The following is a 72,089-nucleotide window of genomic DNA, read 5'->3' on the forward strand; positions in this document are numbered from 1 at the left end:
TGCACTCCAATGGCCTAGAGGGAAAACTCAGTGGACTTACCTCTCGTTAAGTGTTTTGTAAATCACACATACCCAAAGGTCAGACCTAGAGGACAAAATCCTTCACAACTGGCCTGCAAACTTGTCAAGAACAAAGCTATCCATATTTGAAGCCCTTTCTTTCTTTTGTATGTTACTGAGCTCTCGAGTGAAGTCATTTGTTTTATTGACAACCTAACCTTGTTTTAGTATTCTGCTTAAACCTTCATAACCACTTAAGGCACAGAGATGTGAGCAGGCTAATTTTATAGATGCAGAAACTGAATTCATGGTTTTTATAGAAAGTAGCGATGAAATGAGAATGTAAGAGCAGTTCTTCCCTCTAAACAAGAAATTTACATTTTTTTTGCGTTCCTTGAGGACAACAGGAGAGCTTGCAAAAATGCAGATGTCCTGCCTATATTCTAGGTCTTCAGAATTGAAACCTTTGTGGGCATCTTAATCATGTATGTAGGGAGCTCTCAAGTAAAGATTATGTGCATATTCAGAAACTGTATTTTCAAAAACAAACTGATGAGAGAAATAAATTTGGAATTTTTAACATAAACAAGGTGTGTGTGTGTGTGTGTGTGTGTGTAAGATTTAATACTTACTCCCTCACAATATTTTTTCTTTCTCTTCCTCATGCTCAATTACAATTTGTATCAGTTGCAAACTATAGTTAAGGAGAGATAGCTCAATGGATAAAAACCCTTTCCAACAAATCCCACAATCTGAGTTTGATCCCTGGAGCCAACCTGATAAAAGGAGAAAACTGATACTCACAACTTTTTTTCCCTCAATTACAAATACATGTGACAAATTTGTGCATGCACCCCTTCCCCAACATATAAATAAAATGTAATAAAAAATAAAATGCCAAACTTCAGTCAGTATTTTATTTTCCATTACTTTGGTTCCTAATGTTAAAGCTGTATAAAGTAGTAAGGAGATTTTGAAGAAAAACAAAACACTGCGAGTCCCATAGTCTTTGAGAAAGTTGTTTTTTTTTTACACTTAAAATTTGCATTTTAATCTTTCCAAAGAGGATGAAAAAGGAGTTAAAAAAAAAATAAGAGAGAGACTTTCTGTGTTAGTAAGGGCAGAGGGGAAGAGCAGAATGAGTAGAGCTGTGTGGGCAGCGGCCGGTAAGCTGAGAGCCAACACATCCTAAATTCAGCCTCACCCTCCTGTAACACAAAGACGGAGGCTGGAGCAGCACCATAGTGTAGCCAGTCCTGCTGTCGCCATGTAAATGACCTTTGTACTGGAGACTTCGCGACGCTTTCAGTTTAAATTGAGGCCCTTTTGGTACTCCCTAAGACCTGGCCTAGTTATGCAGAGTTCTTTTTCACACAGTCCATAAATGAAATGTTACTAAAAATTCAGAGCATGGGTTATAGCTTACCTGCTCGTGAACTAGAAAAAACCCTAGTATCAGACATAGCCAAAAGAAGGAAAGTCTCACTCCTGATAGAGGGATAGCAAATGGCCTATGTCAAAAGATATCTCTTGAGCTGGGACTTCTTTCAGTGAATGCTGATCTGGTAATAATTTCTCTCAGGGTCTTACCTTTATATGTAAATATCCAGTATAAGTACAGAAACCAAAAGTTTTGTATTATTATACATTTGCTAAAATAATACTTTGGGATAATAAAATTATCAAGATTTTAGTGATTCAGATGTTATAAAATATTTTCATTTTCTTATTGCAGAAATGCCAATTCATCTCAAATATGATTTTTAAGATATGTTTTAAAAATTTAAAAACCTAAAATAAAAGAGCAAAATGTTTGCTGAGACATAGGCATCCTCATAATGACAAGACTCATGTGTATCTTTACTAAATCACCAAGACAGTGTTTAAGCTATTACAGCATCTTCACTATTCTGAAAGGGAAAAATTCTAATGTACAGTCAGTTCTCAGTGGATTGCAGTGTGAATTTTAAAAATGAATTGATGATCTCTGTCAGGAAAATAAAGTCTGCAGCTAACTTCTTTATTAGCAATAAACTCCACCTGTATATTTAAACCTGGTTTGAATCTGATTAACATGTAGAAATATGTTTAGGAATTACCTTTCATATACGTGTGGCTGCTAGAGATTACAATATGCCTAGTGCAGAATAAAATAAAATGGGATTAGTTGACTTTTAGGTTTTTATGATTCATATGTCATAGATGCAAGTCAATCAGAAAATTGCTTCCACTAAAAATTTTGTTACCAGATAATAAAAGGAAGTCATTAGGAATCTACAAGAGAGATAGCAAAGAACAATTAAGAATGCAATTTTCTTTGCTGAGTTGGACTTAAATAAAGTCTTCACTTAGTCTTTGGAAGAGTAGCTTTTTGCAATTAATTAAATCTAGCATTTTTGTTGTTGGAATCACCACACTAGCATAGGTTTTATTTTTGCAAGGCTATGAGAAGTGTTATTGCTGCTTCAACACATACAGTACACAGCACATAAAAACGGATCTCATGCTTTGTGAACAGAAACAAAAATCTCAAGCATTAACAATTACATTGGTGGGAGTTTTTGCATTAAATTAAGCCAGAAATAAGGAAGAAAAGTAGGCTGTAAACAAGAAAAATATTTCTCTTAAGACAGTTAAATGTTAACGAGGCACATTAATCAAATTGTGATGTAATGCCCTGCAAAGTCAGCTATAAAAAGTGTTTTCCGTGACTTTTCTACTTTCACATTAATTTTTTTGCAGTAAAACCTAACTGCCTTATATAGTGAAAGGGAAGCACCTAACGCAATGTGTAATTTTTTTTTGAACTGAAGAACCTGTAAAATTCATATGGGAGAGAAATTAAATGCTATTTTATCTTTTATGGCTGAATACTTCAGCATTTTGGGGTATCTACTTGTTCTTTCTAAGGGCAAATCTTCAATTCTCTTTCTGTCTCTCTCCTTGTATCCCTCCTTCTTCTCTTCCTCCTCTCTTCTCTTTCTTAGTCTTTCAGTTAGATTTTAGTGAAAATGTAGGGAATGGGATATTTTTATCGTTCATTTGTGAAAGGAAGGAAGAGAGAGAGCAAAGAAGTAGGAGTAAAAATGGAGAGAGAGAGAGAGAAAAAAGATATTTTAGTTAAGAAAATCAACTCAATAAACTTTAGAAAGACTACATATACATATATGATTGCATTGTATGTCTGCCTATCTGTCTGTATGAATGAATGTACGTATAATTTTGGAATGCCTTACAAAAAGGAAAAACAGAAAAAAATTGGATTATCTTAAGGAAGTATACTTTGCAGCTTATAACATTTAAAATACAGTTAAAAAACCACATGATTTTAATCACAGATATCACTTCATGTTTTAGTCTTGGGGAAGTTACAACTTTTGCTAATTTGAATTTCTGATATGAAAAATGATGAAACATGTGTCCTTTAAGGTTTAATCTCATTCAAAATTATAATATATTGTAAAAAATGAAGAATAAATTTAAGATTAAAATGCTGATTATCTTCATGTTATTGTTGTTCAGTGTGTGTGTGGGTATGTGTGTGTGTATGGCCCACTGTGAATGTTTGAGGATGATCCTAGGTGTTTTCCTCAGGAGTCTTCCCCCTTTTCTCATTGGGTTTGCCATGTAGGTCACACTACCTACTTTGAAATCTTCCAGGGAAAGGCCTGTCTCCGTCTCTTACCACACCTTTGTTGGGATAACATATCTGCATAACTTTTGCCCACTCTCTAGTTTATTTTTATTATTTTATTTTACATAATTATGTAATTTCTCTTCTTTCCTGTCCTCCCTTCAACCCTTCCTTTACCCTCTCCCTTTAATTCCTCCTATGTCAGTCCATGCTCCAACCTCCCTTAAGCTGGTTACCACCTCCCCCTTTTAAAATGGGTTCTGAGGAGCTGAAGTCAGGTCTTCACACTTGTGGAACAAGAGCTGTCCCAGCTGAGCCATCTCCCTGGCCCTTGTTTCTGTTTTCACATTCAGTTGTCTTGTGCACATAAATATGCTTCCTGAAACTCGCAGTAATTAACGTGCAGTGATGTGGTCCTCCTGTTCCCTCTGCAACCAGTAACTCCTCCTGGTGTCAGGAGGAAAGAATTCAGCCACAGCAGAAACCAACTCAGTTGCCAAATCTACAAAGAGCTTTGTGGGGGCTTCCACCCGTGGCCTTTAAAGGCTTCTCTTCTGCTATTCTGTCTGTGTATTATGTGAAAGATAATTGGTCTTGATTTTGTTCCCCTTTAATGCAAGCACAGGAGCACTTTGGAGAAACTTTTAATTCTTTGGCTCATGAATTCTTTAAAATGTATTTGATGAACTTATTATTTTTTCTTTCTGTAAAGGAAGTATTTACAGGTAGGAGAAAGTGTGATTCAGTTTTAAGACAATTAAATTTTACAGTGCAGTATAAATATAATATAAAATTTTAAGTAATTGCAAAAGTCTAAACTATTCTTGACATCACAGGGAGCTCAACATTTCTGTATTTTCTTTTGCTTTTGGAGTATTGGGGGTTCAACTCCTTGGATATGTTGAACTTGTACTCTACCAATGACCAGTCACTTCAACCTCACCTCAGAGACTTAGAACATTAATGCCAACCTCAAGATGAAGTGCTTGTGTGAATGCATGCTTGCGATTTCAAAGCTTAGAAGGCAAAGACATTAGGCTCAGAAGTTCAAGGTCATCTTCAGCTCCATGAGTTTGAGCTCAGCCTTGAATACATGTGAGCTTGTCTCAAACAAACAAACAAATAATAAAATACATTTAGCATGCAGAAAATAATAAAATTATTATATCTAGTTTAAAAATGGAATAGTTTTGGTTTGCAACTAAATTAGGTAATAATCAAATTTCAGAAATAATTTATAACTAATAATACATATCACTAATGTGGATCATCAGATAATGGCTTCTTTTAAAGAACCAGATCTTCAATCAAAGTAAACCTGCAAGGGCTAGAAATTTCAGTTTAATGATTATTTGGGGCAGAAGTAGCTATCTACAGAAAGAAAGGTTTATGAATGTGGTGATTTGAGGGAAAATGGCCTCCACAGGCTCATATGTTTGAATGTTTAGTCATTAGGGAGTGGCACTACTGGGGAGGGATTAGAAGGTAGTGTCTTGCTTGTTGGAGTAGGTGTGGCCTTGTTGGAGAAAGTGTATCACTGGGGGTGGGCTTTGAGGTTTCAAAAGTCTAAGCCAGGACCCGGGTCTCTCTCTTTCTTCAGCCTGCAGATCTTATGTAGAACTGTCAGCTACTTCTTCAACATGTTATCTTTCTGCATGCCTCCATACTTCCTACCAAGATGGTAATGGACTAAAACAATGAAACTTAGCCCCAACTAAATGCTTTCTTTGATCAGAGTTGTCTTGGTGTCTCTTCTCTATGGAAGACAGAAGTTGGTACCAGGGAGCAGTGTATTGCTGTGACATGCTTGATCATGTTGGTTATGAGCAGAATGTAGGCTTTGAGATGTTAAGAAAGCAGTTGAACATTTTTAGTGAGGCTTAATAGGTCATACTAGTATAAGCATGGATGAAACTGGTGCTGAGAGCAATGTAGATTATTATAGCCTGGCTCAAGAGGTTTTAGAGGAAAACAATATAAGTAGGTGACCTAGAGACTGCTCTCATGTTATTTTGGCAAAGAACATGGCTACTTTTTGCCCTTGTCCTAAAAATCTGCCTGAGGCTAAATTGAAGATTAAAGACACCACAGAAAAGATTTCAACCAAGGACTATGCATGGAGATAACCTAAGACCTCTGCACAGATGTAGCCCATGGCAGTTCAGTATCCATGTGTTTTCCATTGTAATAGAAACAGGGACTGCCTCTGACATGAACGGATTGGCCTGCTCTTTAATTACCTCCCCCTGAGGGGGCAGCAGCATTACCAAGCCACAGAAGAAGACAATGCAGCCACTCCTGATGAGACCTAATTCACTAGGATCAGGAGGAAGGAAAAGAAGAGATCCCCTATCAGTGGACTTGGGGAGAGGCAGGCATGCAGAGGGTGGAAGAAGAGAAGGATTGGGACGGGAAGAGGGAGGGAACCACAGGGCAGATACAAAGTGAATAAAGTGTAATTAATAAAGAAACAAAAAAAAGATACCCTAGTAATGACTCTGTCTTATGGTTATTAGTGCTTATTCTTTTGCAGATTTGTAATGAAAAGAAGCAAGTTGAGCAATGAAATATACAAAATGTACAGTCTGAAAAGAAAAAGAGCACCAGGAGGTATAATGGCAGGAGGTATAATGGAGCTAAATTCAGTGCTCAAGGAGATAAAAAGTTTAATGGAAAGCCTGATGTTAAATGGAATAAAGTGAGTGGTGTCCTTAGGGCAAGACCTCACCCAAGGTAAGCTTTCAACTTGTAGAAAGGAATTTTTAAAAACCTACTTAAGGAGTGAAGGAAACTATCAAAATCAGGAAGCTAGTGAAAATGTTTATGTAGAAGGAGGCCACATTCCAGCCCCAGCAAGCAGCAGAACCTGGCAGGTTCAGCCATGTGATTCTTGCTTTAGAGTCAGGATACAGGAAAGGGTTTGTAGTATCTCCTTCCATGGCTTAGGAAAGCTAATGAGACCAGGTATGTGTCAGGTGTGTCCCTGCATAGATGCCCAGAGAGGCCAATGCATGAAGTAAAGGTGAAGCCTGGATTTTGTTGGGAACCTAAGATTCAAGATTTATGAGATACGTAATGAGGGGAGCTGCACACTGGGTGTGGAACCAGCCCAAGAGAGAGAAGTATGTTGTAATCAACAAAGCTGAAAGGAGTTGGAGATCTGAGGAAAATCAGACATGAGATGCTGAATTTGGAGCTTGCCCTGGTGATTTTTATTATTTTTTTGGTCCAGTATTTCCTGGCTATGCTCCCTTTCCTCCATTTTGGCAAAAAAAAAAAATATGTATATTTGGTGCCTTTGTATGTTGGTAGTTCGTGATATAGTTAAGAGATTGCCATGAGTCTCAGATGAGAGTTTGAACTTTGGAATTTTAAACAATGTTAAGACTGTTATAAACTATGGGGACTTTTGAAGCTGGACTGAATCTATTTATTTATTTATTTATTTACAAATGAATGGCTATAAGCCTATGGGGTCCAGACAGTGGAATCCCATAATTTTTAATGAGAATGGACCCAAGGCGCATATGTTTGAATGCTTAGTATTTAGGGAATGACACTACTTGGGAGGTATTAGGTGTGGCCTTTTTGGAGGAAGTGTGTCACTGAGGGTAGGCTTTAATGTATCAAAAGTCTAAGCCAGGCCCACTGTCTCTCTCTTCCTTCTGCCTGCAGATTTGGATGCAGAACTCTCAACTACTTTTCCAACATCTCTTATCTTCCTGTATGCCAGAATACTTCCCATCAAAGTGGTAATAGTCTAAACCTTTGAAACTGGACACAATCCCCAATTAAATGCTTTCTTTTATAATTGTTACCTTGGTCATGGGGTCTCTTCACAACAATAAAACACTATCTAAGACAATTAGTTTAGTCCCTTGAAAAAAGACAGCTCACAGACATTGAGATTTCTCCCATGCCTACTGCTAGATATGGAAAGAAAGGACTGTGAGTACCCTGTATTAATGCGGCCATGCACAGCAAAAGAAACTGGAACAGGATTTAGTTATTTAGTATCCAACAGCAATACCCAGAACATAGGATATTCCTCAAATTTGTACATCTCAAAGGAGATGGGTCTTTATGCTTAGTGGGAATTGGTGTTTAAGGTTAGCAGATTAATTAAGGTATTAAGTAAGATATAAGGCCCAATTTAGAAGATACCATTGTCTTATACCACCTTGGGGCTGCTGTATAGTAGGAGTTTAGCAGCTTAGGGAAGGTACTAGAAAAGATACAAGGCATGAATGATCACTTTTGCAAGGGCAGCACCTGTAATCTAGCACATGCTAGTTCAATGCTGTGCTTAGAAATGCTAATATTTTTTACTGTTATTATTCTCATTTCCTTAGGAATTTTGATGTGTTATCTGTAATTATCATTCTTCATACAAAATGTCTTAAAGGTTTTTCAAACCCAAATTAATTCTTCACCTGGAATTTATCAGCTTCAAATATCTTTTAAAAAGATCTTTTTTTGTAGCAAATATTTTAAATTATTTTCAGACAGTCTGTGGGCAACCTCACATGGAAATAGGATAACTCCAGGGACCAATAATTTGTCAAGTGTCAAAACTTGTACAATGAATGTAATTCTGTCTCCTGACAGTCTGATATTTAAAGCATATGGGTTTCATGTCAGAATATTCAATCCTCAGTTAAATATGAACTGAAACTTCCTGAAATTCTATTTGAAGCTCCCAGCATTGAAAGGGCATCATCTAAGATCTGTCATTCAGTGCTCTAGGTTTTCAAATCTTTATCATCAGAAAACAATGTACCTGGACTGCTTCCCATAACTCTCTAAACCTCTCTCAGCTAAGCCAATCAGGCTGAAAAAAATTAGTCAAGGGTATTATGAAAAGTTTATCTTAGAAAACACTAATTTGTTCCTAATTTCTCAATGTCTCTATTTTAGATTTCATAACAGTAAGTTAAAGAAGCAAATGAGCTGCCATTCAAATCAGTCATAATCAGTGAGGTCCAAGTAAAAGACAAGATTGTAAAGAGATAATCTGTCACTGAAAGTCTTTGTTATGCCCTTCCATGATTGGTTGAATTCCATTTTGGTGTATCTGTTGTTGCTCAGCCTGGGGCTATGGTCTGTATAGTGCAGACAGGGCAGAGTGTTTGGCCAACAGTGCTAGTCTGTCTTGTTCTCAGGACTGAGGGAGGTTAGAAAGACAGGAAAAGGTGTGGAAGACGTGGAGCAAGATTGAAGTCACTCACCCAGAGAACAAACAAGAAGTGTGACACCTCATTTTTAAAACTGGATTACTTGGTTTGTTGCTGTTTAACTTCTTCAGTTAGTTCTTTTTATATTCTGGATTTTAGTCCTCTGTCAGGTATAGGGTTGGTGAAGAACCTTTCCCAATCTGTAGGCTGTCGTTTTGTTTTGACGACAGTTTCCTTGGCTTTGCAAAAGTTTTTTTATTTCATGAGGTCCCATTTACTCGTTGTTGATCTGTGCTGTTGGTGTTCTGTTCAGGAAGTTGTCTCCTGTGCCAGTGAGGTCACAGCTCTTCTCCATTTTTATATTTTTTAATAAATCTATAGTTTTATTAATATAAAAACTGACAATACGATATGAAGTTTACACTTAAACAATGTTTTTCACATACATTGAACACATGCTTAAAAAGATTTTACAATGTAGATCTAGATGCAGGTTTAGACAATACTAAAAATTGATGGATCTCATGATTCAAGACAGTATGTTGGACATCAGTTAATCTGAATATTTTGTATTCTCAAGTGTACGCTACCCCAATATGAAAGTTAATCTCCTGAGTCCAGGGCTTGTGAAGTCATTCAACCCTTGAATTGACTCAGTGAAATTCGTGTTGTCAGTAACTGAACCTGCCACAAGCAGTTTCAGGTTTCAAAGCCTGGAAAACAAAACAAAACTAACAAAGAAAAAAACCAAACCAAAACCAAAAACCAAAACAAAAAAGCCCCCAAAACAAACAAACAAAGTAGCCCAGAGGCCCCAAGAATTTCTACTCCAGGAGCACAGGCTCTGCTCTCCCATTTCTCATAGGCCCTCCTACAATACTTGAGCCAATGGCTTGGATGGACAAACTGATATTTTTAACTTTGTAATTGGAAAAAAAAAGTTGTTTGTTTTTCCCCATCCAGTTTCAGGAATTAGCACTTCTAAGGCAGAATGGTCTGCCTGTATATACCTCCCAACAAAACTTTCTCTCTTCAGTCAGTTTCCGTCATCCAATGGCAGCTTTGGTAATTCAGGGAACTGGCTTTGTCCTCTGTGGGCCACAATGAGCTCAGGTAGGGAGCACCTTGGCTGCAAGTTTCAGTATTCACAGATTTTTTTTTTAACAGTCTCCTGCAGTCCTCATTTATGTTGTCAATGACATTTTTTGAGTCCCAATTTATTTCTAATATCAGAGATCAGACCTCTACTCTTGCCTGATGCGTCTAAAACAAAAAGGGGGAACTGTAGAGAGCTGCGGAATGCTATGCCTTAAAGATGGAGCTGGTTTCCGCCTTCCACCTTCCCGATGGTGGATGGTGAGTGCTCTCTGTCACGAACAATTCCACATTTGGCTAAGGCTGAGGATCTGGCTTGCTTCCATGTATGTGGACCTATCTGCATTGCCCACGTGGCACGCCTGGGTTGGCTACCCAGAGGCTATTTAAGCTGTGGGCTGGCTTTCCCCAGGGTCCGAGGATTGTTCAAGGTTCCTGAATAAAGTGCATTGAAAAAAAAAAAAAAAAAGAAAGAAAAGACAAAATATTCTCAACATAGAACCAATATATTACTTATATGTTCTTTCTGCTCTTTCACCATTTCCTCAATCAGGCCCTAGATTTTAACCAAAATGATGCTATCCACCTCCCTTTCCTGCCCCAATCCTCCTACCGCTAATTATTATACCAGTAACAGCCCAAAACTACACACATGCTAGACTGTAAAAATGCAGTTAACACTATTGGGAAGAAGGCTGTGGGTTGTGGAGATGCTCTTTGAAGGTCGACAGTATCTTGCTTTCCCACACCCCAGTTCTGCAGTTTTTGTCCTTCACGGAAGCCCTCCTCTTTCTTAAGAAAGCGCAGAACAAGTTGCCTTGAAACACTTACCTTTCCCCTCCACTGGGATAGGTGTTCTGACTCTACAGCTTGAACTATGTAAAGCACTTGTGCTGCCGCAGGGCACAGTAACTATGCTGGCTCTTCAAAGGACATCTTCTCAAGCCACCCCTATGGGGTCAAGACAGGTACAACTCTTCACCTCCCCACGTGAAACCCACAGTCAAAGGTTACAGGGGTGGGCACTCAAGAGGGTAAATCCTTGTCATTATTTTTGTCATCATCCTCTGAGGGGTAGGAATGCCACCTTAGCCTCTTCTCATAGAAGGATATGACAACCTGTGGGCACTTGACATTGGCTTCCTGGGCAGGAACCAGATCAGCCTCATCAGAGATTTTCCATTTCACGGGTAAAATGAGCTCTCCACTGGAGTCTGTAACTCCAGTAATCTGTTCTGGCTCCAAACTCCGGGCAAAGCCTCGTGGCCTTTCTGGCTCTTCTTTCTTCTTCTTTGGTTTGCTTTCCTCTCCCTTATCTTCAGAATCAGAATCAGCTTTGCGTTTGCCCCCCTCTGATTTATCTATCTCACGAGCTGTTTTCTGTGACTGTAAAAACTCAGCAATGAGGTCAGGACAATCCAGGTTCTCTTTTGGCTCCCATGTGTTGTCATCCTCTGAGAGACCCTTCCATTTTAGAAGATATTCCTCTTTGCCCCTGACAACTCGCCGATCAAGAACTTTTTCCGCCACATAGTCTTCTTCCTCTTCTTCTAGGACCTCCTCCACTTTCTTCTTGTTTTGTTTTTTTCCACGTAGCACCCTCCAGCTTTCCTGTGTAAAGGGTGACTCTACTCGCAGCTCCGGGAAAGGGTCTGAGAGGAATCCCTGCTGTGCTACTGGTGGCTTAGGGCAGCCAGAAAGAATTGCCACCAGAGAAGCAAAAAGCCCTTTAGCTGAGTTGAACTCCCAGCTGAGGCAAACTGCAGGCCCCGTGTGTCTGGTTTATGTTGAGTTCTTTGATCCACTTAGACTTTAGTTTTGTGCAAGGTGATAAATATGGCTCAATTTGCATTTTCTACATGCAGACATCCAGTTAGACCAGCACCATTTGTTGAAGATGCTGTCTTTTTTTCCATTGTATTGTTTTGGCTTCTTTGTCAAAAATCAAGTATCCATAGGTGTGTGGGTTTATTTCTGGGCCTTCTATTCGGTTCCATTGATCCACCAATCTTTTTCTATGCCAGTACCATGCAGTTTTTTATTACGGTTGCTCTTGAGATCAAGGATGGAGATACCTCCAGAAGCTCTTTTATTATATAGGATTGTTTCAGCAATTCTAGGTTTTGTTTGTTTGTTTGTTTTTCCATATGAAATTGAGAATTGTTCTTCCAGTTCTGTAAGGAATTGTGTTGGTATTTGATGGGAATTACACCGAATTTATAGATTGCTTTTGGTAGGATGGCTATTTTCACTATGTTAATCCTACTGATCCATGACCATGGAAGATCTTTCCATCTTCTGATATCTTCTTCAATTTTTTTCTTCAGAGACTTGAAGTTTTCTTTTCTTTTCTTTTCGTTTTCATACAGGTCTTTCATTTGCTTGGTTAGATTCACACCAAGGTACTTTATGTTATTGGTGGCTATTGTGAAGAGCATTGTTTCCCTAGTTTCTTCCTCAGCCCTTTTGTGTTTTGTATACAGGAGGGCTACTAATTTTGAGTTAATTTTGTATCCAGCACTTTACTAAAGGTGTTTATCAGCTGAAGGAGTTCATTGGTAGAATTTTTGAGGTCACTCATGTATACTATTATATCATCTGTGAATAGTGATACTTTCCTTCTTCCTTTCCAATGTGTATTCTGTTGATCTCCTTTAGTTGTCTTATTTCTCTAGCTAGAATTCAAGTACTATGTTGAAGAGATACAGAGAGAGTGGGAAGCCTTGCCTTTTCCCTGATTTCACTGAGTTTAATTTAAGTTTCTCTTCTTTAAGTTTGATGTTTGCTATAGTTTTGCTGTATGTTGCCTTTACTATGTTAGGTATGTGCCTTGTATCCCTGATCTCTACAAGATTTTATACCTGAATTAGTATTGGATTTTGTCAAATGCTTTTATGGAATCCAAGGAGATGATCCTGTGATGTTTTTTCCAAGTAATCCAATTAAAAAATGGGGTACAGAGCTAAACAGAGAATTCTCAATAGAAAAATATTGAATGGCAGAGAAACGCTTAAAGAAATATGCAAAGTCCTTAGTCATCAGGGAAATGCAAATCAAAACAACCCTGAGATTCCACCTTATAGCCATCAGAATTACTAACATCAAAAAATCAAGTGACAACACATGCTGGAGAGGATGTGGAGAAAGGGGAACCCTTCTCCATTGCTAGTGGGAATGTAAATTTGTCCAACCACTTTGGAAATCAATCCAGTGCTTTCTCAGAAAATTAGGAATAGTGCTACCTCAAGATCCAGCTATACAGGGTTCTGAGACTGATACTCCAAACAAGGACCATGCAGGGAGATAATCTAGGTTCCCCACACAGATGTAGCCCATGGCAGCACTGTCTTCAAGTGGCTTTCCTAGTAATGGGAATAGAGACTGTCTCTGACATGAAGTCAGTGGCTGACTCTTGATCATCTTCTGCTGAAGGGGGAGCAGCTTTACTAGGCCGCAGAGGAAGACAATGCAGCTAGTCCTGATGAGAGCTGAAAGACTAAGGTCAGAGGGAAGGGACGGAGGACCTCCTCTATCAGTGGATTTGGGGAGGCGCATGGGAGGAGATGAGAGAGGGAGAGTAGGATTGGGAAGGGATGAAGGAGGGGGCTATAGCTGGGATATAAAGTGAATAAACTGTTATTAATTAAAAATAAATTAATTTAGTCTATCAGGAATAGCTGCATTGTCATCTTCTGTGGCCTGGTAAGGTTGCTCTCCCCTCAGGGGGAGGTGATCAAAGAACAGGACTATCAGATTATGTCAGAGGCAGTCCCTCTTCCCATTAGGCAGGCGCGAAGAAGGAAAAGGGAGGGTGGGACCGGGAGGGGTGGAGGGAGGGGCTTATGGGGGGGATACAAAGTGAATAAACTGTAATTAATAAAATAAAAAATAAATTAATTTAAAAATAATAATAATAATAAAGAAAAAAGATGCAGCTATATCACTCCTAGGCATATATCCAAAATATGCTCAACTATACAGTAAAGACATTTACTCAACAATGTTCATAGCAGCTTTATTCATAATAGACAGACACTGGAAACAGTCTAGATGTCCCTCAACCAAAGAATAGATACAGAAATTGTGGTATATTTGCACAATGGAATACTACTCTACCATTAAAAACAAGGAAATAATGAAATTTTCAGGCAAATGGTGAGAACTAGAAAAGATAATCTTGTGTGAGGTAACCCAGAAGCAGAAAGCTACACATACTATATACTCATTTATAAGTGGATATTAACCATATAATATATGATTAACATACTAAAATCTATACCCAAAACAACAAGGAAGACCCTGTGAAGATGCTCAATTCTCAATCAAAAGGACAAATGTGATAGACATTGGAAGCAGAAGACAGGGAACAGGACAGGAGCCTACCATAGAAGGCCTCTGAAAGGCTCTACTGATCGAGGTATAGAAGTAGAGGTTGAGACTCAGCCCAATTTGGGCAGAGTGCATGGAACCTTATGAAAGAAGGCAGAGATAGAAAGACCTGGAGTGGACAGGAGCTCCAAAAGGAGACCAACAGAGACATAAATACTGATCCCTGGGGGTCCTAAAGATACCCCAATGAAGGACTTGCATGGAGATGGCCTAACATCCCAGCTCAGATGTAACACATAGACTCAGTCTCCAAGTGGAGTCTCTACTAAGAGGAGCAGGAACTTTTTCTGTCGTGAACTTAGTGGCAGGCTTTCTGATTACCTTCCCCTGGTGTGGGGTGCAGACTTGCCAAGCTACTGAGGAAGACAATACAAATAGGCCTGATGAGACCTGATAAGCTTGGGTCAAAGAGAAGGGGAGGAGGACTTCCTCTTCTAGTGGACTAGGGGAGAGGAATAGGGGGATAAGAGGGAGGGAGAGTGGGATTGGAAGGATATGAAGGAGAGGGCTATAGCCAGGATAGATATTAAATAAATTGTAATAAATGATAATAATTAAAACATTTTTAAATGAAAAAGTAATTGTGGCACAAATTAACAACTCTCTTAAATGTTTTTCCTTTCCCAGCTATAAACCTATACTTTAAAAAATCTAACCAAAATACTACTTACAGGGAAAAAACATATACTAAACTACTTATCTAACCTTAATGCTCCTGATTTTATTTTATTTTATTTTATCTTATTTTATTTTATTATTATTATTTTTTTATCAGTTACATTTTATTAACTCTGTATCCCAGCCGTGTCTCCTGATTTTAATTTATTGGATTGTATGTCCAAACAAGGCATATCCAGAACTACCCTATAATCTCATTTTTTAAAAAAAAGAGAGAACAGGGGAGAAGTGAGGATTCTTATAACCTTTTCAGAAATAACTTGAGTTATTTAATATTAATATATATGTCTATTGTTAAGACAATTGCAACTTTCTTGTAGTGAAAGACATGCCAAAGCCCTCATAGGCGCTTTCATTTCCTTCTTGAATAGCTTTCTATTCTTAAGAAAATCTCAACTCTATTTCACACTGACTAGTTTTGAAATTCTCTTCTGCACTGGTGCTCCAAGTCACTGGTTAGCTCATGTAGAAGTCCCCAGAAGATTAAATGAACTCCTGAGGCAGCTGAGAGAGCAGAGAACTGAGACTCTGCTCCCTCCCTGCACTCCCCACAGGCATTGCTATTGGTCAGCTAAGGTATGTGACTTCCAGGTTGGCCAGTAGCATGTGATGCCATTGTAGTGAAATATCTTGCTTATTAGTGACTTTCATTAGTCAGGATGCCTAATTAGTAAGCAGTTAAACCATTGCTTACTTACAATATCGGTTTTGGACCATTAGGGTTGAGCTTTCTTCAGAAAAGTCCACTGAGAAACTTGAATGTGAAAACATGAAACTAACCCAAAGGTAACTGGAAAGTAAACATCAAAACAAGAACTGAAATAGAAGTATTGCCTATTTATGTGTCCAGCACTCTTCTAAAGGCAATATTTACACCGTCTCATTTATATCTACAGACAGTTTTATTATTGTCCCTGATTATGGATAGAGAAACTGAAGCTATTAGGTATTTTGCTTAATATCACACAGTTAATACTTGGTAAAGCTGAGTTTCCCACTCAGCTGGAGTGGACTCTGTATTGCCAGTAGTACCGTGAGAATAACTGAGCCATACAAGCCACAGGACTTGAGCTTCTCAAGTGTGGTTGAAAGAGGCAGCCTGAGTGGAATTCAAGTATAGAATACCTCTAGGTAGGCATCTTAAGGCTTATATTTGTAGTGAGAAACTTTAAGGAAGGATGAAGGAGCATCTCTCCTTAAAAAATAGAGCATGCTAGCTTCTTTTTATAAAAGACCAAGATCTTGAGCATGAAGCTCCTGTCTTGGATTTAAGTTCACAAACCACATTCTGAAACATGATCCACGATGATTCCTTATGCACTGTCCTCCTGAATATTGGGATGTGTATGTGAGGAGCAGCAGAAGGTGAAATGTACCATTGACTACAATATAATTGTTTATTACCGTTCCAGGATAACTGTGTCTTGTACTAGAGTATGTAAAACACTTAAAACATTTATTGCTAGCTTTCAGAAAAGGTAAAATCTGTAACGATGCTTGGATTTTTATACACAGACAACAGAGCTGCAAAGCAGTTGGCAGGAAGGGGCTTCATGCACTCCTCTTTTTTACACACTCTCCAGAAGAAGCATAATCACAGTCTGTAAGACCATTGTCAAGCACAGATACAGAAAGCACTGTCATAGTCACTGTTCTATTGCTGTGAAGAGTCACCATGATCAAGGCAACTCTTCTAATAGAAATCAGTTAATAGAGGGTTTGTTTATACTTTCAGAGTCCATTATTTTCATGACATGGAACATGGCAAGAAGATGTATGGAGGCAGGCATGGTACTGGAGAAGAAGCTGAGAGTTGCATCCTGATCTGCAACTAGAGATGGAAAGAGAGAGGGAGTGAAAGGGAGGGAGAGAGAAAGGGATAGAATTGGGACTGTCATGAGCTTTATAAAACCTCATCGCTCACCCCCAGTGGCAGACTGCCTCCAACAAGGCCACATCTACTCCAGAAATACTATTTGAAGTATACACAAGCAGCTCACAATTCAAATAACTTCAGAATTACTTTAATGGGATCACTATTGTGTGGAAAACAAGCAGAATATCTTTGCTCCCCCTTCTGTTCTTAACTTTTGACTGGAAATGATTGATACGTTTTTGGATTTTATTCATGCCACCAAGACTGGCAAATGTTACACATGTCCACCTTTCTTTCTTCTTCTACTAATTCATAAACAATTCAGTAATGTCAATCAGCTTTCCAGAAAAAGGCACTTTGAGATTGAAAGCAAGCATAGGACTACAAGGTTTCCTGTCTTTAAAAATTTCTATTTAAGATAATTTTGTCCATATACCATTGTAATATAATTTGCTGTAATACAAGCTAAGATTACTCAGTGAATACATTTCATTTTCAGAGAAGTTGTATCAATGTTGCTATTGTCTTTTGCCTCAAAGTGGCTTGCTATGCTCTTGACCTTTTATCTTCTTGAGTACCTCAGAACTTAACCTAAAGCAAACTTAACTTTACCACAACCCTCATACCTCCACTCTACAGAAGGGACATTTCAATAGAATGACTTTTTATAGAGATATTTTCTCTCAATGATTTGATGTAGAGTCTTGAATATTGTTCAAGTTGAGTGAATGCCAGAACTTAATATCCTATCATTAATACATCCATGCTAAAACTATTAAAAATTTGGCTGAAATAAAAATAGTTACAGAAGATTTACACACACACACACACACACACACACACACACACACACACACACACAGAAACTAGAATAGAGTTTCAGCTGTGATTCAGCAATTAGGTGAGTCTCTTCATCCCAGATTGCACTCCAGTTTGATGCTTTGCTTTGGTTTTGAAAAGTTAAAATATTACTTCTTGCATTTCTTCCATTTGATTTTATCCATTCACCCATCCACCCACCAGCCCATCTATCTGTCAATTCACTGAAGTTTTTATTAAGTCATAGATAATCTTTCCAATAGCAAAAATAGCCATGAACAAAACCAAACAAGGAATTCGTTGGAGATTACACTGGAGAGACAAACATTACTCCTGTGATCACATCAGTGAATGTACAGTCATGAACTGGTTAGTGTTCTGGGAGGTGCTAGGTTCTCTCATGGATAACAGAAAAGAAATAAGACTTCAATTCAGGAGTCAGTACAGATTCAGTTAGCACAAGTACTCTTGGCCAGAACACATATGGTCTTTCTTTGTAACTTTAAGGATTTTGGTTTTTATTTCAAAATCAGTCAAAAACAATTTAAAGAGTTTAAACATCAGATTGTACTTTAAAAAGGTGGTATTGCATACAGAATGGAAAAGGCACTGGAACTAGACCGAATGGAGGGGAGCTGTTTTTAGACTTCTGAATTCAATGCCCATGGATATTGCTAAGAGAAATGTTTATTACATTTTGTAGTAGCCTGTGTTTGAGGACTCAGGGGAACAAGGAGGCCCTTCTGACTTGGTGCTGGGAATATATTGCTTAAGCCACATTATTCTTTCTTTCTCTCTCTCTCCTTTCTTTCTTCTTTATTTTTTTTTATAAAAATAATAGAAATAATGATAATGACTATACTCTCAAGACAAGTATATAGTCTTCTTCATAACTTTTAGAGGATTTGAACTTTAGGGCATTGCATTTTGTGTTCCCAACCTTCCTGCTCTTAATTTAATCATCTAATTAAATTCTTTTTTGTCATTAGCATAATATTATCTTATCTGTTTAGAAGAAAATTATATGAAATTATTTATTGGAAAATTATTAATCATGAAAACTATTTTATTAAAATATTTATATTAATAAATCATAAATTATGTTCTACCTTTATGAATATATAACATATAAGTTTGTTGATAACATACTAAGCATGTACAAAGGCAAGACTCTAGAGATTGAATGGTGGCACGTGTGAAAAGAATATTCTTTTGCACACTGGATTGCCACTCGGAGAATGTGATGGCTAATCTCTATGCTGTTATGAACCATATTGCTTCAAGATGTGTAATACTGGAAAGGCCTCAAATTCCAGATACCGTTACCACTTGGCTTTGGAACATGCTTGTGATATTTGGTATTGTGCAATGTTCTTTGGAATTCATGAAAGAATTTAACTACTCTTGAGATATGAAAGGGGAAAAAAAAGGATTGTACCTTATTTAGCACAGTGATAAAGCAGTGTTTTAAACATGCTCCACTTATTTGGGACAAATACTTTCTTTAGTTACACGGTTGTGTTTTAGACATTTAGTAGTTTGCCACTGTATTTTAATGTGATATTTGCTTTTCATTATCTTTACAATATACTAGATTTATACCAATGACTTTTTATTTTTATTTATTTATTTTTATAGATTTTTTTTATTACATATACAGTGTCCTGCCTGCATGTACACCTACCTGCCAGAAGAGAGAACTAATGGTTATGAGCCACTATGTGGTTGCTGGGAATTAAACTCAGGACCTTTAGAAGAGGAGCCAGTGCTCTTAACCTTTGCCCCATCTCAAAGCTCCCAATGACTTTTTTAAAGCCTAGCATGCAGTGATCATTCTTTGGGTTTTCAAGCTTGATATTGAAAACACATATCAGAAAGTCATTCAGCCTGTGTAGACACATGTGAGGCTCACACAGAGTATTCTCTGCTGCAACTTACAGTTCCTGTGTTTCCCAGACTCTAGCCTTAATTGGCTTAATTTGGCCTCATTTGTTACTTCTCAACCAGTATAATCCATAAAGGGTACTGAAAACCAGGCAGATGGAACAGTTTGCAATACTAGTTTCCTGAACTGAACATCCTCTTCTGGTTTCTCAACAGTTGGCTTAACCTCTGAAACAGAACTCTACAGTTCTGTCCCTGAACTCATCACTCGTGCCTGTGGCTTTTCTGTTGTGGGTGAAATGTTCATGGCTGAGTTCCTTCTCCATATTTCTGGATGTGTCCATTGATAAATTTGGGCAACTTGACTCTTGTGAAATATCTGATCTAGACATGTTGGAGTTTCACTTACCATGTAATTTCTACTTTTGCTTTTACTTCTCAAAATTCAGGACAAGCCTTGCTATAGTCCAAATATTGTTTCTTCACCTAGTCATGATTTGCCCAGACCCAAAGAAAATCACTAGCCACTGCTTTAGAAAAATGAAAGTTAAACGCATTGAGAATCTTACAATTAGACATATTCTCATAGGACTAAATTCACTGGACTAAGAACAATGTCAGTGCAGTGTTAATGAGTATTCACGTTATATCTCTGTTAATGAATATTCATATCATATTTCATATGATGCTTTTTCTCCACATAAATATATACATCCCATTCTTAATTTGTGAAAATTTTGGGGCTCAAACATTCATACAAGCCTTCTTGGCCAATTTGGGACAAAGTATGTAAAATATAAAATGATAACATAAATCAACCTAAATATATTTTAAAAGTAGCTCTATTTCCCATTATTTCTTGCTTACTAATATATCCACAAGGCTATCTTGTTTTATTCTATTATTCTGTTTATTTTCCTAAAATTAGTATCTATTTGCCATCTATTTGCTTATAGTAGAAACTGGGAAGCCATATCAGTCTTTGCGTTGAATTCATCACCAGCCTGGCCTACACAAGTAAAACAACACTCTGTATCCATTTTATTTATTTATAGCAGTACAGCTACCACCCAGGCCATACATACTGCACTCATATCACTACCGTAGGCTCTGACTGGCATTCTATTTTTAATTCTATTTTCTTTGAAGTATGCAAAAGGCAGAAGGACTTTGTGGATTGTGTACACCATATATTTTTACTCCACGTTATTATTTTTAAAGTCCTTTCTATACAACCAGGGTTGTACATAGAATGCATAGGCCTTAAAAACCACTGCTGTTACTTTGGCATTTAATTTGATTAGACAGATTGAGCTATTGCATTCTTTCAGTTACCCGATCAAATAGGAAAACAATCTTTTGCTTTATATGGATTCAGACAGCTGCTCTAGATAGAGGAGGTTGCTGTAGTAGGACATGGGCATAAATAGAGAGACTGCATAGAAGGCTGCTGATGTTTTTGAAGAAAGAGATGATGGTTTGGGTCTAAATAGCTCCAGGGGGACAGTAGGAAAACATTTAATTTCTGGGCTTATTTTGAAGATAGAAACAAAAATATTTGCAGACAAACTGGAAAAGTTTGCAAGAAGGAACTTAAGATGAGTCAGATTAATGAGAATAGAGTTGCAATCAAGATATATAGGAAATAGTTTGGATCATTTAAGTTCGGGAGGAGTTAGTGAAATTACATTTTATTGGAGATTCTAGTGGAAAGATCAAATAAATAGTTGCAGATAGCCAGGAGGGCTACATGATGAGATTGAAGACTGTGGGAGATCTCAGCCCATAATGACCTAAAGCTATTCAAACTGAGAAATGATCACAGAGAGAACAGAAACAGACTAAGGTCTAAGCCACAGGATACTTCATTGTCAAAAGTGTATGAAAATTTTTAGAACCAAAGGTTCTAAATGAGCTAAACCTACTTAAAAGGTGGTGGCTTTTTACTTGTGTCAAAGGTAGAATGACTCTAAAAGGAAAACTGGAGTTTTCTTAGAAAGCATTACAGACACCTAAAGCTCCAAAACCATGCTTTACCATGTTTATATGTATTTGTTACAGAGGTCTAAATTCTTTTTCCCAGAAATACTTGCATTTGTGACAATAAATATTTTTATGGACTATATCTTTATTCTTAGACATATTCTGACATTATTTCCTCCTTAAGAAAAATCCAATTCAGGATTATGAACACTTTGTACTTAAAATATAATGATGGAGTTGGGGGAAACAAAGATAACACGCTCTGTCTTCTGAGTGGGTAACAGACTCAGAAGTCAGAAAATAAAATAACAGGGTTGTGTTCAATTTTAGATTCTGGATTGTTCCAAATAACTTTGAGGTCAAACTTTGTTCTTCAAAATTCTCTGATCTGGAAGAATTTAAGGACGTTAGGGTGGTTTCTGGGTTAACAAAGGAATTCTGTCCTTTGAGTCTTGCTCAGCTCATGACCCCATGGAGCTACCACTGAATAGCTCTGATTCTATCAGAGTTGAGCTGGCAAGGTGATAGAGCTTGTACTGAATGCTCCTTGGGGATCAGATCAATGCCTTGAAAGCAAGCAAGCATCTGTGGCATGGAAGCCATTTGGTTACAGGCACGTTGCTCTTCTGTGGGCAGGGGAACAATGTCAATGGGTTATCTGATAAATCACTTCCCTTTGGAACTGTGGAATCTGGAATTTGTAGGACAACACTCCTTTGTACTGTGTATTTCTCACTTGTTTTTGTCAGCTGAGACACAGAGCAAATGTTTAGCAAAGGATTCCAAACTTGTAGCAATCCTTAAGCAATACCAAAACTATGTGGAATTTATTCTCCATTTCTCAATTGCACAGTTATTTCTAAATATAACATCCTTCTATATTTTTTCCTGAATTGTCCTAGTATTGTTTATTAAATATAATGGCAATTGAAGTGAAATATAATAGTCATTCAGAGACTCACATATCTGTTACCTAGTTGAGTGTAAGACAATGTTTATCTTCTATGTGTATAAACTCCAGATAGATGCTCAGATATGAAGTAGGGTTCATAAAAGACCTCCTGGGTTAAATTAAAAAACTCCTCTATTGCATTTCAAGTATTCTGCCCTATTAAAATTGCCTACACTATTGCCTAGATTTCTGCAGCCTCACCCAGGCACTGTAGACTACCCATTGATTGGAAGGTAAAAATATTATCATGAATCACAGTGGTCTCTCCATGTTCCAATCAAACTCTATTTTTGTTAGTTTGACTGTCCCATTACACGCTTCACTTAGTCCATTCTGAGGAAAATTTTCATTTCTTCCCTACGGTCCCTGTGATTTTCTGTACAGTGATCTCTTTGCTTATAACACTCTCCTCCCCTCCTCTATTAAACTACTGTTATCATTTGTGCCTCCTCAGAACATGTGCATTGAAGCTCTAGTCCCAAATGGGATGGAATTTTCAGGTGGGACCTTGGGGAGGTAATTAGGTTTAAATGAAGTTATAAGCTGGGGGCATCGCTGTGGGGTTAGTGTCCTCATAAGAGGAGAGAGCCCTTTTCCTTCTGTGACGCTACCCTCACCCTGCACGAAGGCAGCCATCTGTAAGCCACAGAAAGAATTATTTCTGGGAACAAACTGGCTGTACACACATAACTTCTACAATTGTGAGAAATGATTTTATTCCGTTTAAGCCACTTAGTCCGTGATTTCGTTTTTGCTACCTCATCCTGAAAAAACCATTACACACCCTCTTTCCTTTGCTAATTTTCATATCAACTCACTTTGTTTATGTCAAATTGTACTTAAAAACAATCCACTTCTTAAAAAAGATTTTAGAGAATTATTAAAATAATTTAAAATATAAATCAGGTAGATTTATATTTTTCACTGGTACTTTTATTTTGTGTTCTTAGTAAAATACAGTTAGAACACCAATCATGTCACGTTTTAGCACTGAGTTGACACTTTCATATAAATGTAAGAGGCATTGCTAGACCTAATTAACTGTCTTCTATTTACAACTGTTCTTTGTAAATTGCTGTCTCCTTAGGCAGAAAACACATATCATGTGATTAATATATCTAGGAAAACTTAATGGTGCTTTATTAATTGTGGCTCAGATGATACCAAGTAAAACTTACTCAAGAAAAGTCAATATATTTGATATTAGACAAGGAAGAAAGGGTCATCTATTATCAATGAATTTGTAACTTTGTTAATAGACCAAAAGATGGCAAAGAAGATTTATATATATATATATATATGACACTTATATAAGACAATTATAAAATAGGAGTTTTCAGTAATGTCACCAGTGAATAATTTTAAAAAATATTAAACTTCTCAGGACTCCATTAGGTGTTAGTTAACTGCAATAAATATTTATGAATGTAAGGCATACATATGACTATGTTTGTGTTATGGGCATGGGAGACAAACATTGCTTAACACAGGTTAACTGTGAAAATTCCACCTTTTTGTGTGAGAATAAGAATCTTTTTAGATGTCATCCACCCAAAGAGCATCAGACCCGTCTGATACCTTTTTCTCAGAGGCGGGACCTGGGGCATCAACCCGCATGCAATCAGACATGCTCTTCTCTGGGTCCAAAGCGGCTGACCCTGAGTGCAGTGCTTAGCTTCGCATCCTGAGTGTAACATTTTAGCTTTTTATGATAGCCAACCATGCTTGGGGAGACTGTCCTGCTTCAATGGCTGTAAAGGCCTGAATGGTCATGGCTGCATTACGCTGTTGTGAGACTCTAATCTTGTATATATACCACAGGCAAACCAAGGAGACCAACACCAGAAGGCCTGCTAACGCTCCCATGCCCTCCCATTCCTTCAGATGATTCATGGCTGCAGCAATCCATGATGATAATCCTGTGGCTAGTCCTGCGTCCACTCTGGTAGAATTTACTGTGACAATGGCCACTCTCAGCTGCTCCATCATAGTATCAAATTCTCCAGTCCAATTACCTACAATATAGCTAGACAATTGTTTAGACAGATTTGTAGCACAGGGAAAATTCTCATGTTGTATGCTAGTGACTCAAAGTCCAGCATACTTTCATTGACAGCCAAGTTGAGCGATTTGTCATAGGGTATCAATTTGCTCCTGCACGAGGTCAATCCTCTGATTGAACACCATCAAGCCTCCTTTTAGTTGAGCATTAATTCCTTTTTGTACATCTAAGGCATGAGCATCAGTACAAAGTCCCAATTTATTTCTAATATCAGAGATCAGACCTCTACTCTTGCCTGATGCCTCTAAAACAAAAAGGGGGAACTGTAGAGAGCTGCGTAATGCCGTGCCTTAAAGATGGAGCTGGTTTCCGCCTTCCACCTTCCCGATGGTGAGTGCTCTCTGTGACAAACAACTCCACATTTGGCTAAGGCTGAGGATCTGGCTTGCTTCCATGTATGTGGACCTATCTGCATTGCCCACGTGGCATGCTGGGGCTGGCTACCCAGAGGCTATTTAAGCTGTGGGCTGGCTTTCCCCAGGGTCAGATGATTGTTCAAAGTTCCTGAATAAACTGCATTGAAAAAAAAAGAATCTTTTTAGAAAATATTAATTAGAATGTTCTATAATTTATCAGTTCATAAACAACATTCTCTTCCTTCTTCTTAGACACATTTTTATTACATGATCCAGTTTGGCCTATCACTCACTATGTAGCCCAGGCTTGCCTGAGACTCTGTAAGCACACACAGTAACTCTGAGCATGTCATTAGAAGGGAAAGTGCTGTATTATACTGGAGAAGTGCATGGAAAGATCACTTTACTCAGATCTTTCTTCTTTCACTTCTCAGCTGTAATGCATCCATGTTGACTCCTCCAAATTCATGTGTCTGCTGTTGCTACTTGTGTCTCAGTTTAGTATTCTCATAAATATATGGTAGTATTCCATCATAGTTTTATTTTATTTTAATTTTGGATATAGGATCTCTCTATGTACTCTTGGTCATATGTGAATTTACTCTGTAGAACTCACAGATTTCCTCCTACTTCTGCCTCCAGAGTTGTAGGATTTGAACTGGATGCCACCAAGACTGGTATCATTGTGATTTTAGTTTGGATTTCTTCTATGATTAATGGTATTGAGTCAGTTTGGTCTTTTGAGTATACATGGTAAAGTGCCTCTTTACCATGAAGTCCAATAGGACATTTTTATCTGTTATAATTAGAAGATGACCAATGATTTTAAAATATCATTATATGCCCCCAAGTTATACTCTATTGTTTATTTCATCATAAAACTTCAGTGTTAAATGTATAGATATTAAAAATTAAGACTCACTTGGAATTGTGTTGTGAGAATACAACTCAAAATAGAGACCTTACTCTTCCTTTGAATGAATATCCAACTTATCACACAACATGAGCTGAAGAAGATGATATCTAAAAATATCCTTTCCTAAAAAGAATACCCAACAAGATAGACAAATACTTATCCAAATAAATAAAAGACACAGAGAAAAAGTCTTAATTAACATATTAGAAATGAAAAGGGGGCCACAATAACAGATACTGAGGAAATCCAAAGAATCTTTAGGTCATACTTTGAAAACCTGACTCTTTCAAAATGGAAAAATCTAAAGGAAATGTGTAATTTCTCAATAGATAATATTTATCAAAGTTAAATTAATATCAGATAAACAATTAAAATATACTATAACTCCTAGTGAAATAGAAGTCACTAAAATTCTCCCAACCAAAACCCAAACCAACCCCCCCCTCCAAAAATGGGCAAGGAAAGACAGTTTTTTTTTTGAGTTTTTTTTTTTTATTAATTACACTTTATTCATTTTGTATCCTCCCATAAGCCTCTCCCTCCTCCCCTCCCGATCCCACCCTCCCTCCCCTTTCTGCATGCATGCCACTCCCCAAGTCCACTGATAGGGGAGGTTCTGCTCTCCTTTCTGATCTTAGTCTATCAGTTCTCATCAAAAGTGGCTGCATTGTCCTCTACTGTGGCCTGGTAAGGCTGCTCCCCCCCAGGGGGAGGTGATCAGAGAGCAGGCCAATCAGATTATGTCAGAGGCAGTCAGTCCCTCTTCTCATTACTATGTAACCCACTTGGACACTGAACTGCCATGGGTTACATCTGTGCAGGGGTTCTAGGTTATCTCCATGAATAGTCCTTGGTTGGAGTATGAGTCTCTGGGAAGTTCCCTGTGTTCAAATTTTCTTGTTCTGTTGCTCTCCTTGTGGAGACCCTGTCCTCTCCAGCTCTTACTATTTCCCACTTCTTACATAAAATTCTATTCACTCTGCCCAACAGTTGCCCATCAGGCTCAGCATCTGCTTTGAAAGTCTGCAGGGCAGAGGCTTTCAGAGACTCTCTGTGGTAAGTTCCTAGTTTGTTTCCTGTTTTCTTCTTCTGGCTTTCAGAGGCTCTCTGTAGCAGGTTCCTAGATTGTTTCCTGTTTTCTTCTTCTTCTGATGTCTATCCTCTTAAGGCAAGACAGTTTTAGCATAGATTTCTACTAGATTTTCAAAGAAGGGCTGACTCCATACTCCTCAAATCATTTCACAAAATAGAAACAGAAGGAACATTGCCCAGTTCACTTTATGAAGCCAGTTTCCCTGATACCCAAACCACATAAAGACTCAACAAATGAAGAGAATTATAGACCAATTTCCCTTATGAACAGCTACACAAAGTCACTCAATAAAATACTTACAAACCCATGCAAGCACACATGAAAAAGATCATCTACCATGATCAAGTAGGCTTCATCCCAGAGATGCAGGAATGGTTCAACATACAAAAATCTGTAAATGTAATCTGCCATATAAACAAACTGAGTAAACATATGATCCAAAACATTGGATGCCAAAAAAAAAAAAAGCTTTTTACAAAAATCCAATGCCCCCTCATAATTAAAGTTTTGGAGAGATTGACTACTGGGGACATATCTAAATGTAATAAAGATGATTTATAGCAAGTCTGTAGCCAACATCAACTTCAATGGAGAGAAACTCAAAGAAATTCCACTAAAATCTGGGACAAGCCAAGGCTGTCTATTCTCTCTATGTGTTTTCAATACAGTACTTGAAATTTTAACTAGAAAAAGAAAAACTGAAAAAGATCAAAAGGATACAATTGAAAAGGAAGAAGTCAAAGTATCACTAATTGCAGGTGATATGATTGCATAAAAAGATAACGCTAAAAATTTGACTAGGAAACTCTTGCAACTGATAAACTCTTTCAGCAAAGTGGCTGGCTATAAGATTAACTTAAAAAAAAAACCTGTAGCTATCCTATAGACAAATGGACTGAGGAAGAAAATCAGGGAAACAACATCCTTCCAAATAGCTTCAAATAATATAAAATATCTTGGTATAACTCTAACCAAGCAAATGAAATACTTCTATGATAAAAACTTCAAGTCTTTGAACAGAGAAATTGAAGAAGATATCAGAAGATGGAGAGATCTCCCATGCTCATGGATTAGTCGGATTAACAGTAAAAATAATTATCCTTCCAAACCAATGTACAGATTCAGTGCAATCCCCATCAAAATTCAAACACAATTATTTACAAATGTTTAAAGGTCAGTGCTCAACTTCATATAGAAAAACACAAAACCAGGAGAGATAAAATAATCTTGAGTACTAAAAGAACTGCTGGAGTTATCACCACTCTTGATTTCAACCTGTACTACAGAGCTATAATAATAAAAATGGAATTGTTGTCTAAACAGACACATTGATCAGTGGAATCAAGTTGATGGTCCAGACATAAATTCACACATCTTTGGACACCTGAATTTTGATAGAGAAGCCAGAAATACACAGTGGAAAAAGAAAAGCTTCTTCAGCAGCCAGTCTAACTGGATTCTGCATATAGATCCATATTTATTATCCTGCACAAAACTCAAGTCCAAGTAGATCAAAGACTTCAACATGAAACCAGATATACTATCTAGTAGAAAGAAAAAGTGGGGAAGAGCCTTGAATGCATTGGTACTGGAGACAACTTTTGAACAGAAACACTAACAGCTCAGGCAATAACATGAAATAACAATAAAAGGGACCTCACAAAACTGAAAGGCTGAAAGCAGAGAACACCATAAAAAATGGCAGCCTACAGAATGGGAATAAGATAGAAAAGATATTCACCAGCTCTACATTCAACTGAGGGCTAATATAATATATATATATATATTAAATATAGATAGATAGCTAGCTATAGATATATATTAGATACAAAAAACAAATAATCCAATTAAAATGGGGGTACAGATCTAAATAGAAAATTCTTAACTGATGAATCACCAATGGATGAGAAACATTTAAAGAAATGTTTAGCCATCAGGGAAATGCAAATCAAAATTACTTTGAGATTTCATTTTACACCTGTCAGAAGATCAATAACAGAAGTGACAGCTCAGGGTGGCCAAGATGTGGAGCAAGGGGCACACTCTTCCATTGCTGGTGGGAGTGTAAACTTCTCCAGACACTATGAAAATCAATATGACTGTTCCTCAGAAAGTTGGGAATCAATCACCTCAAAACCCAACTATACTCTCTTGGGCATATGTCCAAAGGACACTTCATTCTATCACAGGGATACTAGCTCAAGTATGTTCATTGTGACTTTATTTACAATAGCCAGAAACTGGAAACAACTTAGATGTCCTCCAAAGTTGAATGAATTTATTAAAATGTAGTACCTTTATGCAATGGAGTATTTCTCAGCACTGGATGCCTACATGTAGAAAAATGCAACTAGATCCATAGCTATCAACCTTCACAAAACTCAAATCCAAGTGAACCTCAACATAAAATCAGAAACACTAAATCTATTAGAAGAGAAATTGAGGAAGAGCCTTGAACTCATTGACACAGCAGACAATTTCCTGAATATAACAGCAACAGTTTAGGCTTTAAGATCAACAATTAATAAATCGAACCTCATCAAATTGAAAAGCTTCTGTAAGGCAAAGGACACTGTCAACAGAACAAAATGGTAGTCTACAGATTAGGAAAAAATTTTCACCAAACATACATCTGACGAAGGCCTAATATCTAAAATACATGATAAACTCAAGAAATTAAACACTAACAAATCAAGTAATCCAATTAAAATGGGGTACAGAGCTAAACAGAAAATTCTTGACAGAGGACTATTAAATGGCCAAGAAGCACTTAAAGAAATGCTCAACATCCTTGCAATCAGGCAAATGTAAATCAAAATGATTTTTGACATTCCATCCAGCAGAATAGCCTAGATCAAAAACATAAGTGATAATACATGATGGTGAGGATGTGAAAAAAGGGGAACACTCTTCCATTGTTGATAGGAGTGCAAACTTGTACAACCACTTTGGAAATCAATCTGGCGCTTTTTCAGAAAATTAAGAATAGTGTTACCTCAAGATTCAGCTATACCTCTCCTGGTTATATACCTAATGGAATATTCAGCTATTAAAAATAAGGAAAAATCTAGTTGTAGGTAAATTTCATGATTTTCTTATTTTTAATAGGTAGGTAAAGAGGAGGACTCTGGACCTCCCTGGGAAGAGGAATAAAATAATTTTGTAGGTAGAATGGAGGCAGGCATAGGAGTGGAAGGGATTATGTAGAGGGTCAGAGTGTGGAGAGACAGCTGGAAGTAAGGAGCACAAATGTTATCAAACCTTTTGTCTGTACCCATTTAAATAGTCTGTTTTATTTCATTCATTCTGCTAATATGGTAAATTGTATTGTTTAAGTTTTAGGTGCTAAAACCAATTTCAGGTGACCACATATTTGTACAGCAAGCTATTCTTTGCATAAATTATTATTAACTTTTAATAATAATATGTGTTCATAAGTGAGACTGACAAATTATATTCTTTATTGCAATTGTCAGATTAGTATAAAAGTTATATTGGTCCTAAAACTAGCTGGGAGAGTCAGCTGACTTCTATTTTACTGTTCTTCTAAAGAACAGTATTGTCCTATCTGTTTGTAAAGGCTGTGCTAGCTATTTCTGTTGTTGAAGGTGTTTAAGTCTAGCTTGAAATTTAATTATGGTTTGAATTACTTTAATAAATCTTGAACTCATATAATTTTATTGTCACTTTTTGTTTTCAAGAAGGTTGAGTATTTCAACTAAAATTTCTGTACTCCTTGTTTATATTTTCTAGACTGTTTTTCAGAAGAGTTTTAAGTTCACAGCAACACTCAGCAGAAAGCAAGTTCTCATAAGTCCCCTTCCCAAATAAAGCCACAATTTCTCTCTATCAACATTCTGTGACAGCAAACCATTATTGTCTAGAATCCAAGGTTTAAATTAAGTGCTTTTGGTGCCATCTATTTTTGGAGAATTGACAAACAAACCATGACCTGCATCATCCTGGAATATCATACAGAGCGGCTTCACTGCCATCAAATTATTGTGTGTTCTGTCTATTCAGAGATTTGTTCCCAGCCCAGAAGAAACCACTGTTCTCTTGTTGTCTGCTTGGTGTTGGCCTTCCCTGAATGTCACATAGTTGGAAGAATACACTGTGTAACCATTTAGATTTGGCTTCTTTGTCTTATTAACATGCATCCAAGATAGATGAATGGGGAGGAGGTCCCCCCCATCAGTGGACTTGGAAAGGGGCACGGTGGAGATGAGGGAGGGAGGGAGGGAGGGAGGGACTGGGAGGGAATGAGGGATCGGGACACGGCTGGGATACAGAGTTAATAAAATGTAACTGATAAAAAAAATAAAAAAAAAAAAAAAAAAAAAAAACATGCATCCAAGATAGTTGCAGGTCTTCCTCAGGACTGACAGGTTTTTTTTTTCACTAATTCCACTATCTAGATAGTTTATACATTCTTTTATTTGTTGAGGAGCAACTGTACTGTTTGCTTCCAGTAACTGACAACTATGAATAAAGCTGCTATGAAGATCTGTGTGTAGGTTTCTGTATGAACGTCCTTGTATTTTCTAATATTGTGGTCTATAGTGGTTTCCTTTCTTATCCTTAAAACCATTAGTTCCCAATTTATTTCTCTTATTTTACCACTATCATTTTACTGTGAATTGGCAAAATTAATCAGTTTTTATGAATGAACAACTTTGGAATCCTCTATGTTACATCTGCTTTCCATTTCATTCTTTTATTCTTAATATTTACTTTCTTGGATATCCTTTGAGGTAAATTTGTCATTTTTTTCTAGCTTCCTTAGGAAGGAATTTGGGTCATTCATTCTTATTCTTTCCCTTTTCATTGTGAACATGCACATAATATCAGGTTTATTATCTCAATAATTTCTGTCAGTAGTATTTCCATTCATAGAATTATGTTTCAGATACCAAACTAGAGTTTTTCATCTTGCAACGGAATCCCAAATCAGCTGTACACTGATTCTCTTTTCTTCTTCCCTTACACAGCCTTGTAAGCCACATTTCTGTATTCTTTTTGTGCAATTATGAATACTTCACTTCACATAAGGGCAGATACACTGCTTGTTTGCTTAAATATGATTTAGCACAAAGGTCATCCATTCTAAAACGTGTAAGATTTCTTCCTGATTCAATGTTGATATCTCATTAGATGTTTGAACCACGTTTTCTTTATTCATTTTACTGCAAATGGATGGTTGGGTTGCTTAAATTTCTAACCTATTGTAGATAATAATCCTCCTGTCATGAGAGGGCAAATAGGCTTTCAAGGTCCTGATTTGAAACCTTTAGCTTCTTTCCTCAGATTTGGGATCCCTGGATCACATGGTAAGTGTATTCCTAATGTGTTTTGAGAGACCCTTGAAATATTCAGAGCATGCTACTCTACTAACGTACTGCCTACGTCCTAGACCCCATAAATATTGCATATGTAATCCAATTTCTCTGATTGTTGTCAACAGTTTTTATTTTTTATGAGTCATTTAAATGGGTGTGAATTGATATTGAGGTTTTCACTGACATTCCTTTTCTGATTATTGGTGTCAAGTGTCTTTTAAAATGTCTATTGGATATTTTTTGTATGTCTTGTGAAAAGTCTCTAGTGAATATTCTACCCTCCCCCAACCCCACGCCAGCTCCGAGACAGGGTTTCTCTGTGTAGCCTTGGCTGTCCAGGACTCACTTTGTAGACCAGGGTGGCCTTGAACTTACAGTGATCTGCCTGCCTCTAACTCCCTGAGTGCTGCAATTAAAAGCATGTGCCACCATGCCTGGCTTCAAGGTTGTTTTGATTAGAAACCCTTGAGAGTCCATTCAGAGTTCTTTATAAAGACCTTTGGGCCTTTGTCAAAAATACTGTTGGGATTTTGATAAGGATTGTAAAAGTTTTCTAGTTACCTTTGGTAGACTGAGCATTCTGCCATATAAACTATCTTACCTTATGAGCATTAGAAATCAGTTTCCTCAGGTTGCATCTTCATTCTTTAGTTTTGATAAAACGGTGTAGTTTTAGTACACAAATGTTTCACTTTATTAAATAAACTTAGTCTTAAGTGTTTTTGTTGCAATGTTATGGAAATGGGTTTGTTGACTTTGCTTTTCTTAGATTTCTTGTTATTGGGTACAGAAACATAACTGGGTTTTGTGCGTTGACTTTTCATGTGAATCTTCACTGGATTTATTTGTAAATTCTATCACCCAGTATATATGTGTAGAAACATTGTAGTTTTGTACATATTAGGTTATCTTTTGTAAACAAAGTTAATTACACTTTTTTTTGTAGTTCATCTCTCTCTCTTCAACTTATTCAGTACTTTGTTGAATGATAGTAATAAAGAGTGATCACACCTGCCTTGTTCTGGGTCTTAGAGGAAAAGGTTTCTGTTTTGTGAGGTTGATTCTGGTCTTACGTGTGAGGTTTTCTCCACCTCCACTTTGAGAATGAGTCTCAAATAATTTAGGCTTTCTTTGAGATGAAGATGATCTTGAATTCAGGAGCCATCTGTCCCCAGGTCCAAAGTGTTAGAATTTCAAGTGTGCACAACACCCAATTTTAGAGTTTTATTAGTGGACTTCATTGGACCAAAATATCTTTCCTTTCTACCTACTATAATGAGTTCTTTGAAAGTATTTCAACCTGGGGTTGAATTTTATAAGATGTTTAAAATCTGTCAATCAATTGGAAGTCTTTGCAATTCATTTGGTTAATGTGTTATAAGACATTTTTCAAGGCAGTCATGGTGCACACCTGTAATCCCAGCACTCTGAGACAGAGGCAGGTGCATCTCTGTGAGTTTGAGGCCAGCCTAGTCTATAAATCAAGTCAGGACAGTCAAGGCTACACAGAGAAACTGGGTCTCAAAAAAAAAAATAAAGACTTCTTTCATTTCTCATTTAAATATCTTTGCATTCCAGGTAAAAATTTACTTCATAGTATACAATCATTTTTAAAAGTATACTCTTACTATTTTACATTTCTGACATGTGTATTTCCCATTATTCTACTTGTATTAATATTTTTCATGTATGTATCTGTGCCTCAACCTGTGTCTGTTGCATCCACAGAGGCTAGAAGGTATCAGATTAGCTTGATACTCTAATTATAGGTGTTTGTTAGCCTTCATATCCACATGAATTGACCCTTAGTCAGCTGGAAGACAAGCCAGTACTCTTAATCTTTGACATCTCTGCATCCACTTATTACTTTTAATTTATATTTTTTATTAACACTTGAGAATTTTATAAAATGTGTCTTGAAATATTCACTGCCCCCTCAACTCCACCCTCTTGTAACTGCGCTACAGTTCCATTTCTTATTTTTCTCCTCTTCCTTCTCATTTTCCTCTTCTTCCTCTTCTTCCCCCTCCTACTTCTCTTCCTTTTTCTTCCTCCTCCCCCTCCTTTTTACCTTCCTCCTCTTTGTCTTCCTCCTCCTCTATCTTCTTTATACAAAATAGAGTCCAGTTTGTATAGCTCAGATAATACTAGGATTGAGGCTTGCACTGGTGTATGATCAGGAGACCCTTTTAATGTTCTGTAAAAGTCACCATGCTAATGTTTTGCTTAGAGTTTTGTATACTTCGTTTTCTTTTTATATCCCTTTCTGCTGTTATTAGAATAATGCTAGCCTCAAAAGGTAAGGTTAGAAGTCTCCCTGTTTTTCAGTTTATTGGATGAATTAGTGTTCTTTTTCTAATTGTTGATAGAGTTTACCAGCAAAATCATCTACTCCTAGGAATTCTTTTTTTTTTTTTTTATTTTTTTTCAATGCAGTTTATTCAGGAACATTGAACAATCCTCGGACCCCGGGGAAAGCCAGCCCACAGCTTAAATAGCCTCTGGGTAGCCAACCCAGGCGTGCCACGGGGGCAATGCAGATAGGTCCACATACATGGAAGCAAGCCAGATCCTCGGCCTTAGCCAAATGTGGAGTTGTTCCTGACAGAGAGCACTCACCATCGGGAAGGTGGAAGGCGGAAACCAGCTCCATCTTTAAGGCATAGCATTCCGCAGCTCTCTACAGTTCCCCCTTTTTGTTTTAGACGCATCAGGCAAGAGTAGAGGTCTGATCTCTGATATTAGAAATAAATTGGGACTTTGTACTGATGTTCATTTAGGTGTCATCCACCCAAAGAGCATCAGACCCGTCCGATACCTTTTTCTCAGAGGCGGGACCTGGGGCATCAACCCGCATGCAATCAGACATGCTCTTCTCTGGGTCCAAAGCGGCTGACCCTGAGTGCAGTGCTTAGCCTCACATCCTGAGCGTATCATTTTAGCTTTTTATGGTATCCAACCATGCTTGGGGAGAATGTCCTGCTTCAATGGCTGTAAAGGCCTAAATGATCATGGCTGCATCACACTGTTGTGAGACTCTAATCTTGCATATATACCACAGGCAAACCAAGGAGACCAACACCAGAAGGCCTGCTAACTTTATTTAAATTTTCTTGTTGTTATTTTGATTATATATATATATATATATATATACTTTAAAATTACTTCATGACTCAATATTTTAGGTTACATGTAGGAATTTGTTCACTTTACAATGTCTTCTCAGTCTAGACAAGATTCCATCAATTTACCTGTTCTTAAAAAAAAAGAGAAACAAAAAACCTCTAATTACAGTGATCTTTTTCTATTGATTCTTCTGCTCTCCATTTTATCTTATTGCTCTAACCTTGATTATGACCTCTTTCCAGGAAATTTGGATTTAGCTTATTCTTCTTTTTATAGTCCCTATAAATTCTAAGGTTAGGTTGTGGGTATCAACGAGAACATGAATCAGGTCAAAGTGCCTGCTGCCAAATCTAGTAATCTGATTCCATGGCTAGGACACACATGGTAAAAGGGGAGAGCTGACTCCCTCAAGTTGTACTATGACTTCCACAACTCTCTGTCTCTTTTGTCTCACTCTGTCTCTGTCTCTGTCTCTGTCTCTCTTTCATGAGGGAGGGTTATGTTGCTCTTTAGAGATGTTTTAATTCTTTTGTCATGGTAAATTCTCCTGTTAGTAAAATTTTGATTAGTAATCATCTTGGTACATTTTTGTTTTCATTTCTAGGTAGTTTCTAAATTCTTTTGCAATTTCCTCTTTGACTAGTTATTTTTTTGATGGCTGTGTTGCTTAATTTGTATGTCGTTGTGGACTTTTGTGTTTCCTATCTACGGATTTTTAGTTTCATTTCATTATGCTCTGAGAAGACTCTCTCTTTGATTTTAAATTCTTTACATGTGTTGACACTTGTCCTGTGTCTAATATGTGTCATATTTGGAGTCCATTTCTGGTGTATATAAAAAAATTATATTCCATTGTTCTTGTATAGAACATTTTCTTCGTGTCAGCTAGGTCCAGTTTTCTTTATTGATTTTATGTTCTTTTCTGCTGGTTGATTGTAGCTCTTTATCAGTAACTAGAAGTGGCTAATAATATCTTCTATTAGGTAAAAAATGTAAATGTCGCTATTTCACGTTTTCTTGTTTTGAAAATCCTTATAAAAAGTAGTGGGTTTGTTATGATGTTTTAATAATACTTGGTTTTTAATGATTCACTCATTTGTTCAGTTTGTGCATTGGTGTTTTGCTTGTGTTGTGTTTGTGTGAGGGTGTTGGATCATCTGAAACTGAAGTTACAGACTGTTGTGAGCTGCTATGTGGGAACTAATCCTGGATACTCTGGAAGAGCAGACATTATTCTTTACTGCTGAGTCATCTCTACAGCCCCCAAACTTAGTTTTTTTTCCCTCCATCCTCCTGTCTTAGCTCCTGTCACCATGTCCGTACTGTCCTACTGACCATTTCTGTCTACCAGTTATGCTCATTCTATTTTGTGTGGGATATATTCAGTTATTCTTTTTCTTTAAGATCTCCTTTTTCCCTTCTCCAGGTCCTCATTCTTGTTTCAAGGACTACTGGTATGGGGAAAATTGAGGTCTCCTCCTTTTGTTCTTAGTTTCATTAATAAAAAAGTTTGAGAATGATCTCAAATAAAAAACACATACCAAGATTAACTGGAAATGAAATGAATAACAACATGATTTTCTTCTTAACAATGTTATTTATTTACTTATTTTTTAAATTTATTTTATTTTTTGAGATTTTAACGTAATTACATTATTTCCCCTTTCTTTTTCTTTTTCCAAACCCTTACATATAGTACTCTTTTATAAATTAATGGACTCATTTTAGATTAACTGTTTTTTATATATACCTACACATGTGTATTTATTATACAATATAATAATCTTTATTATACGTAAGGTAATTATTTATGTTGGAAATGATGTATTTGGTTGTGATCCTAGCTTTTAATGGCTGAGCCATCTCTCTAGCCCAAGATCCCTGTATTGAAAGAAAATCTGTGGTGTTTGTCATTATGAATCTTAGTGCTTTTAATTTATATGAAAAAATTTCAGTTCCATTAATTTCCCTGCAAATGTCATGATTTCAATTTTCTTTATGGCTGAATACAATTCCCTTTGTATACGCACTATATTTTCTTCTTCAGCCTAACAACGGACAACCTATTCTGGTTCCTGTTTCTTTCTTTACTATTATGAATAGCAATATGCAGGTATCTGTGAAATAGAGCTGACAGCCTGTTAGATGCATACCCAGGAGTGGTTTGCTTGGTTATATGGTAGATCTGGCTGCAGCTGCTTTGAGAATTTTCCATGCTGATTTCCAAGGTAGCTTACATCATCTCCCCATCACCAGTGAACATGGCTTCCTAATCACACACATTCTCACCCACAATGCATGTTTATCTTGCTGATGTGAACCATTCTTACTGGAATGACATGGACTCCAAAAACCATTTTACTTTGAATTTCCCTGATGTATAAGGAGTTTAAGCAATTTTTTTAAAAAATATTTATTGCCCATGTTTATTCATTAAAGAACTGCCTGTCAAGTTTATCAGCTCACTAATTAAATTAAAAATTATATGAAGCTTTTTGATGATTAGAAACTCATTGTAGACATTGTTCTCATACCTAAAATATAGACCGTAAAGACTTTTTTCTATTGTGTAGGTTGTCTCTTCAGACTTTTGGGAGTTTCTTTTGTTGGCCAACAGATTCTTATTTCAAGTAACTCCACTTGTCAGTTTCTTGGGTTACTTTTTATTATTGAAATCATTTTCAGAAAGCTTTTGCCTATTCCCATACCCTGAAGTGCTTTTCAGAGGCAGTGTCATGGTATAAGATCTTGTATTAAAGATTTTAATTCCTTTTGAAGTGACCCCTTGCACTCCTCAGGTGATAATATAAATCTAATTCCATTTTTCTGTGAGTAAATATCCAATTTTCTCATAATAATTTTTAAAGCAAACATCTGGCTGCCACTGTGTGTATTCTTTTCTGGGATCTCTGTTCTGTTTCATTGGTCTTTAGCTCTGTTTTGTTCCAGTCTTCATGCTGTCTTTATCTATATGACTTTGCAATATTACTTGAGGTCAGGTAATATTGACATCACCAGCACTGGAAGAAAATCAAATCGAGTAACTGCTTTAAGAATGGGCCAAACGCTTTGCCAGTTATACAATGGACAGAAGAATGATGTCTAAAATACATAAAGAATTCAAAAAACTAAAAAACACAAATGGGAAGATTTAATGGAAATATGACAATCAAAGACAAAAACACCTCAACCAATCAATAAATGGACTAAAGATATAAACAGACAGTTCTCAATGATAAAGTATAAGTAGCCTGCAAGTACAAGAGAGAACATTGAACATCATAAGCCATTAGGTATATACATTTAATATTAAAATTGCACTCTCTTTCACTGGCTATTACTGGCTTTAATTGAAAAGACAAATGACAACAAATGTTGGGCAGGATATGGAGAAAGGGGAGCCTTGTATACTGCTAATGGGAATGTAAATTAGTTCATCTATGGAAATCATGAAAGTCCCTCAATAAGCTAACAATAGGATCACATATGATCAAGTCATATCATGGATACATCTATGCCTAATGGACTTCAAGCAATGTAACACAGAGCTCCTGTGGTTTTTGCAGCACCTTTTATAGGAGTGTCTATCCACTGGGTGTCTATCCACAAATGAGCAGATAAAGAAAATGTGTGTGTGTGTGTGTGTGAGTGTGTGTGTGTGTGTGTGTGTTACTGCTGGCTAGTGGTATGTCAGCTTGATAGAAGCTAGTTATCTGAAAGGAGTGAACCTCAACTGGAAAAAATGTCTCCTTGTATCCATAAGATCTAATTGTAGGGCATTCTTTTTATTTAATAATTGATGGGTGAGGTCCAGCTTATTGTGGATGGTACCATCCCTGGCCTGGTGGTCCTGTGTTCTATAAGAAAGCAGGCTGAACAAGCCAGTAAGCAGCGCCCCTCCGTGGTTTCTGAATCAACCCCTATCACCAGGCTCTTTACTTGCTTGAGTTCCTGTCCTGACTTGATGATGAAGAGTATTGTGGAAGTGTAAGCCAAATTAAACCTTTCCTTGCCAAGTTGCTTTTTTCATAGTATTTTGTGGCAAAAATAGAAATTTTAACTAACAAGCACACAGATACCACACACACACACACACACACATGCGTGCACACACATACACACACGCACAGATACACACATCATTTTATTTAGCATAAAATGAAATTATTCCATTTGTAAGAAACTGTAGATCTACTATTAAACAAAATAAGCCAAATTCAGAAAGACAACACATTTTCTCTTGTTTGTGGCTCTTTTTATACATATGTGATATTACACATACACACATGCTGTCATGAAATAGAAGCAGGGCTGAGGAATGAAGAGGACTAGTGAAAAGGGGGCATAGGAGACAGAGAAGAGCATCTGGGGTTGATTATAGAAAATGCCTGCAATATAGTTATATGAAAATGCCTATGCTTCCTGTCACTAATTGAACTTTCTACCATAAAACTTCAAAAAAATAAACATTTTGTACTTGAATACTTTTAAGCTTTTAGCAATTTAAATCACATCACACTACACCTCACCCTAACATTATTTGATATAATTTTTGAACAATATTAATTTTACCTATGTCATATTTCCTGTGGTTGTGATCTTTCTATTCCTGTCGTTAAGCTTAGATTGTAATATCCAGTGTCTGTATGTGTGTTTGCTTTTACAACCGAGATTTGTGCTTTCATGTGCTGTCATGTTGTGATTTAGTATCTTTTCATTTCAATTTGATGAAATCCCTTCAGCACATCTTGTAAGGCAGGTCTAGTGATGAACTTGCTCAATTTTTGTTTGTCTAGGGAAGTCTTTTCCTTTTATTATTGAAAGATGATAAAGTATTCTTGGTTGACAGGATTTTGAATATATCATTCAATTCCCTCCTGACTTTTAAGGTTTCTGCTAAGAATTCCACTGAGTCTGATGATAGTTTTCTTGTAAGTGATGAATTTATTTTCTCTTGTGGCTTTCAAGATGCCTCTTGTCTTTGATAAATTCTCTGAACATTTTTCTTCTACTGAAAGATTTTGCTTTAGTATTTTTGGTAAAGCAGGCCTTCTGGCAGCATCTCTCTTAGTTGCTCTGAGAATGTGCTTATTTCGCCTTCATCCCTGGAGAGCATTTTTGGTGGGTATAAAGATTTTATTTGCCACTTCTTTACATTCATAATTTCAAAATATTCCACTGACGTTGGCCCTCAGGATGATTGATGGGTACTTTGTGATCTACATTAGCAAGTCATTGTTCTCTGTTTTCAAAACGATTTCCTGTATCTTTGTTTTTCTGTTTTGGTTACAGTTAAGTTTACACATGCTTTTCTCTATTTAATTTGTCAACATATGTTTGTTTAGTAACTTAGGTAATTATTATCAAAACTTTAAATGTCCAAGAAAAATATTAGGGCAGAAAAAAGTATTTGAAGAAATAATAGTCAAACCTTGAAAAATATGAAAAATTTCTTTGAGAGATTTGAAATATTGATAAATAGAAAAGATTTTCATATTTTTTGAAAAATTTGAAATTTTGAAAAATATGAAAGATTCCATATTTCTCAAGATTTGACTATTATTCTTCAAATAACTTTTTCTGCCCTGGTATTTTTCTTCGACATTTTGAGATTCCACTGACACACTCTCTAACACTTTAATGTTGTTCTACTCACATCTAAAGTTCTTGTTTTTTAACTTCATTTCTCTGAGTTTATTTCACTGTAAATTTTATGCTTATAATTAAGTTCACCAACTTTTTCTTGTGTTATCTTCTAAGTTGTTATTGATTCCATGTGGTCAATTTTTTTTTTGGCTCTAAACTTGTTGCCTCTTTCTGTTTTAAAATGTTCCAATTTTGAACATTTCTATGTGCCAGCCTCTTCAACTTGAATACGAGGGTGTCCCGCAGGTGTCATACAGAGAAGTGAGCTGCACAAAGAGATAAGAATGAAAACCTGGTGCAGATTGACTTCATCAGCCTGGATTAAACTTTGGAGAGTCTAATAATAGGTGCTTTACCCCCAATGTATTTAAGTCCAGTATAATTGGGAAGTTTCCTAGTGTAATCCAATCTCCAGTGTGCAAGGAGGTGTAATTATGTCATACTCAGTCAGGGTTATGTGTCATTTCTTCCAAGAAGTTGGGTTTTAGAGATATGCTGTCTCCACTAGCTTAAGGTTCTAAGGGTTTGGTCTGTCTCCATCATTCAAATAGCAGAGAAGTCATTTAGGCTTTTAGCCACCTCTGGTCCAGGCTGAAGGAGCTTGGGGAGCCTCTGGCTATAAGGGTCATTTAGGTTACTAGCCACCTGTAGTCTTGGCTGGAGGAGCTTGATATGACCTGGCCCAACAGAAAACACCAGGCTGTTAATGACTTCCAGTACTTGGCTTTCTGGATAGAAGAACAGAATTTTCATTTTTCGCCTTTGAAAGGCAATCTTGCGTGCTCAACACTCCTAGTTTCTCTGGAGATATTGTGGGTTTAAGGAGCATCCCGGCAAGGGGCAGAGCCCATTCTCTGGAGTGCAGCCTGAGAGAGCAGAACAATCTCACCTACTTTCACGACCCTGGGGCCAGGTCTCCCCACTTCTGCAGGTGGTTAGGGGAAAGAGGGTAAGGCACTCCTCCTACACTTAACCACTGCACCCACAGGATCTAAGGCAGATGGGTTTTGGGGCGAGCTCTCCCAAGCTCTGGCTCTCCAACTCCACAAGGGTCAGCTCTGCAATGCTCACCTGAGTGCTGTAGCTGATGAGGAGCAAGACTAGTTCTCCTGAGATCAGGGCTCTGTGGGCAGCTTTTCCTACTACCAGAGGTGTCAGGGGATGGGGCGGGGGAGGCAGGGGCATCACCTCTGTGTCTGAGCCACCCCATGGCAAACAAGTGGTTGGTTCAGCTCTGCCACACTCACACCCTCTGATCTGGCTCATCCACACCTTAGACAGGACCAGCTCCACTGTGCTGCCTGGGCAAGAGGCAGGTCCCACTGCCTGGAGTAGTGCCAATGGTGAGAGACGGGGTCACCTCTCGAGAACGTGCTAGTTATGCACAACCCCTGAACATCCTTGTCGTCCCTGGTGGCTGCCCTAACCAGAGACATTCCCACGTTCTCTAGTGGTCATATGAGCTAAGGACATCAACACCAAAGCCTGCTGCTGAATAGCCATGGTCTCAGACATGGCCCTCAGTAGCAGCTCAGGTTGTGACCTCACCAGGGCCCCAAGGGATGGGGCTGGCCACTCATAGCAGGCTGCTTCTCTCCATCCCCGAGTCTTTAGTACAATCTCTCTTCATAATTCTCAAGCTGCTCAACTTCCTTTTCCCTCCCATCTGACCATCACATGCTTGCACATTGTGGTAGCCCCAGTTTCAGGCTGGCTACGTGGCTGGTGGATCCATGGACGACATCCTATATCTGTGTTACGTGGTGTTGCAGCAAGTGGGTTTCTGTGGCTCATATTGCCATGTGCCGGAGAGCAGGTCGGTGGCGTGGCAATCCACAGGGCTCTATCTGTCTTCCTCCTCCTGTGCTCCACTGCCTGTATTTGATTTGATTTGACGAGTCCTAAGCATAAGACGGCAATGGCCATCAAGCTAGGATAAACAAAGGGCTGCCCCTGATGAATATAAGACCACCACCACCCACATGGTGTGTCTATGCCTTTTGGGAGGGTCAGGGGTGTGTGTTCATATTCTATATAAGGCTTTCTTTTTCTTATTTTAGGTAGGAGTTTGCTTTTAATCTACAGGACAGGTACAGTTCTAGTGATCCCAGTACTTTCTGCTTATTTTATTTTACTGTTTTAATTTTATTCATTTGTTCTTGGAGATTTTCACACATGAATTCTATGTGTTTTAGCACATACATTCCTCACTTTCTATCCCCAACTTTTCTGGGGTCATATTCCCAATCCTGATCCCAAATTCATGTCTTTCTTCTCTGGTTCTTTTAGTTCCTCTTGTTTTTGTTCTTTTTGCCCTTGTTCTTCTTTTCTTCTTCTTCTTCTCCTCCTCCTTCTTCTCCTCCTCATTCTCTTCATTTTGTCCTATATAATTGAGCCCAAGTAATGTTGCTGTATGCGCAGAGGTATAGGCTGTCCACTGGGGCCACAGTCCTGTAGAACGCTTGTTCTCCTTCCCCTAACAGCACTGATTGCTTGTGGCGTCTCAGCTAGGACTGGCCCCTTGCAAACACTTAGCACTCCTACACAGTTACCCAACAGTATTCAAATCAGCACAGTAATCTTATGACAAAACATCCCATATATGCTATAGTTTGAAATAACTGTATCAATGATACTGTTGTTTAGTGTTTGCATCCATTTCATGGACATAAAAAAGAAATCCTTAAATATTTGGCCTCATCTTTATTACCAAGTCAATCACAAAAGACTGCCCCAATCTCATCAATAACATCACATTTTTATAATTGAACTTTTCCTTTCTCTATTTTTTCCCTACGATTCCCTTGAAGCAACGTTATCAAAATTCATTAATGTTTGGTTGGGGGAATGATATAGTTGAAGTATTTGATAGAAAACAGTGCCAACATTAAGTTGCTCACTAGGTTTTGTTGAAATAACAGAAGAAAGTTGTGTTTTGATAGTTTTAACTAAGTTTTCCCCCTGTGCTTTTATATAATGATTTTGAGGTGAAATCCTTTTATTTTTTCCTGGAAGAAATATGTGATTGACAAAGTCTCCTATATTCTTTCTATATTAAATTCTGCCATTGCAGATCAGCTGACTGGTGAAGGTCATCCTCTCAGTATATATTTTATGACTGGGCATTTACTCTCCCCACTTTATCACTCAGTGTGTCTTTGTTTAGCATTTAGAAACTTTCACCTGACTGGAGGTAGAGAAGAAATGAAGACAGACATACAGAAAATCATAAGTTGAACTGGGTTCTCTGATGAAATTGCAAACTTTCATAAGCTAGGGGGAGTTTATTATGTAGGGATAGACATAAAGGTTATTGCATACAGCTGAACACGGGTGTGAGGCTACTTCATACAGATAAACAAGGAGGCAGAGTTTATGAATATCGCTGGACCAAAGAGACAGGTTTAACTAATCAGTAAGAGCACTCCCTGTATGGGAGCTTTTAGGCTTTAAGTATTGTGGGGAGGGGAAGCTGTGGGGGATATTTTCTGTACAATCTGTCAATATTCACAGATGGACCAGAAGAGAAGGCTTTCACCAGGGGCAAGGAGAGGCTCTGCCAACTTCCTATAGGTCTGAGGCTGTGCCCATGTCAACAGCACATATTTCCTCCAGACTTCACTCACTCAGGGCTTCCTTCTCCCTACACTAACCTTTAGCTTACCTTATTTCTCAAATTCAGCATGTCCTCAGGCTGCCCGAACACCAGCTGGCAACGTGTCTTTGTAGATTTCTGGATCACAAAGAAGGTGTTTGATGTTGAATGAAGAGTAGTTCTCAGCCAAACACTAATTTCAAACAAACTAAAAAAAAATCAAGGATTTAGTTTTATATGTAGTATAAATTCTAAATAGAGAAGGCTAGATTTGTTGGATTCTAATGTTTCTGACATTTAACAACTGATGAAGCTCATAATGAGATATATCATTTTGACATTTGGCATAGAAATTGGAGATAGTAATATAGTGGGGAAATCTCTGAATATATTTAAGATAGGTCTTTCATATTTTGTTGCTATATTTAATTTATGTCTGACAATCTAACCAGAAAATAATATGATAGGTTGAAGAAATGTTTAATGTTGCTTGCCAGAAATTTCAGCCAAAAATAAACCTTTTTTATTGCTAGGAATCAACTTTACTCTTACCATATTTTGGAAGAAAAGAAAATTTAACCTGTGTGAAACAGCAAGCCATCATTAATAACAGGCCATTGCTCATTCTGAAGAAGATGAGAAAACAAACCCTCAGACTTCCAAATTAATGGCAATTATTACAAATCAATAACTCTTGTCTGTGGACAAGAAGTTGAGAGGGCACTTGGTAAGCAAAAGTGCAACAAAATAAAGGTGAGCCTAAGCTCTCTATTATAACCCTGTATTAGATAATAACCAACAAGGTTTGCTCCTACTCCACTAATTTCAAACAGACAAATAGACAGGCTGCATTTAAAAAAGTACAAAAGGGATGGGGATAAATAGTTTTACATTTTCTAAGTCTCCTGTAATGTGGTGATACAAGTAAATATGTTTCACTAAAATCTATGATGCATACATGCATACATACAAAGACATTGTATGTATATATTTTTCATATTATTATTATTTACAATTTATTAACTTTGTATCCTGGTCTTAACCCCCCCCCCCCGCTCATCTCCTCTCCTTCCCACCCTCCCTCCCACTTGCTCCTCTATACCTCTCTCCTAGTCCACTGATAGGGGAAGTCCTTCTCTCCTACTGTTTGACCCTAGCCTATCAGGTACCATAAGGACTGCCTGGATTCTCTTCTTCAGTTGCCTGGCTAGGTTGCCCCACTTGGGAGAAGTGACCAAGGAGCAGGCAACCAAGTTCATGTCAGAGACTGTCTCTTCTTCACTTACTAGGGGACCCACTTGGAGATTGAGCTGTCTATGGACTACATCTGAGCAGGGGATCAAGGTCCTCTTATGCATGGTCTATGGTTGATGCATCAGTCTCTGAAGTCCACCCAGGCCCCAGCTTTTTTAACTTTGATGGCCAGTTTGTAGAGCTCCAGTCCCCTCCACATCAGTCTATATCCCCCTTCTTCCATAAGACACCCTGTGCTCTGTCCAGTTTGTCTGTGAATCTCTACATCTGCTTTGATTCCCACTGGCTGGTATCTTTTAGAGGACATTTGTGGTAGGCTGTAGTCCTGATACCTCTCGTCTACCACTTTTAGTGTCTACCCTGTTTTCCCTTCTGAATGAGAATTAAACATCTTTCCTAGGGTCATCCTTGTTGTCTAGCTTCTTTAGGTCTGTAGATTTTCATTTGTTTATCCTGTATTATATGGCTAATATCCACTTATAAGTGAGTATATATACCACTTACGTGTTCTTATGTATGTCTTTCTGCTAATGGATTACCTCACTCAGGATGATCTTTTCTACTTGACACAATTTGCCTGCAAATTTCATGATTTCCTTGTTTCTAATAGCTGAGTACATGTGTAAATGTACCACAGTTTTTCTGTATCCATTCTTTGGTTGAGGAACATCTAGGCTCTTTCTAGATTCTGTCTATTTTGAATAAAGCTTCTATGAACATAGTTGAGCAAGTGTATGGTTGAGCATCTTTTGCATATATGCCCAGGAGTGGTATAGCTGTGTCTTGATGTAGTATTTCCAGTTTTCAGAGAAAGCGCCAGATTGGTTTCCAAAGTGTTTGCACAAGTTTATATTCCCACCAGCAATGGAAGAGGGTTCCCCTTTGTCCACATCCTCCCCAGCATGTGTTGTCACCTGAGTTTTTGATCTTAGTCAATCTAATGGGTATAAGGTAGAATCTCAGAGTCATTCTGATTTTCATTTTTCTGATGACTAAGGGCATTGAGCATTTATTTCTTTCTTTACAATAAGAATTTTTTATTTTCGTTTGACAACAGGGAGGCACAGAGAAGCAAGGGGATTTATCCAAAGTCACATATATAATTAGCAACATAATTGATTTAACTTGGAATTCATTATCCTGTGTTTCCCCTGTCCCTGGACCAGTGAAGAGAGTATAACATGAGCTATCAACTAGTTCCATTTCTCATTAGGCATTTGCTTGGGTCTTACTTGGCCCAAGTTTTCTATTACTCTAGGCATCTCGATCCTTGCATATTTCCATAGCTGATTTAGCACTGGCTGGGCACCAATTTGATAGTCCTCTGTTGAAAATTGTCTGTTTATCTCCTTATCCTATTTATAAATTGGATTCTTTGGATTGTTAGTGTTTAATTTCTTGAGTTCTTTGTATATTCTATATATTAACCCTCTGTCAGATGTAAGGTTGGTGAAGAACTTTTCCCAGTCTGTAGGCTGTCATTTTGTCCTGATGACAGTGTCTTTTGCTTTACAAAAGCTTTTCAGTTCATGAGGTCCCATGTACTGATTGTTGATCATAAAGCCTGTTCTGTTGGTATTCTGTTCAAGAAGTTGTTTCCTATGCCAAGTTATTCAAGGTGCTTCCACATTTTTTTTTCCAACAGGTTTATTGTGTCTGCTTTTATGATGAGATCTTTGATCTATTTGGACTTTATTTTTGTGCAGAGTGATAAGTATGGATCTATTTGCATTTTTTCTACGTGCAGACACATAGACCCACACCAATTGTTGAAGATGTTATCTTTTTCCACTTATATGTTTTTTGGCTTCTTTGTCAAAAATTAAATATCTGTAGGTTTGTGGTTTTATTTCTGGGTCTTTGTTTATATTCCATTGGTCCACAAGTCTGTTTCTATGTCAGTACCATTCTGTGTTTTATTACTGTTGCTCTATGGTACAACTTGAGATTAGTGAAGGAGATACCTACAGAGTTTCTTTTATTGTACGGGATTGTTTTAGCTATTTTGTTTTGTTTTTCCATACAAAGTTGAGAATTGTTCTTTCAAGTTCTGTAAAGAATTGTGTTGGTATTTTTATGGCAATTCCATTAAATCTGTAGATTGCTTTTGTTAGGATGGCCATTTTTACTATGTTAATCCTACCGATCCATGAACATGAGAAATCTTTCCATCTGATCTTTTTCAATTTCTTTCTTCAGAGACTTTTTAAAATACAAGTGTTGGGGGGGCGGAGCCAAGATGGCGACTAGCACACACAGTTTCTGAGCTGTGGAAGAGCTAACCATCTGAGTTGGTGAGTGGAAGGACCTCTAACCCAGGAAAACAACGGTGAGGCTTTTGAAACAACAGGGAACATCGCAGGAGGTGAAAACTCTGGTCTCGGGTCACCTGGGGACTTGTGTGGGGAAGGGGAGAAACGACACTTTGATCTCCCGGAACTCCCCTCTACCAGACCTCCATCCTCCTTGGCACAGTGGACTCGTCTTTCTCAGCGCAGACTTAACTGTCTGGGTCTGCAGCCTCTGAGGTGGAGCTCCAAGCCCTTTAGCGGCAAATGCCAGCAGTACGTGTCTCGGAGTCCCAGATTCGCGCCACAGCTGCACCATCCTCCCAGGACCAGAGTCTGCTAGACGCCATACTAGCTCCGCAGGATCGCCATCACTGATGGTATGGCCTGCCCAATCCCACAGTGACAGAGAATACGCTATATACTCACCAAAACCAGGCAGAAATGCCATACTAGCTAGGCACACCAGGCACTGGGCCTCCCAAGCATGGAGAACACAGTGGAGAGACCCCAGGACTTCCCAGAAAGCATCGGGACTAGCAACCCAGTCTCCAGTTACTGTGGGACTTTCTAACATGGAGGCAGAGCAGCACTGAGCTGGCGGGGCACATCAGCCCTCCAGTTTAAGACTAACCAGGGCCAAACCAAAGAACAGAGAGCCTGGTTACTCGGATCCCTACTGACGTGACCACGCTGAAATCTCCAGTTGTAGCAAGACCTCATAACCTGGCAGTGACAACAGCACAGAGCTGGCAGAGCACATCAAAGAATCAGGGCCAAACCAGAGAGCAGAGAGCCTGGATACCCCAATCTCTGCCAAGTGACCTGACTATAAGTGAGTGCACACTTGAGAATCTGCAGATCCCGAGATCCTGGCTCCTTCTAAAACAGAAGCCAGGCATCAAACTCCCTCCCACCCATATACCCACTTTGGGAAACAGAGGGGCACTTGGGACATTGAAGTTCCTGCTCTGTGGGTCTAATTGAGGAGTTAAGGCAGTTAATGCCAGAGATTGCATTGCGATCATTACTAGTGCTGGCGACATATAAAGTGCAGAGCGCCTCCCACACACTCAAGGGTTCAACATTAGCCATCACTCTGTCCCTCGAGACACACGTCCACGCACACTTACACACACACACACACACACACACACACACACACACGCGCGTGCGCACACACACGCTTGCATTTGCCCCGTTTGCGCCTGCATACTTTCCTCCCACAGGTACAGCTAGTCCTCAGCACACGCTGAGAGTGCTCAGCTTCCTGAAGAACTCTCCAGACACCAGAGAGAGACAGTACCAGTCTGATCTGCAGAATCCAAAAACAAACAGGGAAGGTTTCAGATAAGCCAATGGCCAGGGGTAGGCGAAAGAACACTTCCAACATAAATCAGGACATCATGACTTCACCAGCAAACCCCCAAATCGATGGATACTCATATTCATCAGAAGCACAGGAAAATGATTTTAAAGCCATGCTTGCCCAATTATTTGAGGCTCATAAGGAGGAAATGAACAAATCTTTCAAAGAGTTGGCCAGTCAATTGGAGGTAAAGAAAGAAGAAATAGACAAAATCCTTAAAGAAACACAGGCAAACATAGCCAAGCAAATAGAGGCACAAGTAGAGATAAAATTAGTGGCATATAAAAATGAAATGAACAAAGAAATAGAGACCATCGTAGAGAGACAGGAATCCAAATTCAAACACATGAAAGAAATGGTGCAAGGCATGAAAACAGAATTAGAATCAATAAAGAAAACACAAAATGAGAAAACCCTTGAGCTGGAGAACTTGGAGAAAAGATCAGGAACCACAAAAGTAAGCATCACCAACAAGAGATTGAATACAAGAGATGGAAGAGAGAATCTCTAGAGCTGAAGACACATTTGCAGAAATTCATACTTCTCTCAAAGAAAAAGTAAAATCAGAAAAGTTCCAATCACAATATATCCAAGAAATCAAGGACGCTATGAAAAGACAAAATCTAAGAATAATAGGAAGTGATGAAAAAGAAGACTACAGGCTCCAAGGTCCAGAAAATATTTTCAAGAAAATCATAGAAGAAAATTTTCCCAACTTAAAGAAAGAGATGTCCATAAATATACAAGAGGCCTACAGAACTCCAAATAGACTAGACCAGAAAAGAAACACATCACGTCACATCATAATCAAAACACTAAATCTACAGAACAAAGAAAAGATATTAAAAGCAGCAAGGGAAAAAAGGCCAAGTAACATATGAAGGTAGACCTATCAGAATCACACCGGACTTCTCATCAGAAACTATGAAAGCCAGAAGGGCCTGGGCAAGTGTCATGGAGACTCTAAGAGATCACAAATGTCAACCCAGACTACTATACCCTGCAAAGCTTTCAATCAACATAGATGGAGAAAACAAAATATTCCATGACAAAACTAAATTTATGCAATATCTATACAGCAAACCAACCCTATAGAAGATACTAGAAGGAAAACTCCAATCCAATGAAAACAAGTTCAACCAAGAAAACAGGGCATACAGATAATATCCCAACAAAAATGAAAAGAAAACAAGCAATGAAACAGGATAAGATCACCAACTCCATTGCAAAAGGAACTAACATGCATTGGTCACTATTATCTATCAATATCAATGGACTCAACTCACCAATAAAAAGACAAAGGCTAACAGAATGGTTGCAGAAACAGGATCAAACATTCTGTTGCATCCAAGAAACACACCTATGCAACAAAGATAAACACTACCTCAGAGTAAAGGGCTGGAAAACTGTTTTTCAAGCAAATGGTTCCAGAAAACAAGCTGGAGTAGCCATCCTAATATCTAATAAAATAGACTTTCATCCAAAGTTAATAGAAAAAGATAAGGAGGGCTACTATATTCTCATTAAAAGAAAAATCCACCAAGAGGACATCATAATCTTGAATATCTATGCCCCAAATACAAGAGCACTGACATTCGTAAATGAAACATTATTAAAGCTTAAATCATACATTGATCCTATTACCTTAATAGTGGGAGACTTCAACACCCCACTCTCATCAAGGGACAGATCAACTAGACAAACACCAAATAGGGAAATAAAAGCACTCACAGAATCCCTAAATCAAATGGACCTAATAGACGTCTACAGATCGTTTCACCCAAACTCAAAAGAATACACCTTCTTTTCAGCACCACATGGAACCTTCTCCAAAATAGACCATATAGTGGGCCACAAAGCAAGCCTGAACAGATACAAAAGGATTGAAATAATACCTTGTATACTATCTGACCACCATGGACTAAAGCTAGACATCAACAACAACAGAAACAACAAAAAGCTGACACGCACATGGAAACTGAACAACTTACTACTCAATGACAGCTGGGTTAAGGAAGAAATAAAGAAAGAAATTAAAGACTTCCTAGAATTCAATGAAAAGGAAGGCACAACATACCCAAATTCATGGGAAACATTGAAAGCAGTGCTCAGAGGAAAATTTATAGCACTAAGTGCCTGCAAGAAGAAATTCTTAACATCACATACAAACAACTTAATGGCCCAACTGAAAACCCTAGAAAAAAAAGAAGCAGATACACCCAAGAGGAGCAGACAGCTGGAAATAATCAAACTCAGGGCTGAAATCAATCAATTAGAAACAAATAAAACTATCCAAAGAATCAATGAAACAAAAAAACTGGTTCTTTGTGAAAATCAACAAGATAGACAAACCCTTAGCCAAACTAACTAAAAAGCAGAGAGAAACTATCCAAATCAGCAAAATCAGAAATGAAAATGGGGACATGACTACAGACACTGAGGAAATTCAAACAATTATTAGGTCATACTACAAAAGCCTATATGGCACAACATTTGAAAATCTAAATGAAATGGATAATTTTCTTGACAGATTCCATCTACCAAAATTAAGTCAAGATCAGGTAGAAAGACTGAATAGCCCTATATCTCCCAAGGAAATTAAAGCAGTCATTAACAGTCTCCCCTCCAAAAAAAGCCCTGGACCAGATGGCTTCAGCGCAGAATTCTACCAGACCTTCAAAGAAGTGCTAACACCAATACTCCTCAAACTATTCCACAAAATAGAAACAGAAGGAACACTACCAAACTCATTCTATGAAGCCACAGTCACCTTGATACCTAAACCACACAAAGATCCAACAAAAAAAGAGAACTTCAGACCTATTTTTCTTATGAACATTGATGCAAAAATACTCAATAAAATACTTGCAAACCGAATCCAAGAACACATCAAAGATATCATCCACCATGACTAAGTAGGCTTCATCCCAGGCATGTAAGGGTGGTTCAACATACGGAAATCCATCAATGTAATCCACCACATAAATAAACTGAAGGAGAAAAACCACATGATCATCTCCTTAGATGCGGAAAAAGCATTTAAAAAAGTCCAAAACCCATTCATGTTTAAAGTCTTGGAGAGATCAGGGATACAAGGCACATACCTAAAGAAAGTAAAGGCAATATACATCAAGCCTATAGCCAACATCAAACTGAATGGAGAGAAACTTAAATCAATCTCACTGAAATCAGGGACAAGACAAGGCTGCCCATTGTCTCCATATCTCTTCAACATAGTACTTGAAGTCCTAGCCAGAGCAATAAGACAACTAAAGGAGATAAAGGGGGATACAAATCGGAAAGGAAGAGGTCAAAGTGTCACTATTTTCAGATGATATGATAGTATACATGAGCGACCGCCAAAAATTCAACCAGAGAACTCCTTCAGCTGATAAACACCTTCAGCAAAGTGGCAGGATACAAAATCAACTAAAAAAAAAAAATCCGATGACGGTGTCCTTTGCTTTACAGAAGCTTTTCAGTTTCATGAGGTCCCATTTATTGATTGATGCTCTTAGAGCCTGTGCTGTTGGTGTTCTGTTCAGGAACTTGTCTCCTGTCCCAATGAGTTCTAGGCTGTTCTCATTTGTGTTTTTTATCTTGGCCATTCTGATGGGTGTAAGGTGAAATCTTAGGGTGGTTTTGATTTGCATTTCCCTAATGGCTAATGAGGTTGAGCATTTCTTTAAGTGTCTCTCTGCCATTTTATATTCCTCTACAGAGAATTCTCTGTTTAGCTCCGTTCCCCATTTTTTAAGTGGATTACTTGTTTTGCTGCTTTTCAGCTTCTTTAGTTCTTTATATATACTGGATATTAGCCCTCTGTCAGATAAAGGGTTGGGGAAGATTCTTTCCCAATCTGTAGGCAGTCGTTTTGTTTTGATGACGGTATCCTTTGCTTTACAGAACCTTTTCAGTTTTATGAGGTTCCATTTATTGATTGTTGCTCTTAGAGCCTGTTCTGTTGGTGTTCTGTTCAGGAAGTTGTCTCCTGTTCCAATGAGTTCTAGGCTGTTCCCCACTTTTTCTTCTAAGCAATTTAAAGTATCTGGTTTTATGTTGAGGTCTTTGATCCACTTGGACTTTAGTTTTGTGCAGGGTGATAAATATGGATCTATTTGTATTTTTCTACATGAGACATCCAGTTACCAGCACCATTTGTTGAAGATGCTATCTTTTTTCCACTGTATGGTTTTGGCATCTTTGTCAAAGATCATGTGTCCTTAGGTTTGTGGGTTTATTTCTCGGTCTTCCGTTTGGTTTCATTAATCCACCATTCTGTTTCTATGCCAGTACCATGCAGGTTTTTTTTTTTTTTCAATGCAGTTTATTCAGGAACTTTGAACAATCTTCTGACCCTGGGGAAAGCCAGCCCATAGCTTAAATAGCCTCTGGGTAGCCAACCCCAGCATGCCATGTGGGCAATGCAGATAGGTCCACATACATGGAAGCAAGCCAGATCCTCGGCCTTAGCCAAATGTGGAGTTGTTCCTGACAGAGAGCACTCACCATCGGGAAGGTGGAAGGCGGAAACCAGCTCCATCTTTAAGGCGCGGCATTATGCAGCTCTCTACAGTTCCCTCTTTTTGTTTTAGACTCATCAGGCAACAGGAGAGGTCTGACCTCTGGTATTAGAAATAAATTGGGACTTTGTACCAATGTTCATTTAGGTGTCATCCACCCAAAGAGCATCAGACCAGTCTGATACCTTTTTCTCAGAGGCGGGACCTGGGGCATCAACCCGCATGCAATCAGACATGCTCTTCTCTGGGTCCAAAGAGGCTGACGCTGAGTGCAGTGCTTAGCCTCGCATCCTGAGCATAACATTTCAGCTTTTTATGGTAGCCAACCATGCTTGGGGAGACTGTCCTGATTCAATGGCTGTAAAGGCCTGAATGGTCATGGCTGCATTACGCTGTTGTGAGACTCTAATCTTGCATATATACCACAGGCAAACCAAGGAGACCAACACCAGAAGGCCTGCTAATGCTCCCATGCCCACCCATTCCTTCAAATGATTCATGGTTGCAGCAATCAATGATGGTAATCCTGTGGGTAGTCCTGCGTCCACTCTGGTAGAATTTACCATGACAATGGCCACTCTCGGCTGCTCCATTGTAGTATCGAATTCTCCAGTCCAATTACCTAAAATATAGCTAGGCAATTGTTTAGACAGATTTGCAGCACAGGAAAAATTCTCATGTTGTATGCTAGTGACTCAAAGTCCAGCATATTTTCATTGACAGCCAAGTTGAGCAATTTGCCATAGGGTATCAATTTGCTCCTGCAAGAGGTCAATTCTCTGATTGAACACCATCAAGCCTCCTTTTATTTGAGCATTAATTCCTTTTTGTACATCTAAAGCATGAGCTACATTGGCTAAAAGATTATTCAGGGTCTGAGCAGTCTGCACAGTATGACTCATGGCTAATGCCGCGGTGGTAGCTCCAACAGCCGCCAATGAGATGGCAGTAACAATGGTGGCTGTAATTCCAAGATCCCTTTTCTGTCTGAAGAGAGTCATAGCATGAGGGGCATCAAGAGGCACAGGCACCCAGCGAGGCATGAGAGTAACCAGGGCATACCTAAATTCACTAGCATTCTAGCTTTGGGCAAAAAAGCAAGTATCATTACCACAATTACTTGGCTCTATCGGGCTAATAATTAATAAAAATGGGGGATATAAAGAAACAGGTGTGGGCTTATAGGAAATATTATGAGAAGCCTTAACCCCCTCGTTGGAATATCCTGCATCAGTTCTAGAACTAGCAATGGTGGTGTCTGAGGTCTGAGTAGGTTCAGGAAACCATTGCCCCCAGGGGCGAGACATGCTCCATGTAAATTAACTAACTCCATGTTTTCCTCCACTTTTGAAAGTCATTTAAGGTTCTTAAATTATTTTTTTCCTTTTTTAAAAATTTTTCATCAATTACATTTTATTCATTCTGCATCCCCCCATAAGCTCCTCTCTCCTCCCCTCCCAATCCCACCCTCTCTCCTCCCTCTGCATGCATGCCACTCCCCAAGTCCACTCATGGGGGGGGCTTCTCCTCTCCTTTCTGATCTTAGTCCATCAGTTCACATCAAAAGTGGCTGCATTGTCCTCTACTATGGCCTGGTAAGGCTGCTACCCCCAGGGGGAGGTGATCAAAGAGCAGGCCAATCAGATTATGTCAGAGGCAGTCCCTCTTCTCATTACTATGTAACCCAATTGGACTCTGAACTTCCCTGGGCTACATCTGTGCAGGGGTTCTGGGTTATCTCTATGAATAGTTCTTGGTTGGATTATGAGTCTCTGGGAAGTTCCCTGTGTTCCAATTTTCTTGTTCTGTTGCTCTCTTTGTGGAGACTCTGTCCTCTCCAGTTTTTACTATTTCCCAGTTCTTACATAAAATTCCTTTCACTCTGCCCAACAGTTGCCCATTAGGCTCAGCATTTGCTTTGATAGTTTGTAGGGCAGAGGTTTTCAGAGGCCCTCTGTGGTAGGTTCCTAGGTTTTTTCCTGTTTTCTTCTTCTGATGTCCATCCTCTTTGCCTTTCCAGATGGGGATTGGACATTTTAGTTAGGGTCCTCTCTCTTGCTTAGTTTCTTTAGATGCAGAGGTTTTAGTGGGTTTGTCCTATGTTGTATGTCTATATGAGTGAGTATATCCTGTGTGTGTCTTTTTGCTTCTGGGACAACTCACTCAGGATGATCCTTTCCAGATCCCACCATTTACCTGCAAATTTCAAGATTTCCTTATTTTTCATTGCTGAGTAATACTCCATTGTATAGATGTACCACAGTTTCTGCATCCATTCTTCAGTTGAGGGGCATCTGGGTTGTTTCCAGCTTCTGGCTATTACAAATAAAGCTGCTACAAACATGGTTGAGCAAATGTCCTTTTTGTGTACTTGAGCCTCTTTTGGATATATGCCTAGGAGTGGTATGGCTGTATCTTGGGGAAGCACTATTCCTAGTTGTCTGAGAAAGCGCCAGATTGATTTCCAGAGTGGTTGTACAAGTTTACATTCCCACTAGCAGTAGAGAATGGTTCCCCTTTCTCCACAACCTCTCCAGCATGTGTTGTCACTTGAGTTCTTGATCTTGGCCATTCTCATGGATGTAAGGTTGTTGCGACCCGCGTAATCGTCTCACCAGCAAGAACGCACGCGGACAACAGGATCCTTCTGCAGCAAGCTTTATTACAGTCAAGCGATGAAAGGAGGAAGACCCCGAGCCCCAAAGTGGCGCTGTTTATATAAGCCCTGCTCGCACCAGAGTGGTGTGATATGATGTATCATTCCCTGATTGGCTGTTCACCCATGGTGTGAGATGAGGTATCATCCCCTGATTGGCTGCTCACCCATCACCCCATGTGACACCCCGGGCTGGGCAGTGACTTGGCGCGCCTTCGCCTTAGCGCATGTGCAACTCCACGTGTTTACCAGGATGAGAGCCGGATGCCAGCGCCATCTTGTAATGGCGACTTTACTCTGGGCTCTCTACATCTCCCCCTTTTTTATTTTGTTTGAACAGTAAGCTTCCTACTGTCAATACAGCATTATGCCAGAAAGCCAACATCTGAGCCTGGTGGAAGGCAATGCTTCAGCCGTTGCCCGTCATTGGAGCAACCTCCTCACTGTGAGGCTGTCCTGTCTTAGGTCGGTGAAGACTTATTTGTACTCTTCCATCACTGACTTTCCAGATTGTTCGGCAAGAGAAAAATTGTGATTTACACCCATTCCCGTGCAATGGGAAACAGATCCCCAGGGAGTGCAAGGGCTGTAAATCCAGATTGTGGCATGTGCCTGCAAAGACAGAGGCAACCTAGTCAAACATTAATTTTTCAGCATGGATAACCAAATATTGGGGGAGGTGGCTTGCTCCAGAGCGGCTAGCGCTTGTGCGATCACCACCTTGTCACATTTTTGTTGGGTTTTGAGTTTGCAGAACAACCAGAGGACAAATATTAAACCACAGCAAAGGGCAGCGCCAAACATCCCAACGCCCACCCATTCCTTAAAATAAGAAAAGGTGGAAGAAACCTAGGATAATAAGCCATCTGTGAGCAATAAATCCACTCGAGTAGAATTAATGGTCACCACCGCTGCCCTTAGCTCTTCAAGTAGTTGCAGGTATATTCGTTGAAAGATCATCTTCAGCTGCAGCGAGCTTTTGCGTGAGGCGCTCCGGTACCCAGAATGGATTGTTTTCTTTCTGTGGGAAAACACAGACAGCTCCCCTGGATCTTATGAAGATAGGATCCGGGCCTTTCCATTAACCAGTCAAGACATCCTTCCATTTGACTATTTCCTTAGGCCTATCAGGCTCTACAGGGCACGGCTTGCAGCCGGTGTTAAGGCTCTGGGTGAAGAAATATGAGCATCCCCTTCCAAAATATCAAATAGGGGTTTTAATTCAGCAGAAGGAATCTTTAAAAACAGCCTAAGCCAATTTATATCACCTAATAAATTTTAAAAATCATTTAAGGTATGTAAATGGTCCCTGAGAATTTCTATTTTTTGAGGAACTATTTTGTCCAGGTAAATGACCGTTCCCAAAAAGGAACCTACCTCTGAAATCTAGACCTTTTCAGTGGCAATATGCAATCCCCATTGCTGCAGGGTTTTTTGCAACAAAGGATACGGCATTAAAATTGAACAGTACCTGAACAAAATGGTGGCAAACTTATAACTCCACCCTCTTCATCTCCGGACCAGTATGGCGGCTGGCTACGTGCAACTGAACTCAGCTGGAAACCCTAAACAAACATGGCAGCCAAACTACAGCTTCATGTGCTTTCCATTGCTGAACCATCATGGCGGCAGGCCATGTGCTAGCATTAGCACAGGCTGCGACTGACAACACCAAGTACAGCCACTAGGTGCTGCTGATACAGCAAACACTGTGGAACATCTATAATCCCCCACAACCAAAAGTTCTTAGTGATTAAACAAGCTTTAGAATCAACTGCTTAACAGAACAATTTTAAACTGTAAGAATTATTTTAGCCATACCAAACCTATCAGCTAGAATTTTTTCCTTAAAAGAGTATAAAAAACATTTTGTAATGAACAATCACCAGCCCTTTAAATGAATTATAACATATTTAAAATACAGTTTTTTAAAATCATATTAACTCTCTGGCTTTTTATAACACATCCACTAACCTTCTGCAACATTCTATATACCTTTAGGTTTCTAGCTTTCTTTTCTGGCTTAACCAGACATGCTTACTTTCTTGCTCTCTTTCTTGCTTTTTAGACAACATAAAAACTTTTATCAAAATCTTTTCCATTCTGACATGATCCTGCTGACACTAGGGACAACAGGAGCGGCCGACCGAGAAAGTGCACGCTTCCTGTTTCTCAGTAGTGGCCGCTCATCCAGGTGGTATCGGTCTTCCTCATAGCGGGCTGCTTCCTCCTCTAGATCTGACTCCTTGGAGGGACTTAACTCCTCCGACTCAGAATTGCCAATTTCTGAAGCCTCTAGTTCTTTTGTCGGATAGAGAGGCTCCTTTTTAGATTTTTTTCTTCTCCTTATCATGTTTCACTCCCAGGGCGTCCTTTCCCTTGCCTTTCGCTCCCACGGCTTTACCATCCGTGGAAGGGTCTTTATCCTTAGGGACATCTTTAGAGACATCCTTTTCCTTTTTTGTAAGAGCTCTTAACCTTTTATCCTGTTCTGTTTCTGACATGCTGTCTTGTATCTCCTCCAACATTTCCTGACCAGCCTTAATAGAGGAACGACAGTTTTCATTTTCCAAGCAAGATTTAACCAAAAACCACAGTGATCTAGTACCTGCTCTTAGCTTTCTGTTAATCTCTTCCCTTTCGAGATCGCCCTCAAGCTTGTACCAAAAGAAAAGGAACCAAAAGAAACCAAAAGAAACCAAAAGAAAAAGGACGAGGGCAACAGTCACAACAGGGAAAGCAATAAGGGCTCCTGCTAGCTGAGGTGAAAGATGAGATAAATCAAGACAAAACATACCTCTCAGACCTTACCTCGATGCTGCAGTTCTGAATCCTCCCCGCAAACAGGGGGTCTCCTCGGCACCGGCAATAGCAGGCTCCCGGCGTCCCGGGTTTCGGAACCAGATGTTGCGACCCGCATAATCGTCTCGCCAACAAGAACGCACGTGGACAACAGGATCCTTCTGCAGCAAGCTTTATTACAGTCAAGCGATGAAAGGAGGAAGACCCCGAGCCCCAAAGTGGCGCTGTTTATATAAGCCCTGCTCGCACCAGAGTGGTGTGAGATGAGGTATCATACCCTGATTGGCTGCTCACCCATCACCCCATGTGACACCCCGGGCTGGGCAGTGACTTGGCGCGCCTTCACCTTAGCGCATGTGCAACTCCACGTGTTTACCAGGATGAGAGCCGGATGCCAGCGCCATGGGCTCTCTACATAAGGTGAAATCTCAGGGTTGTTTTGATTTGTATTTCCCTAATGGCTAGTGAGGTTGAGCATTTCTTTAAGTGCTTCTCTGCCATTCGGTATTCCTATACAGAGAGTTCTCTGTTTAGCTCTGTTCCCCATTTTTTAAGTGGATTACTTGGTTTGCTGCTTTTCAGCTTCTTTAGTTCTTTATATATATTGGATATGAGTCCTCTGTCAGATAAAGGGTTAGTGAAGATTCTTTCCCAATCTGTAGGCGTTCACTTTGTTTTGATGAAGGTGTCCTTTGCTTTGCAGAAGCTTTTCAGTTTCATGAGGTCCCATTTATTGATTGTTGCTCTGAGAGCCTGTGCTGTAGGTGTTCTGTTTAGGAAGTTTTCTCCTGTACCAATGAGTTCTAGGGTATTCCACACTTTTTTTTCAAGCCAATTTAATGTGTCTGGTTTTATGTTGAGGTCTTTGATCCACTTGGACTTCAGTTTTTTGCAGGGTGATAGGTATGGATCTATTTTCATTTTTCTACATGTTTTTCTACATGTTTCTACATCCAGTTGGACCAGCACCATTTGTTGAAGATGCTATCTTTTTTGCATTGTATGGTTTTGGCATCTTTGTCAAAGATCATGTGTCCTTAGGTTTGTGGGTTTATTTCTGGGTCTTCTGTTTGGTTTCATTGATCCACCATTCTGTTTCTATGCCAGTACCATGCAGTTTTTATTACTGTTTCTCTGTAGTAAAGCTTAAGATCAGAGATGGAGATACTGCCAGAAGATCTTTTATTGTAGAGGATTGTTTAAGCAATTCTGGGTATCTTATTATTCCATATGAAGTTGAGAATTTTTCTTCCAGGTCTGTAAAGAATTGTGTTGGTAATTTGATGGAAATTACACTGAATCTGTAGATTGCTTTTGGTAAGATGGCCATTTTTACTATGTTAATCCTGCCAAGCCATGAGCATGGGAGATCTTTCAGTCTTCTGATATCTTCTTCTAATTTTTTCTTCAGAGACTTAAATTTTTTTTTCATATAAGTCTTTGCCTTGCTTGGTTAGGGTTACACCATGCTACATTATGTCATTTGTCGCTATTGTGAAGGGTGCTGTTTCCCTGATTTCTTTCTCAGCCCTTTTGTCTTTTGTATACAGGCGGGCTACTGATTTTTGGGAGTTAATTTTGTATCCAGCCACTTTGCTGAAGGTGTTTATCAGCTGAAGGAGTTCCCTGGTAGAGTTTTTGGGGTCACTTACGTATACTATCTTATCATCTGCAAATAGTGATAATTTGACTTCTTCCTTTCCAATTTGTATCCACTTGATCTCCTTCACCTGTCTTATTGCTCTAGCAAGGACTTCAAGAACTATGTAGTAGAGATATGGAGACAGTCGGCAGCCTTGCCTTGTCCTTGATTTCAGTGGGATTGCTTTAAGTTTCTTTCCATTTAGTTTGATGTTGGCTATAGGGTTGCTGTATATTGCCTTTACTATGTTTAGGTATGTGCCTTGTATCCCTGATTTCTCCAATACTTTAAACATGGATTTTGTCAAATGCTTTTTCAGCATCTAAGGAGATTATCATGTGTATTTTTTTTTCAGTTTGTTAATATGATGGATCACATTGATGGATTTCCAAATATTGAACCACCTCTGCATACCTGGGATGAAGCCTACTTGGTCATAGTGGATGATATCTTTGATGTGTTCTTGTATTCAGTTTGCAAGTATTTTGTTGAGTATTTTTGCATCAATGTTCATAAGGGAGATTGGCTTCAAATTCTCTTTCTTTGTTGGGTTTTTGTGAGGTTTAGGTACCATGGTGACTGTAGCTTCATCGAATGATTTTGGTAGTCTTCCTTCTGTTTCTATTTTGTGGAATAGTTTGAAGAGAACTGGAGTTAGCTCTTCTTTGAAGGTCTGGTAGAATTTTGCACTGAAACCATTTGGTCCTTGGCTCCTTTTTTGAATGGGAGACTTTCGATGACTGCTTCTATTTCCTTATAGGATGTAGGACTGTTTAATTGATTTACCTGGTCTTGATTCAGCTTTGGTAAGTCAAACTGATCAAGAAAAATGTCCATTTCATTTAGATTTTCAAATTTTGTGGCATATTGACTTTTGAAGTAAGTCAAAAGTAAGACTTTTGATTGTTTGGATTTCCTCAGTGTCTGTAGTTATGTCCTCCTTTTCATTTCTGATTTTGTTGATTTGGGTGGTGTCTCTCTGTCTTTTAGTTAGCTTGGCTAAGGGTTTGTCTATCGTGTTGATTTTCTCAAAGAACCAGCTCTTTGTTTCATTGATTCTTTGAATTGTTTTATTTGTTTCTAATTGATTGATTTCAGCCCTGAGTTTGATTATTTCCAGCCTTCTACTCTTCTTTGGTGTGTCTGCTTCTTCTTTTTCTAGGGTTTTTAGGTGAGCCATTAAATTGCTTGAATGAGCTGTCTGGAATTTCTTCCTGAAGGCACTTAGTGCTATGATCTTTCCTCTTAGCACTGCTTTCATTGTGTCCCACAAGTTTGGGTATGTTGTTTCTTCATTTTCATTGAGTTCTAGGAAGACTTTAATTTCTTTATTTCTTCTCTGATCCAGCTGTCATTTAGTAGCAAGTTGTTCAGTTTCCATGTGTGTGTAGGCTTTTTGCTATTTCTGTTGTTGTTGAGGTCCGGATTTATTCCATGGTGATCAGATAGGATACAAGGGATTATTTCAATCTTCTTGTATCTGTTGAGGCTTGCTTTGTGACTAATTATGTGGTCTATTTTGGAGAAGGTTCCACGAGGTGCCGAGAACAAGGTAAATTCTTTTGTGTTCGGGTGTAAGGTTCTGTAAATGTCTGTTAAGTCCATTTGATTCATGACCTCTGTTACAGACATTGTTTTTTTGTTTAATATCTGTTTTGTTGACCTGTCCTTTGTTGAGAATGGGGTGTTGAAGTCTCCCACTATTAATGTGTGGGGATCTATGTGTGGTTTAAGTTTTATCAATGTTTCTTTTACAAATGTGGGTACCTTTGTATTTGTTGCATAGATGTTCAAGATTGTGATGTCTTCCTTGTGGAATTTTCCCTTGAAGACTATGAAGTGTTCTTCCCCATCTCTTTTGATTAATTTTGGTTGAAAGTCTATTTTATTAAATATTAGAATGGCAAGTCATGCTTGCTTCTTGGTTCCATTTGCTTGGAAAGGAGGAAGGATCTGATATCTGTTGCGAGAGCAGAGGGTCACTGAATCTGAGGTTCCACACTCTCTGGCATGTGCAGCAAATACCAGGGTTTCACAGTTTGTGATTTCTGGCCCCAACTCACAGAATATCTCCTCTGGTCCTGGGAAGCTTCAAGTTAGATGCTGTGGATAAAGTTGTTGGTCCATTCACTGGATTCAGACTCTTGGATCTACTGCTCCTCAGATAAGGTGCACACTGGTAGCTGCCATCTTGAAACCCGACTGTATATACATACAATTTAGGTACATGATCTGAAGGACAGAAAGCAAGCAGAAATATGAATCACATTTCATCATACTTATCAAAGGAACAAATGATCTTATAAACATTGCTAACACTTTATATCATATTTTGCAGAACAAATATATGTTGTCAAAGTCCATATTAAAAACATATCCTGAATTCTTTTTTTTTTTTTTTGCTATTTCATGTGTCAAAGCTAAGATAAGAAGGCTAAGTTCTCCTGTTATGATTGTGGTGTGTCTTTTTATGTTCTTGTTTCAGCAGATTTTACCTCATGTATTTTGGTGTTCTATTGTTAGAGAAGGCACATTTAGAATTATGTACATTCCACATTCAGTGATATAGCAATTTTGTGATTTTTAGTCTAAGTAATTTTCTCTGCTCCTTTTCCAAATTCTTTGGTACACACTTATGCAGCATTTTATTTTCTGTACTGGAAAGTTTAATCTGTTCATGTTATTATATTCTTAAGAGATTTTTTATAGACAGCATGTGATTTTGTCTTTTAATTTACTCCAGTGACAATTCTTGTATTTTTTAAATATTTTGATTAGTCATGTGCAGTGTTATATGTCTCAAATTGTACTATTTGTCGTTTGTCCCATCTAAAGTCGCTAAGTTTCCTTTTATCCTTTTACAGTATTTACAGAATGTATAATCTCCATTTTTACTTTCTGGAATTTGAGGTATATTTTCTTATATAGATTTGTCTTGGTGGCTACAGGGATATACAATACACTGTTTTTCATGGTACTAAATGTATATCAATATGTCCAGTGAAATGTAAAAATATTAACACTTCATTATTCATCTTCATCTTTTACATTATACTTGTCATATGTATTTCATATACATTGAAATGTTAAAATCTTTGTTTTGACACAAAATTACTATTTTTTGAAGTGCAATGTTTTTATCTTGTTATATGTCTACAAAGATCTTCACATTTCACTTGGTCTTACTTCTTTTCCAAGTTTCTGATATAATTTTTCTGCTATCTGACATACTTTCATTGACATGTTTATTTTACGGAATCCATCTGCTGGTAACAAATTCTCATGGTTCCCTGAAAGATATTTCCACTAGATATATTACTCTGGGTCAACAGTTGTTTTCGCTCAGCCCTTTAGCAATTCTGGCTCAGGGATTTCTTGCTCCAGACATTTCTGAGGATGGATCCATAGTCATCTGAACTCTTGATCTGCTATACATAATGTGCCATTTTCAAGGGTACTGTCAAGAGACCCCCCAGTCTGTTTTTTAGCTATTTGTTTATAACACATCCGAGCACGAATCCCTCCGTGCTTATCTTTTAATAAGTCTCTTAAATCTGTAGGCATGTATTTATCATATTTAGTAATTTTTCAGGCATTAATCAACACTCACTTTGTCATATATATATTTAATTTAAATGACTAAAATATTGGTCTTCATATACTAGCCACTTGATCTTGTGGTGGCCTGCATTGTCTTCAATGATCTATCTATCTATCTATCTATCTATCTATCTATCTATCTATCTATCATCTATCTATCTTGTTTTTTTTTATGTGTATAAGTGTTTTGCTGCATGTATGCATGTACACCACATTTCTTTCCTTCAGGCGCCTTTGGAGGCAGAAAAGGGAGTCAGGTACCTAGAACTGGGGTTATAGACATATTTTTAGCTATACAAGGGTGCCAGGAATCAAACTCAAGTCCTCTGCAGAAGCACTTAGTGCTCTTAACCGCTAAGCCATCTCTTCAGCATTTTCTTTAAAAGTATGGTTTCTCCTAGTTTTTCTTCTTTCTCTCCTTTGTTCTCTGGTAATGAAATTCCTTCCTATTATGAAAGTCAATGTGCGCCTTTAAAAATACTATTTAATTTAGTTATTAGTGTTCTCACTTGTAAAAGTTCCATCTGTGAGAAAGAATACCTCCAGAAAGTCATTGTGTATTCATTACTTCATCACACCACTTACAATTTTATAAACAGATGTCCCCCAATATTTACTAAACTTTTTATGAAGACTTGTCCTTTGGGATATCACTATCTCATAGAACATATAATTAGTGGAAGTCTATATCCTGGTAAGCATTATATACATCATGTAGATGGAGAATATGTGGTAGAGATATGATTAATAATTTTATCCATTGAGAAAATACATTTTGTATTCTAGTTGTTATATTATTTATGAGGAAATAAAAATTATATATTATATTATTATACTATATTATATATTGTTTATATTATAATTATATATTATTTATGAGAAAGTAAAAAAATTATTGTATTATATTCTTTATGAGAAAATAAAAATTCTGATGCACAGAAATATAATATTGTTTCCCAAATGTACACATTTGATTTCTAATAAAAATAATACCTACGGTCAGACCAAGAGAGAAAAATGTTAAGGAATTGCAAAACAAAAAATTAAATGACTCTTGGGGATAAAAGAAAGATTAACAGCTGAAGCATTCAAGGGACCAGGTTCCCAGAATTCATGGCAGGCAGCTTGTAACTGTCTGTAGCTTCAGTTCCTAGGAATCCGATGCATTTTCTACCTACAAGGACACTTTCACACATGTGGCATATACCAGACATACACATACATAAAAATAAAATTTTATTTATTATTTATATTATTGAAAAACTATTTCCATAACATACATACTGGTCACAGTTTCCCTTTCCCTAACTGGTCCCAGATACTTCCTGCCTGAGGCGGTTGTGCAGACTCCTCACATCTACCTGTTCCTCATAGCTAGGGAGTCTCCAATTCCACCTTCTCAGCAGTGTATGAACCCCTCGGCTCTGCTTTCTCTCTCATCTCTCATCTGTGTATCCATTTTCCCCATCTTTCAATCGCACTTTCTCCCATAGTAGTGGCACCTACAACAGAATGTCTTTCTTTGGGCCACCATGGCTGGTGTGCCTGGATTGGGTATGCCCATAAAAAATATGTTTACAATAAACAACTCTTTATATTAAAACGATTTATAGTATACGTATTTATGTATATATAATGTAAATATATTATATGTACTTTACACATAATGAGGTTACAGAAAGGAAAAATTTATTTTGATATCTGTGACAGGTTAGTGCTATTTTCAAGTTGTATTGAACATTGTTAACTCACTAGGAACTAAAATAAACATGCAGTTTTGCTGTTAAACTTACACAATTTATTGCAACTTTATTTATTGTGATTTCATATGATTATATGTCTTCAAATAATAGTTTGTCTCAATGTATGTGTTCCTTGTACTTTTTCTTGGCTCTTTTTCTTTCCATTTGTTTTACCTATTCTGGTTTGTTTGCTTTTATTTTATCGTATTATTATTATTCTTATATTATTGTTTGTTTTCTAATGAAAGAAAGGGTGTGGATTTGGGTAATTGGGAAAGTGTGGAGGATATAAAAGGAGTGGAAGGAAAGTAAACTGTAAGCAAAACATATTATCAATTAAAAACATTAAAGAATAATAACAAATAATAGTTCAGGATCACTAGTAAATAACCTGATGAAAATGACCTTGGAGAATGTATTGTCTGTTGTTTCAACTCTTAGTAGAGACCTTTGCAAGGCATGAAAATACGTAGTGCTATTAATGCCTTGATATTAACAAAATTCACAGAATTTAATTTAATTTTAACATGAAGCATTATTTAATTTTTTTATAAAATATATTTATTTTTTTCTTTAACTTTTCTTTCCTTTTCAAAATAATCTTTCTGAGAAAGGATCTCACACATGCCTTCTGTCTCTACCTTTTGACTGCTAAGATTAAATATATGACTCACCAGTTCATATGTTGTTGGGTGTTGATCCCAGGTTGTCTTGAATGCCAGACATGTACTCAACCAGCTGATCTGTATCTCAACTAATTCTATTTTACTGGATATTGGCCTTACCTAGATCTTTTGTTACCTATATAATAGGAAATATTATGATTTTTCTAAACAAATATTACAGTTCAGATAAGTACTTTTGGTTGATTAGGATGAGCAGGAAATTCTATGTGTGCATGATAATCAAGGATTTTCAGTAAAATAAGGAACAAGACAAGGAGGTCCAGTTTCCTTACTCACGTTCAACATAGTACCTTAAGATTTTAGCTGGAGCTTTAAGGTGAACTATGGAGATGAAGAAACACAAACAGAAAAAGAAGAACTAATATCCGTATTTGCAGATAATGAGATTCTGTGTGTAAAAGACTCCAAAGACCCCCTTCAGAATAGTCCTACTTCTTATAAATACCTTGAGCAAAGTAGCAGAATATAAAATCAGCACACAAAAGTTGGAATGGTGGCCCAGAAGTTTAAAGCACTTAGTGCTTTTGCAGAGTATCCAGCTTTGGTTCACAGCACCAACAGGGCAACTCACTACTCTGTAACTCCAGTGCTAGGACATCCAGTTCCCTCTCCTCATCTTTTCAGGCTCCAGGTACATACGCAGTATACATACAAGCACTCATCCACATTTTTAAAAAAGCATTTAAAAATTATCTTAAAAGTAATGAGTTTCACTGGCATCTTTAGAATACTTTGTTTTGCCTTTGTAATCCTCCTCTCTCATTTCCCACACCCCCCTTGCCCTTTTCCAGCTCATCACTTTTCTCCTTAGAATAAACAGCTTTGGATTTCATTTCACATATATTGTATTATCTTCTTTTACCTGTGTTAGACTTTTTTTCTCTTTTCATGATCCCCTTTATACTATCCATGAGTCAATCCCACCACACAGATGTACACATACATGAAAACAAAAAAGTAGATCTTTCTGAGTCTGGCTTGTTTCCCATTATAAAAACAATTCAGGATAGTTTTAATTTGCATTTACATAATGCATAATGATTACGGATAGTGCATACTTAAACCTACTTACTGGTATTTTACAGTTATTCTTTTGAGAACTATACTTATTTTATTAGCCCATTTGTTGAATGACACTTTGTTTAATTCTTTTGTAAGTTCTTGTAAATGGCTGTAAATGTGGGTAAAGTCTAAAAAGGAGAACTAAAAAGGAGACCAAGAAAAGATTTTTAAAAATGGTGATTAGAAAGAACTGGCGGAAGCCATAGAATGCTGGAGGCTTGAAAAAGGGGGAAAAAACATGATAGGGAGAGGTTAGAAAATGACATCACTTGTAGCAGGGGTAGGTGTGTCAGTCAAGGAGAAGCTACCTTAATATTGCTTGAAAATGCCACAGTGTTATCTAATGCCTGGTCCTCCAAGTTAAAAACATGCTAGGGTCAGATGGAAGGGGACGAGGACCTCCCCTACCCGTGGACTTGGAGAGGGGCTTAGGAGGCAATGAAGGAGGAAGAATGGGATTGGGAAAGGAGGAGGGAGAGGGCTACAGCTGAGATACAAAGTGAATAAACTGTAATTAATATAAAAAATAAAAATTAAAAAAATATGGATCCTAGTCCTGCAAGTTGTCCTCTGACCTCTGCAAACACATCATTGTACGCTAAGGGTGTCTTTATATAATAGTTTTATATTGTGATTACAAACTGAAATGAGAGAGGTCATATTTAGATAAATAACTGTCTGCTAAAGTGAGAACGTGACTCTGGAAAGACTTTTACAAGGAGTTTAGAGTCTTTCAAAAGTGCTCTGACAGATGAAGACTGTCACAGCTCCCCAGCAAGCTCCTTGTCTCTGCTCTTCTGAGGCAAATTTGAAAACACCCCAGCTGTTCATTCTCCTTTCACAGAAATGTCAGCTGAGTTCTAGGGTTAAATGGGGGAGCCCTATTAGAAAGGTGACACCCTTACCATATGTGATCTTGCCTTGCCAGGAAAATGGCTTTCACATCTTACATGATCCCAGACTTCCATCTCATGATGCATACTTCTATATTTGGTTAAATTTTAATTTCTGAAAGAATTTTCCCCCATTCAGTGCAGTGAGAATCCACAATGAATGAGGATGCTATATTAACATTAACTTTACTTAAGGTAACATTCATACCAGAATATTCAAACATAATTTAAATAAAAAATATGTTATCGGACTAAGAAGATGGTTCACACCTCAATGCACAGTTGTTAATTTCTCGGGTGTGTTACTTAGTGTTCTCTAGTAGGACAGAACTGACTGAGGAATTTGTATTAAAAATGACTTATTCAGTTTTCTTATATGAGTCCAACAATGACTCATCACACTCCAGAGATGGAGAACTAGTCTCTGCTTAGTTCACAGGCTTGATGCCACAACAGTCCCAATGTGGAGCAGATGTCTGGAGGGCTCCAAGAAAGCCACCCATCATAAGTGCATTCAAGAAGTTTGAACCACCTAAGCTCCTATGTTTCCCAAACATGATAGCAGGAGGAGCAGCAGCAGCAACAGCAGCAGCAGCAGCAGCATCACCACCACCACCTTCACGTCACCACTAGCAACTAGCAGCAGTAGCAGCAGGACCACCAGCAGCAGGATCGCAGCAGCAGCAGCAGCAGCAGCATTAACATAGATGTAGTAGCACAGAAAAAGCACAGATAAGCAAGAATAATTAAAACAAAACAACACAAAACAAAACATTTTCTTGGAATCTCCTCACATCAGATCATGTCTCCGTCTCTATGGGGAGAATCCTTTCAGGACCTTTACAGACTTACCCAAAGTCATGTGTCTTAGTTGATTCCAGACCCAATTAAGTTGACTGCCCCCTTTCTTTCCGCCCAGTCCACCCAACCCAATCATACAGTTATCTCTCATGTTTTCCTCAGAGAAGGGGGAGGTTCCCCCGTGGGGCCAACATGCTCTGGCACACTAAGTTGCTGCTGGATTAGGTACATTCTCTCTCAAGGCAGCTAGTTAGGGAAACAAGACCCAAAGCAGGCTTCAGGGTCATAGAGGTCCCTCACTCCAGGTATTGGGGAACCCATATGAAGACCAAGCTGCACAACCACTACTTGGATGCAGAGAACCTAAGAGTAGTCCACGCATGCTCTTTGGTTGGTGGTTTAGTCTCTGTGAGCCCCCATGGGGGTGCTATTGACTCTATAGCTCTTGGGGAGTCTTTGAAGCCTCTGGTTCCCTCAATTATTCCCCCAACTCTTCCACAGGACTCTCCTAGCTCTGTCTAATGTGAGTTTTTGCATCAATTTCACCAGCTGCTGGGTAAAGCCTCTTAAAGGACTTATGCCAGGCTTCCATCTACAAGCATAGCAGAGTGACAGTAACAGCGTCAGGGATTGGTTCTCTCGCATGGGATGGGGCATGTCTCAAGTAGGGGCAATCTTTGGTTAGCCATTCCCTCAGTCAGTCTTTGGTTAGCCATTCCCTCAGTCTTTGCAAGGAACTACTCTTAAAACATGCTGAACAACGATTCCCCTGTGTTTAATTTTACTCTTCTTCACTTGACAGACGATTTGCACCTTAAGAATAAAAGTTTGATAGGTTAGCTAATAACAGTGATTCCTTCTTCCGGAGACCGCTAACTTGACTATGTCTTGGATGCTGGTTTGCTCTGTGGGAGATGGCTTCCAGGCAGGGAAAGTACTGGTTAATGTGATCATCCACAGTATGAGTGAACTTACATGTTTACCAGTTGAATAAAAACACGTAACTATTTCTTCATGAAAATTTCCTCCTACAACCCTTTGCAATCATATTTTACCCTTCCCTCTTCCTACCTTGAGCTTTTGGCATCTACTAATTGTTCTTTGTATCTTTAATTTTATCACTGAGAATATTAAGTTCTGTCATACTTGTGACTGAAATCGGCTGTATTTTTTTTTCCCACTAAGCATTATGCCTTTGCAATCCAACCAGGGCACTGCACATACAAATATTTTTTCTTTTAAAAAGTTTTATAATATATTCTATTATTTCTTATAGTAGTATGATTAATTTTTTACTTGCTGTAAAATATTTCTGGCTATATTTTTAAATATTACAAATAAGATTTTATAAACATTTCTGCTCATTTTTTCTTTTACTCTTTTTAATTGAAAGATTTTTTCGTACAATATGTTTTGATTATAGTTTCTTCTCCCCCAAATCCTCGAGATGCTCTACCCTCCTTCTCTTCAGAGGAAAAATTGCACATTTTCCATAATGAACACTCATTTTACATTTTTAACCTACCTGCAGTTTTAGAATAAAAGCCTTAAATATGTTCTGTATATCATTGAGACCTAAATTAGGCAGTGATACCATCCATTTTTTGTTTCAACTCTAAGTTAAAAGCTCAAGAAGAAGGTAGATAGTAGTATATTGATTATTCTACCCTGGGAAGGTATTGGAGAAGGGGACATAAAAAGAGATATGGAATGTGTGCAGTATGCATCCAGAACAGAGGGAAATGCTGACATTCTATAGTCCACTAAGGTAGTGATGGTTAATAACAGCCAGCTTTATATTTCAAAGTAGGCAATAGACCCCGTACCCAAGAATAGTCAGGCCACACGAAGTGGACTTGGTGAGCTATTAAGAGATAATGATAGATAGATAATAGATAGATGGATGATTCATAATAGACAGATAGATATGTTGATAGACAGACAGATAGAGAGACATATATTTATACATAATAGAAATAAAGAAATATTCATGAAATAGAGATGGAAATAGACATATAGAAAGATAGAGATAAAGGGATGCACATGAGATAGAAGTAGATAGAAACAGAGACAGAGGAAGAACACAAGGGAGGAGACCTCCAGCAGGAGTCAGAGGAGGGAAGCAGCAAGTGGATGTAATCTAAACAAATAGTC

At 38.2% G+C, this 72,089-nt stretch overlaps 1 protein-coding gene across 1 annotated transcript; it reads right to left on the reverse strand.

The window, feature by feature from the left end:
• Positions 1-10,929: 10,929 nt before the first annotated feature.
• On the reverse strand, positions 10,930-59,913 carry LOC110563410 (chromobox protein homolog 1-like). Its single transcript, XM_060383218.1, has 4 exons — positions 59,886-59,913; positions 59,519-59,633; positions 44,687-44,825; positions 10,930-11,586 (listed from the first exon to the last, which is right to left on the reverse strand). The coding sequence occupies exons 1-4, from the start codon at positions 59,911-59,913 to the stop codon at positions 10,930-10,932; spliced, it is 939 nt and encodes a 312-aa protein (XP_060239201.1).
• Between the last annotated feature and the right edge of the window lie 12,176 nt (positions 59,914-72,089).

The sequence above is a fragment of the Meriones unguiculatus genome, chromosome 4 (genome assembly GCF_030254825.1).
Source record: "Meriones unguiculatus strain TT.TT164.6M chromosome 4, Bangor_MerUng_6.1, whole genome shotgun sequence".
Lineage (NCBI taxonomy): Eukaryota > Metazoa > Chordata > Mammalia > Rodentia > Muridae > Meriones > Meriones unguiculatus.

What these genes read in the sequence shown, in the direction of transcription:
- LOC110563410 (XM_060383218.1), bottom strand. Translation starts at nt 59,913, where the DNA reads ATGGCGCTGGCATCCGGCTCTCATCCTG. An exon ending in GGCATCCGGCTCTCATCCTG is followed by an intron (nt 59,634 to 59,885) that starts GTAAACACGTGG and finishes CTTGTTGGCGAG; the next exon opens with ACGATTATGCGGGTCGCAAC. An exon ending in TTCAGAACTGCAGCATCGAG is followed by an intron (nt 44,826 to 59,518) that starts GTAAGGTCTGAG and finishes ATTTTTTTTTAG; the next exon opens with TTTGTTTGAAATTAGTGTTT.